We start from the raw sequence: 58,386 nt of genomic DNA, 5'->3' as shown, positions 1-58,386 counted from the left end.
AGTACTCGTGTCGCTTATTTGTGTGTATATTGCAGGGACACGTCATACAACATGTACTAGTCTTTATAAAGGTCGCTGAATGGTTGAATAGATAGATACATAATTATTGTCATTACACATCCACATCACGAGGTTGGTTTGAAGGAAGCTGACAATATGATCGAGGTACAATGACACGCCATTTCTGACGGGCAAAGCAGACCGTGCAACCATTTACAACACTGAAACAAAACGTGAAATACACAAATAATTGCAACGCACCATGCTAATATTTTTGTTTCGTTTGTTTGTTGTTTAACGCCGCACTCTTCAATATTCCAGCTATATGACGGCGGTTTTTTATATAATCGAGTCGGGATCAGACAATCCAGTGATTGACATCATAAGCATCGAATCACGCACATTGGGATACAATGACATGCATCAACAAAAGTCGGCGAATCTGACCACCCGATGCCGTTTGTTGCCTCTAACGACGAGCAGAAGTCGCCTTAATTGTGTTAATTAACCAGACTATAAAAGTATGTCGTTATTAAATTACTACATCGATGGCCAAGTCTTTGTTTCTGTATGTTAACATAAAACAATAATACAGGTTTTCCTGGACGCCCTGTCATTGTAATGCCGTAACATATACTGGGACGTCTTTTGGAGGAAATAAAACAGTATAACTGGTTTCAAGCGCCAGAATAGTTTCCGATGCAAAAGTGAGTGAGTGAGTATGGTTTTACGCCGCTTTTAGCAATATTCCAGCAATATCACGGCGGGGGACACCAGAAATGGGCTTCACACATTGTACCCATGTCGGGAATCGAACCCGGATCTTCGGCGGCGATGCAAAAGGGACACGAGTATCCAGATTCCTCGATTAAAACGCCGGGTGTCGATTTTTATGCAAGGAGCGTGCCCTGTTATTATGTTTGCGATTAAAAGCCACACATGCTTTGGATGGAAAGGTCAAAGGTTGTAAAAGTGAACAACTTGGGTGAAATCAATGGAGCTGAATCTAGGATTCGAACCCGCGACCGGATCTCTTCACTGCCGAGCGACGGAATCCAACACACTATCACTATGAAGTGAAAAGGGGCGTTCAGTAAATTATCCAATTCAACAACAAAAATAGCAGAAAATCGTTGGACTAGTTCTGCATACGTATACTTACAGACTGTAGTAGGTCTGACAGAAATGCCTGGCACATCAGTTCACAAGAAATATTTAAAAATAAAACAGTGAACATGGCCTAGGAATCATGCAAAATCGAACCGCGGCCTCTCACTGGGACGCTATAGCTGTTCATATTTGTTTATAGACGGTTATTTATGAAAAGTGCATTAAAGTGTCGTACAAACGCTTTAGCATATATTTGGTTATTATGTAAATCTGGAAATCATGTATATTCATGTTCGATCCCGGGCCGCGTCACATTAAAGACGTTGAAAGATGGTACTTTTTGTTACCCTGTCTGGCGCTCGACATTGAGGGGCTAAAACAAGGACTGGTCGGCTCGGAGTCAGTATACTGTGTCTGAGTGGGGTATTCATGTTATACTGCGGCATGGTATCTCAGTGGGCTAGCACTATAAATCGGCATCAGTCCGGACTAGTACAAGCAGCCACACACACACACTCACACACACACACACAGTCACACACACATACGTGCATGCACGTCACTATATAAGTGCAATAATCTTGGACGCGACGTTAAACCCCATTTCACCTTACCTCAGATAACGTCATCAAATACAGATTTACCGTTAGGTAATTGTCAACGGAACCAGTTGACGAATGCCCGTGCAGCACGAACCATTACAGTATTTTCTGACCTGGTATGTTGTGATGTGCAGGCTTCATGTCTGTCGACCTGACCGCGACCTGCCTCTGTTGTACAAGGGATGTCTCCATGATGGTCAGAACTAAAACTTTCAACCTGTCGTTTACACGTATTTGTAGGGCATATAAAGAGCTTCACCATTTGATATCAAATATACCTACACGAGCAGAGTGTTAAAAATACCGCTAACCAGCTTCAGTGGCAGATAGCGATTTCATTTTATAGTGACGTCATGGTAACGATTGCGATGTTAAAAGCGGCGTTAAACCCAACTCACTCACTCACCGAGATTCTTTGCGACCCCTGAAGATCCGGGCGAGAATACGTCTTCAGCATCATTCTTGCCGTCATTTAGGCGACTAACGGGCTCGGGTGGTCAGGCTTGCTGACTTGGATGATACCTGTCATCGTATCCCAATGACGTAGATCGATGCTCATGATGTCAATCACTGGATTGACTGGTCAATACTCGATTATTTACAGGTCGCCATCATAAAGCTGAGAAATTGCTGAGTGCGGCGTTAAACATCAAACCAATAACAGTAATGTTTTCTGTTATTTGTATTAGTCGCAATAGTGGAGACTATAGACTCTCATTGTTGGCAGGGTTAGGGTCATTGTTGGCAGGCAACTATGCTTGTCCTAAGAAGCGACGAACGGGATCGGGTGGTCAGGCTCGCTGACTTGTTTGATGCATGTCATCGTATCCCAATTGCGTGGATCGATGCTCATGATGAATCACTGGATTGTCTCGTTCAGTCTCGATTATTTATAGACAGCCGTCATATAGCTGAACAATTGCTGAGTGCGGCGTGAAATAACAAACAAACAAACATCATCGTTGGCGCCATTCTCGACACAGTTTTCAATATTGATTTAGATAATATATTCCCTTCAAACTAAATCATAGAGTGGAAAAATAAATTGTGTCGGAATTCAGGTATTTCAATCGCTTTCGCTCGGGAAATGAGCATACCACACATTGATGCACTGATCCGGGTAGGACCTGTTTGCAACCAGCGCAACACACACACACACACACACACACACAGTGACACACACACACACACAGTGACACACACGGAGGAAGGTCAGAGGAAATACGCGCTCTACCGCATGGCGTTTATAGGGTGTTATCGCTGTTCGGAGCTCTCACTTTCCATCACATCCGGTAATCAACCTGGAGTTCCTCATGCAACACGTGCTTGTGTTTATGTGTGTTCGTAAAAAGGAAAGATGCAAGTCTCCAACACGAATAATATTAAGATCTACAATTTAAGTGCTGGAAAATCTCTTCCAGAAGTAAGTCTCCGTTCTGTAAACTCTTTATTTGAAATAACTAAATATGTTTGAGGAGCCCAGACACTTCTAATGGTTTTGTTTATGCTATAAATTATAGACCCTATAGCACACACATAGCACCTTGTTTTGTTGTGATAGTTTCCAGCTCTTGGATCTTTACGATCAAGCACGCCATTACGATCCTTAGGGTTAGTTGTGCTGAAGGAATCGTTGTCAGATATTTGTACCTCAGGTAAGTACAGTTCTGTATACAGAAATGTACCTTAGCCCAAATCAGAATACTGAAAGGTAGGGGGTAGCCTAAACGACGGGCGAGTCCATATTCCTCAACCCGAAACCGGTTCATCTTGTTGCTCTGGTTCACCTAATTACGAGTGCATGTTGGATAATGCAGTACGTACGTCACTGTGTATGCTCATTTTTTTTATGTCACACTGGAATGCATCTCATACAACAGTTCTGATCCATTTATGGAAATGATGTTGAATTTTACTGGATCCAAGACGTGTATGGAACCATGCAAGGAACCACGTAAGTGCATTGCACAAAAGAAGCGGAATTGACTCCTCCTAGGGTACTTTTCTCTATCCTGATTTTGGCTAGGGTACATTTCTGTATACCTGGGGTACATAGCTGTAGTACCCGTGTCGACAACAACCTCTTCAGTGTTAGTTCTGAGGTAGGGTATTGGTTAGCTATCTCTGTTAGCAAATTAATCCAATGTAATTTGAGGAAGATCTGTACCATTTTTATAACGTTTCAAGAAAGTTTACCATACTATAGTGCTTTTTGGCTCAGAATGCTGACTTCACAGATCTTGCGTACCTCTTCAGTCCTTACTTATGTTGTGTTGGGGTTAGGTTAGCTTAATCCTGCACCCTTTTACAATCAAGCACCCCTCCACGATCAAGCACCCCTCCACGATCAAGCACCCTTTGGGATAGGGTTAGGTACCTCTTTCCGATCAAGCACCCTTTGGGATAGGGTAAGGTACCTCTTTCCGATCAAACACCCTTTGGGATATGGTTAGGTACCTCTTTCCGATCAAACACACTTTGGGATAGGGTTAGGTACCCTTCTATGATCCTTAGGGTTCGTTATGAGGTAGGGAATGTGTTACCTATCGCATTTAAAAAATGAATCAAATGTAATTTGAGGAAGGTCTGTACATTTTTATCAAGTTTCAAGAACACTCTGCTGCACATGTTCCTACAGGCAAACTATCAGCTGCGGATCACTTGGTAAAGAAGCACTAATTATTTGTAATAGCGCCCATGGTCCTGTGGTAAAGTGATGGCTACTTGGATTAACTCTTTAGCTGCTGAGTTCCGTCCTCCATGTGGTGCTAGTTGAAAATGAAAAAGTGCACCCGTCAAAGTGCAGTACTCTTCAAAGGTGTGATTATAGAATCTGGTCATCACCCACTAAATAGTAGCATAAGAACTATATGTATCCCACGAAAAATTCTGATCTTGAGTGCATCTTCAAGCTTTAGGGTTAGTTGTGTTAGGGTTGGGATGGTTTACCCCCAGTCCTTAGCCCTTGGATCCTTGGATGAAAATAGTGGCAAACATATTCTATGGCGGCTCCAGGTGACAGATTTAAAATTCTCTCTCTCTCTCTTTCAAATATGTAAGAATATATTGAGTTTGTGCCTTTCAGTGGTTGTCAGACAGGAAGAAAAGAAAGTTGCGGAAAAGTGATGTTGGTGAGTTGGGCATTTTGTGTTAATCGTAAATGGGTGAGTGAGTATGGTTTTACGCCGCTTTTAGCAATATTTCAGCAATATCACGGCGAGGTACAACAGAGACAGGCTTCACACATTGTACCTACGTCGGGAATAGAACCTGGGTCTTCAGCATGATAAGCGAACGCTTTAACTACTAGGCTACCCGACCGCCCCATAATTGTAAATGACATGAAGACTTTGTGTACAGGTTTTCTTTGTCAACTTTGTATTTTTTTTATACATCTGCAATAAACACATCCAACTATGACAGACAGACAGACAGACAGACAGATCACTATGTATATTAGCTGAATAGATAACAATATGTTTTACCATGGCTATGTTTGGATTGATAAATTTTCGTCATACCTACAGATATTCAAAGGAGAATTGAACTTATTCAAGACTTTGAGATGCCAGCAGTGAGTCGATGTGTCCAGGTGTCTAGGGATGGACAATACATTCTAACCACAGGTAAACCTAACCTCAGTAGGGTTTCAATACAGTGTTATCACTTTACATACCTAGAACTACAAGTGCAGGTTAGTAAAATATTGAAATGAAAACAGGTTTAATATTTCTGTCGTCCCTGCGAAGGTACTTACAAGCCTCGACTGCGATGTTATGATGTCCACCAGCTGTCCCTCAAGTTCGAACGAGGGTTGGACGCTGAAGTTCTCAAGTTTCTGGTTCTGTCGGAGGACTACACAAAGGTGAGAAACGACCTGGACAGTGGTACATCAGGCCATTCTGTGAGGGACATAGATCAAGGGTTATGTCCCTTAGTTGCCCCAGTATCTGCTTCTACATCATGCCATTCTGTGAGGGACACAGATCAAGGGTTATGTCCCTTAGTTGCCCCAGTATCTGCTCCTACATCATGCCATTCTGTGAGGGACACAGATCAAGGGTTATGTCTCTTAGTCGCCCCAGTATCTGCTCCTACATCATGCCATTCTGTGAGGGACACAGATCAAGGGTTATGTCCCTTAGTTGCCCCAGTATCTGCTCCTACATCATGCCATTCTGTGAGGGACACAGATCAAGGGTTATGTCCCTTAGTTGCCCCAGTATCTGCTCCTACATCATGCCATTCTGTGAGGGACACAGATCAAGGGTTATGTCCTTTAGTTGCCCCAGTATCTGCTCCTACATCATGCCATTCTGTGAGGGACACAGGTCAAGGGTTATGTCCTTTAGTTGCCCCAGTATCTGCTCCTACATCATGCCATTCTGTGAGGGACACAGATCAAGGGTTATGTCCCTTAGTTGCCCTAGAATCTGCTCCTACATCATGCCATTCTGTGAGGAACACAGATCAAGGGTTATGTCCCTTAGTTGCCCCAGTATCTGCTCCTACATCATGCCATTCTGTGAGGGACACAGATCAAGGGTTATGTCCCTTAGTTGCCCCAGTATCTGCTCCTACATCATGCCATTCTGTGAGGGACACAGATCAAGGGTTATGTCCCTTAGTTGCCCCAGTATCTGCTCCTACATCATGCCATTCTGTGAGAGACACAGATCAAGGGTTATGTCCCCTAGTTGCCCAAGTATCTGCTTCTACATCAGGCCGTTCTGTGAGGGACACAGATCAAGGGTTATGTCCCTTAGTTGCCCCAGTATCTGCTCCTACATCATGCCATTCTGTGAGGGACACAGGTCAAGGGTTATGTCCCTTAGTTGCCCCAGTATCTGCTCCTACATCATGCCATTCTGTGAGGGACACAGATCAAGGGTTATGTCCCTTAGTTGCCCTAGAATCTGCTCCTACATCATGCCATTCTGTGAGGAACACAGATCAAGGGTTATGTCCCTTAGTTGCCCCAGTATCTGCTCCTACATCATGCCATTCTGTGAGGGACACAGATCAAGGGTTATGTCCTTTAGTTGCCCCAGTATCTGCTCCTACATCATGCCATTCTGTGAGGGACACAGATCAAGGGTTATGTCCCTTAGTTGCCCCAGTATCTGCTCCTACATCATGCCATTCTGTGAGGGACACAGATCAAGGGTTATGTCCCTTAGTTGCCCCAGTATCTGCTCCTACATCATGCCATTCTGTGAGGGACACAGATCAAGGGTTATGTCCCTTAGTTGCCCCAGTATCTGCTCCTACATCATGCCATTCTGTGAGGGACACAGGTCAAGGGTTATGTCCTTTAGTTGCCCCAGTATCTGCTCCTACATCATGCCATTCTGTGAGGGACACAGGTCAAGGGTTATGTCCTTTAGTTGCCCCAGTATCTGCTCCTACATCATGCCATTCTGTGATGCTAAGAAATTTTGGAAAGAGGTTCGATCCATTAACATGAAAAACATCCCTGCTTGTAGCATTTCAAAAGCTGAATGGGCAATTCATTTTAAAGAAGTATTTTCAACAAATGACGTATTTGATCATACGCTTTTTGATGACATATTTGATCCTATAAATGAAGATGATTTCTTTTCTGAAATAGATCGGGAAATCCTTGAATCTGATATTCAACGTCATGAGATACTGACAGCAATTCAGTCACTTAAAAAACGTAAATCCCCGGGACTGGATAAAATTCTTGCTGAAATGCTGCAATCATCAAGGGAGATAATTTTGCCCTATCTTACAGAATTGTTTAATATGATTTTTCGTTCAGGCGTATTTCCAAGTTCGTGGTCGAAGGGCATTGTTATACCTATTCATAAGAAAGGAGATGCTAGCAATGCAGATAATTATAGAGGTATAACATTAAACAGTATTTTGGGGAAAGTATTTTCGAGTATATTAAACAACAGACTAACGTTATGGGCCAATATGAGGGATAGAATTCCTGAATATCAGGCCGGGTTTAGAAAACACTATTCAACTACAGATCATATTTTTACATTAAATGCAATAATAGAAAAATATTTGATGAAACGGGGGAGAAAACTGTATGTAGCTTTTGTTGATTTCCGGAAGGCTTTTGATTCTGTGAATATCGTCATAAACTGTGGGTGTGCCTTAGGAGAGCTGGATTACGGGGCAAAATGTACCTGATTCTTAAAAGTATGTACTCTAATGTCAGGGCGTGTGTGCGTTGTAAAGGAGATTTCACTGACTTTTTTGATTGTTCGCTTGGCTTGAAACAAGGATGCGTATTAAGTCCCATTCTATTTTCATTCTTTATTAACGAATTGTGTATAGAAATATTGAATAGTGGCAAACACGGGGTCCAATTATGTCCGGATATTTTAGAATTGTTCTTATTATTGTTTGCTGATGATGTTATTCTTATATCACACTCAGTCTCGGGTCTTCAGAACCAATTAAACATTTTAACTGATTACACTGATGATTGGAAGTTAACTGTAAACTTAGAAAAGACAAACATAGTCGTTTTTAGTAGAGGTGGCCCATTAGCTTCAGTCGAAAAATGGTTATATAAGGGTTCGAGAGTTAAAGTTGTTAGCAAGTATAAATACCTAGGTGTTCTGTTTACCAACACTTTAAGTATGGGTAATCTTGTTAAGGATTTATCTGTAAGGGGTAAATAAGCCATGGTCATGTTATTGTCAACTTTATCTAAACTCCAGCCTTTATCCCCAAGTATATTCTTTAAATTGTTTGACACACAGATACAACCAATACTTTTGTATGGCTCTGAATTATGGGGTTTTAAACATTTTAATACAATCGAAAAAGTACATCTTCTTGCTTGTAAAAAATTTTTAATGACTGGAGTCAACTCCCCTAATAATATTGTTTACGGAGAGTGCGGTAGATATCCTCTGTACGTTAATTCATATATTCGTTGTATCAGATATTGGCTAAAAATACTTACTATGCACAAACAGCGACTCCCAAGGAAAGCTTACAATATGTTATACAACTATGATAATCTGGGTTACACAACTTGGGCATCAAATATTCGGGTACTTCTGTTCTCAAATGGCTTTGGCTATGCTTGGATTTATCAAGGAGTTGGTAACACCTGTATGTTTGTAAATATGTTCAAAGAAAGAATTGTAAATACCTTTTATCAAACATGGATGTCTAACTTAAATGCAAGTAGCAGATATGATGTGTATAGATCATTCAAATCCTTACTGGAGCCTGAAAAATATTTAAGTGTTCTTTGTAATTTAAATCTTCGTTCAACATTCACACGTTTTCGTATGGGACTGAGTGATATTAGAGTAAATACCGGAAGAAGACAAAATACGTTAAAATCTATGCGTTTGTGTCCATTATGTGATATGGGTGTTGAGGACGAATTTCATGTACTTTTTATCTGTGAGTTTTACCAAGATGTCCGAAAACGTTTTGTACCCGCTAAATACCTTAAACAGCAATGTACCACATCCCTTATATCACTTATGTCTAATCAATCTTCTTGTGTAATCTACAGTTTAGCTCAATTTCTCCATCAAGCACTCAATATTCGGCAAGAACTTGTAAATACAAATGTATCCTAGAACGCACATATAAGTTGAAAGTATGTATACATTGTGTGTATTTGTATATAGGCCGGAGGCCTTTCATACAATAAACTTCTTGTCTCTGTCTTGTGAGGGACACAGATCAAGGGTTATGTCCCTTAGTTGCCCTAGAATCTGCTCCTACATCATGCCATTCTGTGAGGGACACAGATCAAGGGTTATGTCCCTTAGTTGCCCTAGAATCTGCTCCTACATCATGCCATTCTGTGAGGGACACAGATCAAGGGTTATGTCCCTTAGTTGCCCCAGTATCTGCTCCTACATCATGCCATTCTGTGAGGGACACAGGTCAAGGGTTATGTCCTTTAGTTGCCCCAGTATCTGCTCCTACATCATGCCATTCTGTGAGGGACACAGATCAAGGGTTATGTCCCTTAGTTGCCCCAGTATCTGCTCCTACATCATGCCATTCTGTGAGGGACACAGATCAAGGGTTATGTCCCTTAGTTGCCCCAGTATCTGCTCCTACATCATGCCGTTCTGTGAGGGACACAGATCAAGGGTTATGTCCCTTAGTCGCCCAAGTATCTGCTCCTACATCATGCCGTTCTGTTAGGGACACAGATCAAGGGTTATGTCCCTTAGTTGCCCCAGTATCTGCTCCTACATCATGCCATTCTGTGAGGGACACAGATCAAGGGTTATGTCCCTTAGTTGCCCTAGAATCTGCTCCTACATCATGCCATTCTGTGAGGAACACAGATCAAGGGTTATGTCCCTTAGTTGCCCCAGTATCTGCTCCTACATCATGCCATTCTGTGAGGGACACAGATCAAGGGTTATGTCCTTTAGTTGCCCCAGTATCTGCTCCTACATCATGCCATTCTGTGAGGGACACAGATCAAGGGTTATGTCCCTTAGTTGCCCCAGTATCTGCTCCTACATCATGCCATTCTGTGAGGGACACAGATCAAGGGTTATGTCCCTTAGTTGCCCCAGTATCTGCTCCTACATCATGCCATTCTGTGAGGGACACAGATCAAGGGTTATGTCCCTTAGTTGCCCCAGTATCTGCTCCTACATCATGCCATTCTGTGAGGGACACAGGTCAAGGGTTATGTCCTTTAGTTGCCCCAGTATCTGCTCCTACATCATGCCATTCTGTGAGGGACACAGGTCAAGGGTTATGTCCTTTAGTTGCCCCAGTATCTGCTCCTACATCATGCCATTCTGTGATGCTAAGAAATTTTGGAAAGAGGTTCGATCCATTAACATGAAAAACATCCCTGCTTGTAGCATTTCAAAAGCTGAATGGGCAATTCATTTTAAAGAAGTATTTTCAACAAATGACGTATTTGATCATACGCTTTTTGATGACATATTTGATCCTATAAATGAAGATGATTTCTTTTCTGAAATAGATCGGGAAATCCTTGAATCTGATATTCAACGTCATGAGATACTGACAGCAATTCAGTCACTTAAAAAACGTAAATCCCCGGGACTGGATAAAATTCTTGCTGAAATGCTGCAATCATCAAGGGAGATAATTTTGCCCTATCTTACAGAATTGTTTAATATGATTTTTCGTTCAGGCGTATTTCCAAGTTCGTGGTCGAAGGGCATTGTTATACCTATTCATAAGAAAGGAGATGCTAGCAATGCAGATAATTATAGAGGTATAACATTAAACAGTATTTTGGGGAAAGTATTTTCGAGTATATTAAACAACAGACTAACGTTATGGGCCAATATGAGGGATAGAATTCCTGAATATCAGGCCGGGTTTAGAAAACACTATTCAACTACAGATCATATTTTTACATTAAATGCAATAATAGAAAAATATTTGATGAAACGGGGGAGAAAACTGTATGTAGCTTTTGTTGATTTCCGGAAGGCTTTTGATTCTGTGAATATCGTCATAAACTGTGGGTGTGCCTTTGGAGAGCTGGATTACGGGGCAAAATGTACCTGATTCTTAAAAGTATGTACTCTAATGTCAGGGCGTGTGTGCGTTGTAAAGGTGATTTCACTGACTTTTTTGATTGTTCGCTTGGCTTGAAACAAGGATGCGTATTAAGTCCCATTCTATTTTCATTCTTTATTAACGAATTGTGTATAGAAATATTGAATAGTGGCAAACACGGGGTCCAATTATGTCCGGATATTTTAGAATTGTTCTTATTATTGTTTGCTGATGATGTTATTCTTATATCACACTCAGTCTCGGGTCTTCAGAACCAATTAAACATTTTAACTGATTACACTGATGATTGGAAGTTAACTGTAAACTTAGAAAAGACAAACATAGTCGTTTTTAGTAGAGGTGGCCCATTAGCTTCAGTCGAAAAATGGTTATATAAGGGTTCGAGAGTTAAAGTTGTTAGCAAGTATAAATACCTAGGTGTTCTGTTTACCAACACTTTAAGTATGGGTAATCTTGTTAAGGATTTATCTGTAAGGGGTAAATAAGCCATGGTCATGTTATTGTCAACTTTATCTAAACTCCAGCCTTTATCCCCAAGTATATTCTTTAAATTGTTTGACACACAGATACAACCAATACTTTTGTATGGCTCTGAATTATGGGGTTTTAAACATTTTAATACAATCGAAAAAGTACATCTTCTTGCTTGTAAAAAATTTTTAATGACTGGAGTCAACTCCCCTAATAATATTGTTTACGGAGAGTGCGGTAGATATCCTCTGTACGTTAATTCATATATTCGTTGTATCAGATATTGGCTAAAAATACTTACTATGCACAAACAGCGACTCCCAAGGAAAGCTTACAATATGTTATACAACTATGATAATCTGGGTTACACAACTTGGGCATCAAATATTCGGGTACTTCTGTTCTCAAATGGCTTTGGCTATGCTTGGATTTATCAAGGAGTTGGTAACACCTGTATGTTTGTAAATATGTTCAAAGAAAGAATTGTAAATACCTTTTATCAAACATGGATGTCTAACTTAAATGCAAGTAGCAGATATGATGTGTATAGATCATTCAAATCCTTACTGGAGCCTGAAAAATATTTAAGTGTTCTTTGTAATTTAAATCTTCGTTCAACATTCACACGTTTTCGTATGGGACTGAGTGATATTAGAGTAAATACCGGAAGAAGACAAAATACGTTAAAATCTATGCGTTTGTGTCCATTATGTGATATGGGTGTTGAGGACGAATTTCATGTACTTTTTATCTGTGAGTTTTACCAAGATGTCCGAAAACGTTTTGTACCCGCTAAATACCTTAAACAGCAATGTACCACATCCCTTATATCACTTATGTCTAATCAATCTTCTTGTGTAATCTACAGTTTAGCTCAATTTCTCCATCAAGCACTCAATATTCGGCAAGAACTTGTAAATACAAATGTATCCTAGAACGCACATATAAGTTGAAAGTATGTATACATTGTGTGTATTTGTATATAGGCCGGAGGCCTTTCATACAATAAACTTCTTGTCTCTGTCTTGTGAGGGACACAGATCAAGGGTTATGTCCCTTAGTTGCCCTAGAATCTGCTCCTACATCATGCCATTCTGTGAGGGACACAGATCAAGGGTTATGTCCCTTAGTTGCCCCAGTATCTGCTCCTACATCATGCCATTCTGTGAGGGACACAGATCAAGGGTTATGTCCTTTAGTTGCCCCAGTATCTGCTCCTACATCATGCCATTCTGTGAGGGACACAGATCAAGGGTTATGTCCCTTAGTTGCCCCAGTATCTGCTCCTACATCATGCCATTCTGTGAGGGACACAGATCAAGGGTTATGTCCCTTAGTTGCCCCAGTATCTGCTCCTACATCATGCCATTCTGTGAGGGACACAGATCAAGGGTTATGTCCCTTAGTTGCCCCAGTATCTGCTCCTACATCATGCCATTCTGTGAGGGACACAGGTCAAGGGTTATGTCCTTTAGTTGCCCCAGTATCTGCTCCTACATCATGCCATTCTGTGAGGGACACAGGTCAAGGGTTATGTCCTTTAGTTGCCCCAGTATCTGCTCCTACATCATGCCATTCTGTGATGCTAAGAAATTTTGGAAAGAGGTTCGATCCATTAACATGAAAAACATCCCTGCTTGTAGCATTTCAAAAGCTGAATGGGCAATTCATTTTAAAGAAGTATTTTCAACAAATGACGTATTTGATCATACGCTTTTTGATGACATATTTGATCCTATAAATGAAGATGATTTCTTTTCTGAAATAGATCGGGAAATCCTTGAATCTGATATTCAACGTCATGAGATACTGACAGCAATTCAGTCACTTAAAAAACGTAAATCCCCGGGACTGGATAAAATTCTTGCTGAAATGCTGCAATCATCAAGGGAGATAATTTTGCCCTATCTTACAGAATTGTTTAATATGATTTTTCGTTCAGGCGTATTTCCAAGTTCGTGGTCGAAGGGCATTGTTATACCTATTCATAAGAAAGGAGATGCTAGCAATGCAGATAATTATAGAGGTATAACATTAAACAGTATTTTGGGGAAAGTATTTTCGAGTATATTAAACAACAGACTAACGTTATGGGCCAATATGAGGGATAGAATTCCTGAATATCAGGCCGGGTTTAGAAAACACTATTCAACTACAGATCATATTTTTACATTAAATGCAATAATAGAAAAATATTTGATGAAACGGGGGAGAAAACTGTATGTAGCTTTTGTTGATTTCCGGAAGGCTTTTGATTCTGTGAATATCGTCATAAACTGTGGGTGTGCCTTAGGAGAGCTGGATTACGGGGCAAAATGTACCTGATTCTTAAAAGTATGTACTCTAATGTCAGGGCGTGTGTGCGTTGTAAAGGAGATTTCACTGACTTTTTTGATTGTTCGCTTGGCTTGAAACAAGGATGCGTATTAAGTCCCATTCTATTTTCATTCTTTATTAACGAATTGTGTATAGAAATATTGAATAGTGGCAAACACGGGGTCCAATTATGTCCGGATATTTTAGAATTGTTCTTATTATTGTTTGCTGATGATGTTATTCTTATATCACACTCAGTCTCGGGTCTTCAGAACCAATTAAACATTTTAACTGATTACACTGATGATTGGAAGTTAACTGTAAACTTAGAAAAGACAAACATAGTCGTTTTTAGTAGAGGTGGCCCATTAGCTTCAGTCGAAAAATGGTTATATAAGGGTTCGAGAGTTAAAGTTGTTAGCAAGTATAAATACCTAGGTGTTCTGTTTACCAACACTTTAAGTATGGGTAATCTTGTTAAGGATTTATCTGTAAGGGGTAAATAAGCCATGGTCATGTTATTGTCAACTTTATCTAAACTCCAGCCTTTATCCCCAAGTATATTCTTTAAATTGTTTGACACACAGATACAACCAATACTTTTGTATGGCTCTGAATTATGGGGTTTTAAACATTTTAATACAATCGAAAAAGTACATCTTCTTGCTTGTAAAAAATTTTTAATGACTGGAGTCAACTCCCCTAATAATATTGTTTACGGAGAGTGCGGTAGATATCCTCTGTACGTTAATTCATATATTCGTTGTATCAGATATTGGCTAAAAATACTTACTATGCACAAACAGCGACTCCCAAGGAAAGCTTACAATATGTTATACAACTATGATAATCTGGGTTACACAACTTGGGCATCAAATATTCGGGTACTTCTGTTCTCAAATGGCTTTGGCTATGCTTGGATTTATCAAGGAGTTGGTAACACCTGTATGTTTGTAAATATGTTCAAAGAAAGAATTGTAAATACCTTTTATCAAACATGGATGTCTAACTTAAATGCAAGTAGCAGATATGATGTGTATAGATCATTCAAATCCTTACTGGAGCCTGAAAAATATTTAAGTGTTCTTTGTAATTTAAATCTTCGTTCAACATTCACACGTTTTCGTATGGGACTGAGTGATATTAGAGTAAATACCGGAAGAAGACAAAATACGTTAAAATCTATGCGTTTGTGTCCATTATGTGATATGGGTGTTGAGGACGAATTTCATGTACTTTTTATCTGTGAGTTTTACCAAGATGTCCGAAAACGTTTTGTACCCGCTAAATACCTTAAACAGCAATGTACCACATCCCTTATATCACTTATGTCTAATCAATCTTCTTGTGTAATCTACAGTTTAGCTCAATTTCTCCATCAAGCACTCAATATTCGGCAAGAACTTGTAAATACAAATGTATCCTAGAACGCACTTATAAGTTGAAAGTATGTATACATTGTGTGTATTTGTATATAGGCCGGAGGCCTTTCATACAATAAACTTCTTGTCTCTGTCTTGTGAGGGACACAGATCAAGGGTTATGTCCCTTAGTTGCCCTAGAATCTGCTCCTACATCATGCCATTCTGTGAGGGACACAGATCAAGGGTTATGTCCCTTAGTTGCCCTAGAATCTGCTCCTACATCATGCCATTCTGTGAGGGACACAGATCAAGGGTTATGTCCCTTAGTTGCCCCAGTATCTGCTCCTACATCATGCCATTCTGTGAGGGACACAGGTCAAGGGTTATGTCCTTTAGTTGCCCCAGTATCTGCTCCTACATCATGCCATTCTGTGAGGGACACAGATCAAGGGTTATGTCCCTTAGTTGCCCCAGTATCTGCTCCTACATCATGCCATTCTGTGAGGGACACAGATCAAGGGTTATGTCCCTTAGTTGCCCCAGTATCTGCTCCTACATCATGCCGTTCTGTGAGGGACACAGATCAAGGGTTATGTCCCTTAGTCGCCCAAGTATCTGCTCCTACATCATGCCGTTCTGTTAGGGACACAGATCAAGGGTTATGTCCCTTAGTTGCCCCAGTATCTGCTCCTACATCATGCCATTCTGTGAGGGACACAGATCAAGGGTTATGTCCCTTAGTTGCCCTAGAATCTGCTCCTACATCATGCCATTCTGTGAGGAACACAGATCAAGGGTTATGTCCCTTAGTTGCCCCAGTATCTGCTCCTACATCATGCCATTCTGTGAGGGACACAGATCAAGGGTTATGTCCTTTAGTTGCCCCAGTATCTGCTCCTACATCATGCCATTCTGTGAGGGACACAGATCAAGGGTTATGTCCCTTAGTTGCCCCAGTATCTGCTCCTACATCATGCCATTCTGTGAGGGACACAGATCAAGGGTTATGTCCCTTAGTTGCCCCAGTATCTGCTCCTACATCATGCCATTCTGTGAGGGACACAGATCAAGGGTTATGTCCCTTAGTTGCCCCAGTATCTGCTCCTACATCATGCCATTCTGTGAGGGACACAGGTCAAGGGTTATGTCCTTTAGTTGCCCCAGTATCTGCTCCTACATCATGCCATTCTGTGAGGGACACAGGTCAAGGGTTATGTCCTTTAGTTGCCCCAGTATCTGCTCCTACATCATGCCATTCTGTGATGCTAAGAAATTTTGGAAAGAGGTTCGATCCATTAACATGAAAAACATCCCTGCTTGTAGCATTTCAAAAGCTGAATGGGCAATTCATTTTAAAGAAGTATTTTCAACAAATGACGTATTTGATCATACGCTTTTTGATGACATATTTGATCCTATAAATGAAGATGATTTCTTTTCTGAAATAGATCGGGAAATCCTTGAATCTGATATTCAACGTCATGAGATACTGACAGCAATTCAGTCACTTAAAAAACGTAAATCCCCGGGACTGGATAAAATTCTTGCTGAAATGCTGCAATCATCAAGGGAGATAATTTTGCCCTATCTTACAGAATTGTTTAATATGATTTTTCGTTCAGGCGTATTTCCAAGTTCGTGGTCGAAGGGCATTGTTATACCTATTCATAAGAAAGGAGATGCTAGCAATGCAGATAATTATAGAGGTATAACATTAAACAGTATTTTGGGGAAAGTATTTTCGAGTATATTAAACAACAGACTAACGTTATGGGCCAATATGAGGGATAGAATTCCTGAATATCAGGCCGGGTTTAGAAAACACTATTCAACTACAGATCATATTTTTACATTAAATGCAATAATAGAAAAATATTTGATGAAACGGGGGAGAAAACTGTATGTAGCTTTTGTTGATTTCCGGAAGGCTTTTGATTCTGTGAATATCGTCATAAACTGTGGGTGTGCCTTTGGAGAGCTGGATTACGGGGCAAAATGTACCTGATTCTTAAAAGTATGTACTCTAATGTCAGGGCGTGTGTGCGTTGTAAAGGTGATTTCACTGACTTTTTTGATTGTTCGCTTGGCTTGAAACAAGGATGCGTATTAAGTCCCATTCTATTTTCATTCTTTATTAACGAATTGTGTATAGAAATATTGAATAGTGGCAAACACGGGGTCCAATTATGTCCGGATATTTTAGAATTGTTCTTATTATTGTTTGCTGATGATGTTATTCTTATATCACACTCAGTCTCGGGTCTTCAGAACCAATTAAACATTTTAACTGATTACACTGATGATTGGAAGTTAACTGTAAACTTAGAAAAGACAAACATAGTCGTTTTTAGTAGAGGTGGCCCATTAGCTTCAGTCGAAAAATGGTTATATAAGGGTTCGAGAGTTAAAGTTGTTAGCAAGTATAAATACCTAGGTGTTCTGTTTACCAACACTTTAAGTATGGGTAATCTTGTTAAGGATTTATCTGTAAGGGGTAAATAAGCCATGGTCATGTTATTGTCAACTTTATCTAAACTCCAGCCTTTATCCCCAAGTATATTCTTTAAATTGTTTGACACACAGATACAACCAATACTTTTGTATGGCTCTGAATTATGGGGTTTTAAACATTTTAATACAATCGAAAAAGTACATCTTCTTGCTTGTAAAAAATTTTTAATGACTGGAGTCAACTCCCCTAATAATATTGTTTACGGAGAGTGCGGTAGATATCCTCTGTACGTTAATTCATATATTCGTTGTATCAGATATTGGCTAAAAATACTTACTATGCACAAACAGCGACTCCCAAGGAAAGCTTACAATATGTTATACAACTATGATAATCTGGGTTACACAACTTGGGCATCAAATATTCGGGTACTTCTGTTCTCAAATGGCTTTGGCTATGCTTGGATTTATCAAGGAGTTGGTAACACCTGTATGTTTGTAAATATGTTCAAAGAAAGAATTGTAAATACCTTTTATCAAACATGGATGTCTAACTTAAATGCAAGTAGCAGATATGATGTGTATAGATCATTCAAATCCTTACTGGAGCCTGAAAAATATTTAAGTGTTCTTTGTAATTTAAATCTTCGTTCAACATTCACACGTTTTCGTATGGGACTGAGTGATATTAGAGTAAATACCGGAAGAAGACAAAATACGTTAAAATCTATGCGTTTGTGTCCATTATGTGATATGGGTGTTGAGGACGAATTTCATGTACTTTTTATCTGTGAGTTTTACCAAGATGTCCGAAAACGTTTTGTACCCGCTAAATACCTTAAACAGCAATGTACCACATCCCTTATATCACTTATGTCTAATCAATCTTCTTGTGTAATCTACAGTTTAGCTCAATTTCTCCATCAAGCACTCAATATTCGGCAAGAACTTGTAAATACAAATGTATCCTAGAACGCACATATAAGTTGAAAGTATGTATACATTGTGTGTATTTGTATATAGGCCGGAGGCCTTTCATACAATAAACTTCTTGTCTCTGTCTTGTGAGGGACACAGATCAAGGGTTATGTCCCTTAGTTGCCCTAGAATCTGCTCCTACATCATGCCATTCTGTGAGGGACACAGATCAAGGGTTATGTCCCTTAGTTGCCCTAGAATCTGCTCCTACATCATGCCATTCTGTGAGGGACACAGATCAAGGGTTATGTCCCTTAGTTGCCCCAGTATCTGCTCCTACATCATGCCATTCTGTGAGGGACACAGGTCAAGGGTTATGTCCTTTAGTTGCCCCAGTATCTGCTCCTACATCATGCCATTCTGTGAGGGACACAGATCAAGGGTTATGTCCCTTAGTTGCCCCAGTATCTGCTCCTACATCATGCCATTCTGTGAGGGACACAGATCAAGGGTTATGTCCCTTAGTTGCCCAAGTATCTGCTCCTACATCATGCCGTTCTGTGAGGGACACAGATCAAGGGTTATGTCCCTTAGTCGCCCAAGTATCTGCTCCTACATCATGCCGTTCTGTTAGGGACACAGATCAAGGGTTATGTCCCTTAGTTGCCCCAGTATCTGCTCCTACATCATGCCATTCTGTGAGGGACACAGATCAAGGGTTATGTCCCTTAGTTGCCCTAGAATCTGCTCCTACATCATGCCATTCTGTGAGGGACACAGATCAAGGGTTATGTCCCTTAGTTGCCCCAGTATCTGCTCCTACATCATGCCATTCTGTGAGGGACACAGATCAAGGGTTATGTCCTTTAGTTGCCCCAGTATCTGCTCCTACATCATGCCATTCTGTGAGGGACACAGATCAAGGGTTATGTCCCTTAGTTGCCCCAGTATCTGCTCCTACATCATGCCATTCTGTGAGGGACACAGATCAAGGGTTATGTCCCTTAGTTGCCCCAGTATCTGCTCCTACATCATGCCATTCTGTGAGGGACACAGATCAAGGGTTATGTCCCTTAGTTGCCCCAGTATCTGCTCCTACATCATGCCGTTCTGTGAGGGACACAGATCAAGGGTTATGTCCCTTAGTCGCCCAAGTATCTGCTCCTACATCATGCCGTTCTGTTAGGGACACAGATCAAGGGTTATGTCCCTTAGTTGCCCCAGTATCTGCTCCTACATCATGCCATTCTGTGAGGGACACAGATCAAGGGTTATGTCCCTTAGTTGCCCTAGAATCTGCTCCTACATCATGCCATTCTGTGAGGGACACAGATCAAGGGTTATGTCCCTTAGTTGCCCCAGTATCTGCTCCTACATCATGCCATTCTGTGAGGGACACAGATCAAGGGTTATGTCCTTTAGTTGCCCCAGTATCTGCTCCTACATCATGCCATTCTGTGAGGGACACAGATCAAGGGTTATGTCCCTTAGTTGCCCCAGTATCTGCTCCTACATCATGCCATTCTGTGAGAGACACAGATCAAGGGTTATGTCCCTTAGTTGCCCCAAGTATCTGCTCCTACATCATGCCATTCTGTGAGAGACACAGATCGAGGGTTATGTCCCTTAGTTGCCCCAGTATCTGCTCCTACATCATGCCATTCTGTGAGCTGGTCAAGCTAGCTGTCTTAGTTGATGCAAGTCATCATATCCTAATTGGATAGATCGATGCTCTTGATGTCATAGATACAAATATTGACATTGACTGTCACAATATAGCTGTAGCTGAACTTGATGTTGATTGACAGGTGTTGTTCCTAGAAGATGAGAGATATGTTGAGTTCCACTCACAGTTTGGTCGCCACTACAGAACCCGAATCCCCAAGTATGGCCGTGACCTTGCCTACCACTACCCCAGCTGTGACGTCTACTTTGTGGGAGTAAGGTGAGTTAATAGAAAGACATATCTCGGTTATCCAGGGTTATATATCTCCTGTTTGATTGGCATCTTTAGAAGTTGGCAAGTAACAGTAAACACAAGATATTTTAGGGATGACAGCTTCTTTATTCTGTTATGATGCGATGTTTCGGTATAGATCCTTATACCGTTGTCTAGCAAGTGGGAAGTACGACAGCATGGTTGGGGCGGATATACATCTGGTAACGATTAACAAAAACAACATAAGGGAATGCATGAAAAAGAGAAATCAACAACCAAGGACAACAGTATGTTGATATAGTGACCACAAACAGAAGCTGACTGTACATGTCAAGTATATCAAGAATATCAAATATATAATTATCAAGAAATTCATAAGACCAGAAACAATTACTTTAGTTTGTGTCTCGTCACGCCGAAGACCCGGGTTCGATTCCCGACATGGGTACAATGTGTGAAGCCCATTTCTGGTATCCCCCGTCGTGATATTGCTGGAATATTGCTAAAAGCGGCGTAAAACCATATTCACTCACTCACCATTCCTTGACCTTATTGTTATTGATATTATGTTGCTCAAATGAAGACGTTTTTGTCATGTTCTCTGTCAACAGCCCTGAAATCTACCGACTGAACCTGGAACACGGCCGCTTCCTGTCTCCGCTCGTCACCAGTGCTACGTGAGTGAAAGTTATGCCAAGCACTGATATCTAACAAACAGAAACTGCCACATACAATGTTCATCCTTGTAATATGAGGGCAGGTTCTTCATGATACCTCTTATATGAGGGCCAGTTCCTTCATAATACCTCCTATATGAGGGGGCAGTTCATTCATAATACCTCCTATATGAGGGGCTGTTCATTTTTAATAACTCCTATATGAGGGTTAGTTCATTCATAATACCTCCTATGTAAGGGGCTGTTCATTCTTAATACATCCTATATGAGGGCCAGTTCATACATATTACCTTCTGTATGAGGGGCTGTTCATTCTTAATACCTCCTATATGAGGGTCAGTTCATTCATAATACCTCCTATGTGAGGGCTGTTCATTCTTAATACCACCGACCACTGCTACAAGCAGAGAAGGTCATTGGGTGGATCCTTGGACTCTGCACCCTCTTCATCTGGCCCTGGGGGTGGCGAGTTGGCCACACCCAAGAAATCAGTTGATAAGGTCCCGCCTCAGACAACTTATGTTTTTGACAAGACACGTGACCGTTCGCCTGCTCATGATACTACCCGCAAGACTGATGTTCGTCAATCGGTTGATCGAGAGCGTCACTCACCCACCCCCGTTACGACGGGACCAGGTTGTGACGAGGACCATGAGGGGACTACGGTCCCCAGTCGGTCCGTCTCCCGTCCTACCAACGACGATAGGGACGTCTTGCGGGACGACAGAGAACACAGATCCCTCTCTAGAAGTCGTTCCCGTTCCCGGGACGACAGGTCGAGTGCCTCGTCAAGAGACAGTAAACGACACGAGGACGGCGTCGACCAAGAAGGATTCAACTACGTCGGAGGTCCATGGACCATCGACCAGTACACCAGTTCCTTCATCTACACCTACACAATCGACGTCGACGATGGATTGTGACGACAGCCCTCCTAGGCCTCCCAAAGACATTAAGTTGTTTGCTTGGCTATCTAGCTTTCTGCCTGAGTTATCAAAAGATGATGACAAACCGACGCTTGCTGGCTTTACGGTCGGAGATACGCAGCAGTCTCTTCAGTTTTCTCCACCCGATGTCTTCAGAGCCATGGCTCACGATATGGACCAGAACTTTGCCTCTGCTCTGCCGGGGCAGAGTTTCAGCAAGCCGCCTGTTCAATCGCGTTCCCCGATCTATGGCATGCGGTTTTTGTCACCATGAGTAGGGACTTGGATTGGAGGCTACTCTTCAAGAAACCAGCGCCCTTCAAGATTCTTGTAGAAGACAGGCATTTGGAATCCATGGTTACTGCTGTTTGTCACCAGCTACATCCGCTTGCTATGCTGTCGACAGCATTCGAGGCCCTCTCAGTGTACTGTGAGGAGAAACACCCCCAGGACGAGGACGAAAGGACAGTGCCATCGGTCCTCACCTGTATGCAACGGTGGATCTCGGACGTCCTCGCCCAGTCCCGATATGTATCGGGCCAGATTACTTCGGCACATTGTCATCGACTGCACTGAACTACCTGATCGTCATGGCAGGACACTCTTACGGGCCCCGTGGTCGTACCAACAATGTTCTGGACGAATACTCCAAGGAAGCCGAGCGTGACATCATCATTTCTGCTTCACACAACCTGTCCAGACGGCCACCGGTTTCGAACGCCCCACGACGATGTTATAGAAACGAGAATGTGCGTAGGCCTTTCGTAGGGACACGCCTCGACAGCCGTCCCGCAAGAGAGATGCGGACAGAAAAGGTCCCCTGGTCTCCTTTTCCAAGTATCCCAGGGGGGGAAAGAGCCAGCGGGGAAAGAAGTGATGAACCTTCCCCCGTCGTCACTGTCGTTGGAGTCGCCCCCCTGGTGACACTACCTTTAGATGAGTTACCGGTAGAGGGGAGACTTCATCACTATGCCCACAGGCGGGCTTTCCTCAACAACCCTTACATTCAGAACATTTTGACAACAGGCTACGCCCCACGCCTGAGATCAACGCCTCCACTGACGTCATCCCCGACATTCCACACTCCACCAACGAATCGGCTGACTGAGGCCATCGATTCATTGGTGGAAAAGCCGGCCGTAGTTCGCCTAGGGACATCGGCACCATCGCCGGGGTACTACTCGCCCATCTTTCTAGTACCCAAGAAAAACTCCACAAAGATGCGGCTTATTTTCAATCTCAAAAAGTTCAACGCAACATACCTCCAACAACCCGACGCATTCACCATGATATCCCTCAGCTCTCTGCGTCGGATGATATTACCGAACAACTTCCTCGTCTCGATAGACCTTCAGGACACGTATCTACATGTACCAATAGCTTCCGAGTTCCAGAAGTACCTCCGATTCGAATACCAAGGTATTCATTACCAGTGGGCGGCCCTCCCGTTTGGAATTTCTACGGCCCCGTGCATTTTCACACGGATAATGAAGACGGTCGTAGAATGACTCCATCGACAGGCGATCAGGGTCGCCTTCTACCTAGACGACGGGCTTCATGCTCACCAGTTCACAGAAGCCCTTCAAGGAGAGTTAACGACCACCCAGAATCTACTACAGTATGTCGGGTGGATCGTCAACCTTCAAAAGTCGACTTGGTACCAACTCGGGATCTACAGTACATCGGAATACACTTCCAGACGGGAGTCAATCTGGTCAAGGTACCTCAAGACCGTTGGGACAAGATTGTCAGCAGCGTTCCGAGACTTCTACATGCCCCAGCGTCGGTGCACACGTGGCAGGAAGTCCTCGGTCTGTTGACATCGGCCCAAGACCTGACTCGCCGTAGGGCGTCTTCAACTTTGTCCGCTGCAGAGATTGCTGTACCCCCACCTGGAGTTTCCCAACCTCCTGGTTCCACTTCTGGCGCAGCTACGTTGTCATCTGGAGTGGTGGCTCCAGCCGTCGAACGTTTGCGAAGGCGTCTTTATGAGCGAGCCTCCGTTCATACTACACCTATTCATAGACGCGTCATTGGAAGGCTGGGGAGCACACTTCGGGGACGCCCAAGTGGCTGGGCTGTGGTCGCCAGAAGAAAAGGTCATCCACATCAACTGCCTCGAGATGGAAGCAGTGATTCGGGAGGTCGAGTTCTGGAAACTTTGACTCCGTCGGAAACGGCTGATGATACAGTCAGACAACTCCACTGTCGTCCACTGCGTCAACAAACAGGGAACGACTCGGTCGGCGGCCCTTCTGGACCGAACATTCAGGTTCTTCGCCCTCGTCGACGACTTGGACATGGGCGTACGCGCCCGTCACATCCCGGGGGCAAGAATGTGATAGCCGACGCCCTGTTGAGACCATCGAGGCCGTCTCCCACGGAGTGGATGATCCATCCGACAGTCTTTCATCTGCTGACAGATCGACTCTGGTTGCCCCAAGTAGATCTTTTCGCAACCCGGTACAACAACCGCCTCCCTCGATTCGTGTCACCGGTTCCAGACCCACGGGCATGGGACCACGTCGCTCTAGCGATATCAGATGGGATTTTTTTAGCGAAAAATCAACTTCCTGGCCAAGATCCAAGAATGTTCCACATTCCTTCCTTGTCCGCTATTATGGGCCCTCATGATCACGCTGATCTCACCCTGTGCCCAGTTCGGGCGCTTCGTATTTACCTGCAGCGATCTGAACAGCGACGACAACATTTTCGACGGCTGTTCATACCGCTCTCAACCAATGCAAAGAAAGAGATTACACGTAATACTCTCTCCTTTTGGTTGAGAGCAGTAATTCTCAGAGCTTACGAGGCGCAAGGACTCGCACCTCCTCTCATCCGCACGAAGTTCGAGCCATCGCTTCAACATAAGCACTCCACAGTAATTGTTCGCTGCAAGCTATTATGGAGGGCTGCTTTTAGAGATCTACTTCAGTGTTTGCTTCGCATTATCTCAGAGATATCTCAACAGAAGATGTTGAAGGACTCAAACAGTTTGGTCCACTCGTGGTGGCACAACAGATCTCCCAGAATAGACAGTGAATTTGTGCTTTATTCACTTTGGACTTTTTGCTCGACACTTCGTGCCATATAACATGTTACAATAAAAGCTGTTGGTGAATGTACGCATTCTCATGTTTTTTTGTTGTGTACAGTACTTTGGCTTTTTTATTATGGTTATTCGGTGTATGCATCGTCTTCCCATACATTATAGTACTGCTCGTATTTTTTAGTTACCTTGTATACTGCGAGTTGCTCTGTAACTAAATTATGCGCCGACCACACTTTGATCGCAATTTAACTACGTGTGCAGTTTTCCTGTCGCATCGATAATTAGTTGTTTGTCAAAGAGCATTAACCATGCTATTTTTAGTTACCTTGGATACGACAAGTCGTTCTGTAACTAATTCATAAGCCGACCACACTTTGATCGCAATTCAACTGTCGTGTGCAGTTGTCCTGTTGCATCGATACTGACTTGTGGGTCGAAGAGCATTAAACATGCTGTTTTAGTTACTTTGTATACTGCGAGTTGCTCTGTAACTAAACTATACGTTGACCACACTTTGATCGCAGTTCAACTGACGTGTGCAGTTGTCCTGTCGCATCGATAATTAGTTGTGTGTAGAAGAGCATTAACCATGCTGTGCGTTCGTGATAAACAACTTGTCTCGTCCGTGCATCTGGTCGAATGTTCTATTGTCACTACAGGGGTGAGGAACTTGGTACATTCGACGTGAAAGAGGTCACTGCCTGATTACTTTCCCAACCCTCCTTCCAGTGTTCCGTCGAATTCTACCCATTTGTACAGCTGAAAACAGACTAAAACATGGGTTTTTCAGATTAAAAACAATGTTTTATTGGTCTGTCTTAGTCGTACGTTCCCACCCAGCCATCCCCACAGGGAAGTAATCCAGTCCAGTCCAGTCCTGCTTGATGGCTTATTCATCGAGATTTGTGACATGTCATAGGGAGGTGCGTGCGCAACCGGACTGAAACAAGTTTAATGTTTACATTCCAGCTTCTGGCTTCCTTTTAAATGTGCGACTAGACGTGAGGGTATGAAAGACACCCATTTGTACGACTGAAAACAGACCAATAAAACATCGTTTTTAATCTGAAAAACCCATTTATTTGTTTTAGAGAAATAAACTGCTGTGAATTCAACCCTATGCACCAGCTGTTTGTTTGCGGAACCAAAGAGGTACGGGACATTGTCACTGTCAGAGGGAGGTGGGTTACGGGACATTGTCACTGTCAGAGGGAGGTGGGGTAGGGGACATTGTCACTGTCAGAGGGAGGTGGGCTACGGGACATTGTCACTGTCAGAGGGAGGTGGGGTACAGGACATTGTCACTGTCAGAGGGAGGCGGGGTACGGGACATTGTCACTGTCAGAGGGAGGCGGGGTACAGGACATTGTCACTGTCAGAGGGAGGTGGGGTACGGGACATTGTCACTGTCAGAGGGAGGTGGGGTAGGGGACATTGTCACTGTCAGAGGGAGGTGGGCTACGGGACATTGTCACTGTCAGAGGGAGGTGGGGTACAGGACATTGTCACTGTCAGAGGGAGGTGGGGTACGGGACATTGTCACTGTCAGAGGGAGGTGGGGTACAGGACATTGTCACTGTCAGAGGGAGGCGGGGTACGGGACATTGTCACTGTCAGAGGGAGGTGGGGTACAGGACATTGTCACTGTCAGAGGGAGGTGGGGTACGGGACATTGTCACTGTCAGAGGGAGGTGGGGTAGGGGACATTGTCACTGTCAGAGGGAGGTGGGGTACGGGACATTGTCACTGTCAGAGGGAGGTGGGGTAGGGGACATTGTCACTGTCAGAGGGAGGTTGGGTACGGGACATTGTCACTGTCAGAGGGAGGCGGGGTACAGGAGGTACAAGACATTATCACTGTCAGAGGGATGCGGGGTACGGGACATTGTCACTGTCAGAGGGAGGTGGGGTAGGGGACATTGTCACTGTCAGAGGAAGGTGGGGTACAGGACATTTTCACTGTCAGAGGGAGGTGGGGTACGGGACATTGTCACTGTCAGAGGGAGGTGGGGTATGGGACACTGTCACTGTCAGAGGGAGGTGGGTTACGGGACATTGTTACTGTCAGAGGGAGGTGGGGTACGGGACATTTTCACTGTCAGAGGGAGGTTGGGTACGGGACATTGTCACTGTCAGAGGGAGGTGGGGTACAGGACATTGTCACTGTCAGAGGGAGGTTGGGTATGGGAGACTCTATGTCGACTTACGTGACGTCAACATGTGTTCTGGGAGATGGGGTGTTCATGTTTGTTAAGCATTTGCATGTCTTGTTGAAGACCCAAGTTCAGTGTTGTGCCCGTTAATCTTGTCTTGAGAACTTAAAAGTTGCATCACTTTTGAATTTCATTCCCGTTATTGATGTATATATTTGTTGTGTCAGTTTGTATAAATCCTGATGAAACTTGTCTTTCTGAGTGTGGTGTAGAAATTGCACAATTCCTTCTCTCCAGGGCCATGTTGAATGCTGGGACCCAAGGTCAAGGACAAGGGCGGGCGTCCTTGACACTGCACTCAGCAGCAATATTGAAGACTTAGAGTGAGCCGCTTACTGTGTTACATGAAGGGTTGTCATGGAGGATTATGAATAATCATGTTGTAGTCAGGACGCTGTGTAGCGCCATGGTTGTGCACCTACCCTTTGAGTCATGCTGGGTGATGGGAATCAGGTAGTCTGTCGTCATGGTGATGTATGGTGGTGAGGACTACATCGTATGTCAACATACCTCAGATACACAACTACTGGTACAACGAGTTGCTAGAACTAAGTTTGCTTGTGACATAGCGAGTCTGTATGTATGCCCCCTTATGTTGAGTGGCGAATATAAATGCTGTAGAAGTCAGGAGTTCAGAGTTTTCAGTATGGTGGTGAGGAATAAACACGTGTCAGGTCCTGTCAAGTGGCTGTGCTACACACTGTCAGTGCCTTGTATATATGTGGTGAGGACTGCACTGTGTCAGGTCCTGTCAAGTGGCTGTGCTACACACTGTCAGTGCCTTGTATATATGTGGTGAGGACTGCACTGTGTCAGGTCCTGTCAAGTGGCTGTGCTACACACTGTCAGTGCCTTGTATATATGTGGTGAGGACTGCATCGTGTCAGGTCCTGTCAAGTGGCTGTGCTACACAATGTCAGTGCCTTGTATATATGTGGTGAGGACTACATCGTGTCAGGTCCTGTTAAGTGGCTGTGCTACACACTGTCAGTGCCTTGTATATATGTGGTGAGGACTGCATCGTGTCAGGTCCTGTCAAGTGGCTGTGCTACACACTGTCAGTGCCTTGTATATATGTGGTGAGGACTGCATCGTGTCAGGTCCTGTCAAGTGGCTGTGCTACACACTGTCAGTGCCTTGTATATATGTGGTGAGGACTACATCGTGTCAGGTCCTGTTAAGTGGCTGTGCTACACACTGTCAGTGCCTTGTATATATGTGGTGAGGACTGCACTGTGTCAGGTCCTGTCAAGTGGCTGTGCTACACACTGTCAGTGCCTTGTATATATGTGGTGAGGACTGCATCGTGTCAGGTCCTGTCAAGTGGCTGTGCTACACACTGTCAGTGCCTTGTATATATGTGGTGAGGACTACATCGTGTCAGGTCCTGTCAACTGGCTGTGCTACACACTGTCAGTGCCTTGTATATATGTGGTGAGGACTGCACTGTGTCAGGTCCTGTCAAGTGGCTGTGCTACACACTGTCAGTGCCTTGTATATATGTGGTGAGGACTGCACTGTGTCAGGTCCTGTCAAGTGGCTGTGCTACACACTGTCAGTGCCTTGTATATATGTGGTGAGGACTGCACTGTGTCAGGTCCTGTCAAGTGGCTGTGCTACACACTGTCAGTGCCTTGTATATATGTGGTGAGGACTGCACTGTGTCAGGTCCTGTCAAGTGGCTGTGCTACACACTGTCAGTGCCTTGTATATATGTGGTGAGGACTGCATCGTGTCAGGTCCTGTCAAGTGGCTGTGCTACACACTGTCAGTGCCTTGTATATATGTGGTGAGGACTGCACTGTGTCAGGTCCTGTCAAGTGGCTGTGCTACACACTGTCAGTGCCTTGTATATATGTGGTGAGGACTACATCGTGTCAGGTTCTCGTATATATATGGTGTAAACAAACAATGCTTGTATCTATGGCAACCTACGTAGTTGTAAGATTATGCTCTGTGTTCCTTCATTCAAATGTCCAATCTACTCCCAACACAGGACCACTTTAAGCAATATCTTCACTCCCATAAGGTTGTGTTGAATATCGTCCTGGTAGGATGGATATTTTCACACTGAAAGCTTGGTTCCAAATTTATTTTATCACATTCAAATCTTCTGGTGGCATAGATGTAAATTGAAAACACTTTATGACTGTCTCCTAATCATTGTTGATGTTGTGTGAAATGATAAAAAGTGAATGTGTCTTGTAACAATATCTGTTAAATAGTGGGTCTTGTGTCTCCTGATTGCCTGTTTCTCTGCAGCACGAGCGTTGTACCATCTGTGACCGCAGTGAAACACCGAGACGGTCTTAACCTGGCAGTCGGCACCAGCACCGGACAGGTAGGGAGTATACACCATCTACCGAGACGGTCTTAACCTGGCAGTCGGCACCAGCACCGGACAGGTAGGGAGTATACACCATCTACCGAGACAGTCTTAACCTGGCAGTCGGCACCAGCACCGGACAGGTAGGGAGTATACACCATCTACCGAGACAGTCTTAACCTGGCAGTCGGCACCAGCACCGGACAGGTAGGGAGTATACACCATCTACAGGGGTGATCTACCTGGGCATCTACTGGGGTGATCTACCGGACAGGTACCGAGTATACACCATTTACTAGGGTGATCTACCTGGGCATCTACAGGGGTGATCTACCTGGGCATCTACTGGGGTGATCTACCGGACAGGTACCGAGTATACACCATTTACTAGGGTGATCTACCTGGGCATCTACAGGGGTGATCTACCTGGGCATCTACAGGGGTGATCTACCGGACAGGTACAGAGTATACACCATCTACAGGGGTGATCAACCTGGGCATCTACAGGGGTGATCTACCAGACAGGTACAGAGTATACACCATCTACAGGGGTGATCTACCTGGGCATCTACAGGGGTGATCTACCGGACAGGTAGGGAGTATACACCATCTACAGGGGTGATCTACCAGACAGGTACAGAGTATACACCATCTACAGGGGTGATATACCAGACTGGTAGGGAGTATACACCATCTACAGGGGTGATCTACCAGACAGGTACAGAGTATACACCATCTACAGGGGTGATCTACCTGGGCATGTACAGTGGTGATCTACCAGACAGGTAGGGAGTATACACCATCTACAGGGGTGATCTACCAGACAGGTACAGAGTATACACCATCTACAGGGGTGATCTACCAGACAGGTACAGAGAATACACCATCTACAGGGGTGATCTACCTGGGCATCTACTGGGGTGATCTACCGGACAGGTAGGGAGTATACACCATCTACAGGGGTGATCTACCTGGGCATCTACAGGGGTGATCTACCTGGGCATCTACAGGGGTGATCTACCAGACAGGTAGGGAGTATACACCATCTACAGGGGTGATCTACCTGGGCATCTACTGGGGTGATCTACCAGACAGGTACAGAGTATACACCATTTACTGGGGTGATCTACCTGGGCATCTACAGGGGTGATCTACCTGGGCATCTACAGGGGTGATCTACCAGACAGGTAGGGAGTATACACCATCTACAGGGGTGATCTACCTGGGCATCTACCGGGGTGATCTACCGGACAGGTAGGGAGTATACACCATCTACAGGGGTGATCTACCTGGGCATCTACAGGGGTGATCTACCAGACAGGTAGGGAGTATACACCATCTACAGGGGTTATCTACCAGACAAGTACAGAGTATACACCATCTACAGGGGTGATCTACCAGACAGGTACAGAGAATACACCATCTACAGGGGTGATCTACCTGGGCATCTACAGGGGTGATCTACCTGGGCATCTACAGGGGTGATCTACCTGGGCATCTACAGGGGTGATCTACCAGACAGGTACAGAGTATACACCATCTACAGGGGTGATCTACCTGGGCATCTACAGGGGTGATCTACCAGACAGGTAGGGAGTATACACCATCTACAGGGGTTATCTACCAGACAGGTACAGAGTATACACCATCTACAGGGGTTATCTACCAGACAGGTACAGAGAATACACCATCTACAGGGGTTATCTACATGACAGGTACAGAGAATACACCATCTACAGGGGTGATCTACCTGGGCATCTACCGGGGTGATCTACCGGACAGGTACAGAGTATACACCATCTACAGGGGTGATCTACCTGGGCATCTACAGGGGTGATCTACCAGACAGGTAGGGAGTATACACCATCTACAGGGGTTATCTACCAGACAGGTACAGAGTATACACCATCTACAGGGGTGATCTACCAGACAGGTACAGAGAATACACCATCTACAGGGGTGATCTACCTGGGCATCTACAGGGGTGATCTACCTGGGCATCTACAGGGGTGATCTACCTGGGCATCTACAGGGGTGATCTACCAGACAGGTACAGAGTATACACCATCTACAGGGGTGATCTACCTGGGCATCTACAGGGGTGATCTACCTGGGCATCTACAGGGGTGATCTACCTGGGCATCTACAGGGGTGATCTACCAGACAGGTACAGAGTATACACCATTGACTGGGGTGATCTACCTGGGCATCTACAGGGGTGATCTACCAGACAGGTACAGAGAATACACCATCTACAGGGGTGATCTACCAGACAGGTACAGAGTATACACCATCTACAGGGGTGATCTACCAGACAGGTACAGAGTATACACCATCTACAGGGGTGATCTACCAGACAGGTACAGAGTATACACCATTGACTGGGGTGATCTACCTGGGCATCTACAGGGGTGATCTACCAGACAGGTACAGAGAATACACCATCTACAGGGGTGATCTACCAGACAGGTACAGAGAATACACCATCTACAGGGGTGATCTACCTGGGCATCTACAGGGGTGATCTACCGGACAGGTAGGGAGTATACACCATCTACAGGGGTGATCTACCAGACAGGTACAGAGTATACACCATTGACTGGGGTGATCTACCTGGGCATCTACAGGGGTGATCTACCAGACAGGTACAGAGAATACACCATCTACAGGGGTGATCTACCAGACAGGTACAGAGTATACACCATCTACAGGGGTGATCTACCAGACAGGTACAGAGTATACACCATCTACAGGGGTGATCTACCAGACAGGTACAGAGTATACACCATTGACTGGGGTGATCTACCTGGGCATCTACAGGGGTGATCTACCAGACAGGTACAGAGAATACACCATCTACAGGGGTGATCTACCAGACAGGTACAGAGAATACACCATCTACAGGGGTGATCTACCTGGGCATCTACAGGGGTGATCTACCGGACAGGTAGGGAGTATACACCATCTACAGGGGTGATCTACCAGACAGGTACAGAGTATACACCATCTACAGGGGTGACCTACCAGACAGGTAGGGAGTATACACCATCTACAGGGGTGATCTACCAGACAGGTACAGAGTATACACCATCTACAGGGGTGATCTACCTGGGCATCTACAGGGGTGATCTACCTGGGCATCTACTGGGGTGATCTACCTGACAGGTACAGAGTATACACCATTTACTAGGGTGATCTACCTGGGCATCTACAGGGGTGATCTACCAGACAGGTACAGAGAATACACCATCTACAGGGGTGATCTACCTGGGCATCTACAGGGGTGATCTACCAGACAGGTAGGGAGTATACACCATCTACAGGGGTGATCTACCAGACAGGTACAGAGTATACACCATCTACAGGGGTTATCTACATGGGCATCTACTGGGGTGATCTACCAGACAGGTACAGAGAATACACCATCTACAGGGGTGATCTACCTGGGCATCTACCGGGGTGATCTACCAGACAGGTACAGAGAATACACCATCTACAGGGGTGATCTACCTGGGCATCTACCGGGGTGATCTACCGGACAGGTAGGGAGTATACACCATCTACAGGGGTGATCTACCAGACAGGTACAGAGTATACACCATCTACAGGGGTGATCTACCTGGGCATCTACAGGGGTGATCTACCAGACAGGTACAGAGAATACACCATCTACAGGGGTGATCTACCTGGGCATCTACAGGGGTGATCTACCAGACAGGTAGGGAGTATACACCATCTACAGGGGTTATCTACATGACAGGTACAGAGAATACACCATCTACAGGGGTGATCTACCTGGGCATCTACAGGGGTGATCTACCAGACAGGTAGGGAGTATACACCATCTACAGGGGTGATCTACCAGACAGGTAGAGTATACACCATCTACAGGGGTGATCTACCAGACATGTACGGAGTAAACACCATCTACCAGGGACATCTACTGGGGTGATCTACGTGACAGGTAGGGAGTATACACCATCTATTGGGGTGATCTATGTGACACGTAGGGAGTATACGACATCTACTGGGGTGATCTACGTGACAGGTAGGGAGTATACACCATCTATTGGGGGTGATCTACGTGACACGTAGGGAGTATACACCATCTACTGGGGTGATCTACGTGACAAGTAGGTAGTATACACCATCTACTGGGGTGATCTACGTGACAGGTAGGGAGTATACCCCATCTACTGGGGTGATCTTCGTGACAGGAAGAGAGATTACACCATCTGCTGGGGTGATCTACGTGACAGGAAGGGAGTATACACCATCTACTGGGGCAATCAATCGAATAGGTAGGGAGTATACACCATCTACTGGGGTGATCTACGTGACAAGTAGGTAGTATACACCATCTACTGGGGTGATCTACATGACAAGTAGGTAGCATACACCATCTACTGGGGTGATCTTCGTGACAGGTAGGGAGTATACACCATCTACTGGGGTGATCAATCGAATAGGTAGGGAGTATACACCATCTACTGGGGTGATCTACGTGACAAGTAGGTAGTATACACCATCTACTGGGGTGATCTTCGTGACAGGTTAGGAGTATACACCATCTACTGGGGTGATCTACGTGACACGTAGGAAGTATACACCATCTACTGGGGTGATCTACCGGACAGGTAGGGAGTATACACCATCTACTGGGGTGATCAATCGAATAGGTAGGGAGTATACACCATCTACTGGGGTGATCTACGTGACACGTAGGGAGTATACACCATCTACTGGGGTGATTTGTAAGATTAATCTCTTGAGACATCTCTTCACAGATCCAGTGAGGTAGTTCTTCTGAATGATTCCCTGCTGTGTTCACAGATCCTGATGTATGACATCCGCTGGGACAAGCCGGTGTTGGTGAAGGATCACATGTATGAACTCCCCATCAAGGACATCGAGTTCCAGCAGAGCCAGGACCTCGTCCTCACCATGGACACCAAGATACTCAAGCTGTGGGACCGCCAGACGGTGAGTTGGTACAGGTGATACTCAAGCTGTGGGACCGCCAGACGGTGAGTTGATAGAGGTGATACTCAAGCTATGGGACCGCCAGATGGTGAGTTGGTAGAGGTGATACTCAAGCTATGGGACCGCCAGATGGTGAGTTGGTAGAGGTGATACTCAAGCTATGGGACCGCCAGACGGTGAGTTGATAGAGGTGATACTCAAGCTATGGGACCGCCAGATGGTGAGTTGGTAGAGGTGATACTCAAGCTGTGGGACCGCCAGACGGTGAGTTGGTACAGGTGATACTCAAGCTATGGGACCGCCAGATGGTGAGTTGGTAGAGGTGATACTCAAGCTATGGGACCGCCAGACGGTGAGTTGGTAGAGGTGATACTCAAGCTATGGGACCACCAGACGGTGAGTTGGTAGAGGTGATACTCAAGCTATGGGACCGCCAGATGGTGAGTTGATAGAGGTGATACTCAAGCTGTGTGACCGCCAGACGGTGAGTTGATAGAGGTGATACTCAAGCTATGGGACCGCCAGACGGTGAGTTGATAGAGGTGATACTCAAGCTATGGGACCGCCAGATGGTGAGTTGATAGAGGTGATACTCAAGCTATGGGACCACCAGACGGTGAGTTGATAGAGGTGATACTCAAGCTGTGTGACCGCCAGACGGTGAGTTGATAGAGGTGATACTCAAGCTATGGGACCACCAGACGGTGAGTTGATAGAGGTGATACTCAAGCTATGGGACCACCAGACGGTGAGTTGATAGAGGTGATACTCAAGCTGTGTGACCGCCAGACGGTGAGTTGGTAGGGGAGATACTCAAGCTATGGGACCACCAGACGGTGAGTTGGTACTTCCTCTGTTGCAGTGATTGTCCTGCACCTGCACCTGTGTTTACATGAAACACTTGGCAGGGGGTTGTCTAAACATGACACTGCACCTGTGTTTATATGAAACACTTGGCAGGGGATGGTCTAAACATGACACTGCACCTGTGTTTACATGAAACACTTGGCAGGGTGTGGTCTAAACATAACACTGCACCTGTGTTTACATGAAACACTTGGCAGGGGGTGGTCTAAACATAACACTGCACTTGTGTTTATATGAAACACTTGGCAGGGGATGGTCTAAACATGACACTGCACCTGTGTTTATATGAAACACTTGGCAGGGGATGGTCTAAACATGACACTGCACCTGTGTTTACATGAAACACTTGGCAGGGTGTGGTCTAAACATAACACTGCACCTGTGTTTACATGAAACACTTGGCAGGGGGTGGTCTAAACATAACACTGCACTTGTGTTTATATGAAACACTTGGCAGGGGATGGTCTAAACATGACACTGCACCTGTGTTTACATGAAACACTTGGCAGGGGGTGGTCTAAACATAACACTGCACTTGTGTTTACATGAAACACTTGGCAGGGGGTGGTCTAAACATAACACTGCACTTGTGTTTATATGAAACACTTGGCAGGGGATGGTCTAAACATGACACTGCACCTGTGTTTACATGAAACACTTGGCAGGGGGTGGTCTAAACATAACATTGCACCTGTGTTTACATGAAACACTTGGCAGGGGGTGGTCTAAACATAACACTGCACCTGTGTTTATATGAAACACTTGGCAGGGAGTGGTCTTAACATAACACTGCACCTGTGTTTATATGAAACACTTGGCAGGGGATGGTCTAAACATGACACTGCACCTGTGTTTACGTGAAACACTTGGCAGGGGATGGTCTAAACATGACACTGCACCTGTGTTTACATGAAACACTTGGCAGGGTGTGGTCTAAACATAACATTGCACCTGTGTTTACATGAAACACTTGTCAGGGGGTGGTCTAAACATAACATTGCACCTGTGTTTACATGAAACACTTGGCAGGGGGTTGTCTAAACATGACATTGTACCTGTGTTTACATGAAACACTTGGCAGGGTGTGGTCTAAACATAACATTGTGCCTGTGTTTACATGAAACACTTGTCAGGGGGTGGTCTAAACATGACACTGCACCTGTGTTTACATGAAACACTTGTCAGGGGATGGTCTAAACATGACACTGCACTTGTGTTTACATGAAACTCTTGACAGGGGGTGGTCTGTTGATATGTGCGATAGTCCTCTCATATTTCAGCACAGAAAAGTAGGCATGAATTGTCAAGGGTGAAAACTAGACCTTGATTTGGTTCGAGTAGACAACTGCCTGGGGAAGATGGAGACTGTGAGTGCGTGCGTGCGTGCGTGCGTGCGTGCGTGCGTGCGTGCGTGCGTGCGTGCGTGCGTGCGTGCGTGCGTGCGTGCGTGCGTGCGTGCGTGCGTGCGTGCGTGCGTGCGTGCGTGCGTGCGTGCGTGCGTGCGTGCGTGCGTGCGTGCGTGCGTGCGTGCGTGCGTGCGTGCGTGCGTGCGTGCGTGCGTGCGTGCGTGCGTGCGTGCGTGCGTGCGTGCGTGCGTGCGTGCGCTCAGATATAGATTGTCTCCTGACATCAAGAGGATGTGTGTCAGTACATCATGGACTTGGTGTTACTGTATGGTGTGCTCATGTTTCAGGGTAAACCATTCACGGCCATCGAGCCCGGGACAGACCTGAATGACTTCTGCCAGGTTCCAGAGTCAGGGCTCATGTTCATGGCAAACGAGGCTCCCAAACTGTACACCTTTTATATCCCAGTAAGTAGATGCACCTTTTATATCCCAGTAAGTAGATGCACCTTTTATATCCCAGTAAGTAGATGCACCTTTTATATCCCAGTAAGTAGATACACCTTTTATATCCCAGTAAGTAGATACACCTTTTATATTATAGTTTTTTTTAGCTGATATCTGTACAGGTGTATATAGCTGAAATCTGTACAGGTGTATATAGCTGATATCTGTCCAGGTGTATATAGCTGATATCTGTACAGGTGTATATAGCTGATATCTGTACAGGTGTATATAGCTGATATCTGTCCAGGTGTATATAGCTGATATCTGTACAGGTGTATATAGCTGATATCTGTACAGGTGTATATAGCTGATATCTGTACAGGTGTATATGGCTGATATCTGTACAGGTGTATATAGTTGACATCTGTACAGGTGTTGATATCTGTACAGGTGTATATAGCTGATATCTGTACAGGTGTATGTGGCTGATGTCTGTACAGGTGTATATAGCTGATATCTGTACAGGTGTATACAGCTGATATCTGTACAGCTGTATATAGCTGATATCTGTACAGCTGTATATAGCTGATATCTGTACAGCTGTATATAGCTGTTATCTGTACAGGTGTATACAGCTGATGTCTGTACAGGTGTATATGGCTGATATCTGTACAGGTGTATGTGGCTGATGTCTGTACGGGGGGCACGGGTGGCCCAGTCGTCCAAGGCGCCGCGATTCTCTGTGCAGAATTGCATCCCTTTGGCACGCCAGAAACCTATGATTGTGGGTTCGAATCCCGGTTTCGCCCTGATTATGTTTCCAGGTTTTTCAGCACCATACCCCTGCTTGTGGGTTTCACCGAAGTGGTAAACGTCTGAGACCTGCATCACTTCGGGCTTTCCTCCCACATTAAGCTGACACGCCGTGATATAACTGGAATACTGTTAAAAGCGGCGTTAAACCCAACTCACTCACTGATGTCTGTACAGGTGTATGTGGCTGATATCTGTACAGGTGTATATGGCTGATATCTGTACAGGTGTATATGGCTGATATCTGTACAGGTGTGTATAGCTGATATCTGTACAGGTGTATGTGGCTGATATCTGTACAGGTGTATGTGGCTGATATCTGTACAGGTGTATATGACTGATATATGTACAGGTGTATATGGCTGATATCTGTACAGGTGTATATAGCTAATATCTGTACAGGTGTATGTGGCTTATATCTGTACAGGTGTATGTGGCTGATATCTGTACAGGTGTATGTGGCTGATATCTGTACAGGTGTATATGGCTGATATCTGTACAGGTGTATATGGCTGATATCTGTACAGGTGTGTATAGCTGATATCTGTACAGGTGTATGTGGCTTATATCTGTACAGGTGTATGTGGCTGATATCTGTACAGGTGTATGTGGCTGATATCTGTACAGGTGTATATGGCTGATATCTGTACAGGTGTATATGGCTGATATCTGTACAGGTGTGTATAGCTGATATCTGTACAGGTGTATATAGCTGATATCTGTACAGGTGTTTATAGCTGACATTTTTCTACAGGTGTTTACAGTTAACACATTTTTTTTTTTGTCTTATGTGTTTTGTTTGATGTTTAACGCCACAGTCAGCAATATTCCAGCTGTATGACGACAGTCTGTAAACGATCGTGTCTGGATCAGACAATCCAGTGATTGTCATCGTGAGCATCGATCCACGCAATTGGGGCATGATGACATGCATCAACCAAGTCAACAAGCCTGACCACCCAATCCCGTTAGTTGCCTCTGACGACAAGCATGGTCACTTTTGACACCAAGCATGGGTTGCTGAAGACTTATTCTGCCCCGGATCTTCAAGGGTCGTTTATATCTCTACACTTGTGTACATCTGCCATCTGTAATGGTGTGTCTGACATCTTGGTGCATGTTTCAGAGTCTGGGTACTGCCCCCCGATGGTGTTCCTTCCTGGACAACCTCACGGAGGAGTTGGAAGAGAGCTCCACCCCGTCAGGTGAGGTCAACACGGCGGCCATCATCTGTCTCCTGTCTCAGCCTGATGCATGCTGTGTACACATGTTTTGGGGGGGATATTAAAATGGACACCGTCAGTCCGTGTATGCATGCGTCTGTCCATCCATACAAGATGTCGTTTCCGGGGCAGACTGTACAATATTTCTTCACCAAATTTGGCACATAGATAGATCTAGTGGTGAAGTGGTGCCTGTTGATAGTTTGGGAATTTTAATAAATTAAATTTTCTAGTTTCAATTACAATGACTTTGACTGAAAATGGGGCTAGATGTTGTAAAACGTGCAATATCTACAGTAGATTTGACACATAGGTAGGTCGAGTGATGAACTGGGGCCTTTTGATAGGTTGGGACTTTTTATAAAAATATCTTTCCAGTTTCTATGGCAACAAGTTTTATATATTTATCCATGACAAGTATTTACTTTTGTGGAGGATATCGATGACTTTGTGTGTAGTGTAGTGTATGATGAAGTTTGTGTGTGGCAGTGTATGATGACTACAAGTTTGTGTTGCAGTGTATGACTACAAGTTTGTGTCGCAGTGTATGATGACTACAAGTTTGTGTTGCAGTGTATGATGACTACAAGTTTGTGTGTGGCAGTGTATGATGACTACAAGTTTGTGTTGCAGTGTATGATGACTACAAGTTTGTGTGATGCAGTGTATGATGACTACAAGTGTGTGATGCAGTGTATGATGACTACAAGTTTGTGTGATGCAGTGTATGATGACTACAAGTGTGTGATGCAGTGTATGATGACTACAAGTTTGTGTGATGCAGTGTATGATGACTACAAGTGTGTGATGCAGTGTATGATGACTACAAGTTTGTGTGTTGCAGTGTATGATGACTACAAGTTTGTGTGATGCAGTGTATGATGACTACAAGTTTGTGTTGCAGTGTATGATGACTACAAGTTTGTGTTGCAGTGTATGACTACAAGTTTGTGTTGCAGTGTATGATGACTACAAGTTTGTGTGATGCAGTGTATGATGACTACAAGTTTGTGTTGCAGTTTATGACTACAAGTTTGTGTGATGCAGTGTATGAGGACTACAAGTTTGTGTGATGCAGTGTATGATGACTACAAGTTTGTGTGATGCAGTGTATGATGACTACAAGTTTGTGTTGCAGTGTATGATGACTACAAGTTTGTGTGTGGCAGTGTATGATGACTACAAGTTTGTGTTGCAGTGTATGATGACTACAAGTGTGTGGTGCAGTGTATGATGACTACAAGTTTGTGTTGCAGTGTATGATGACTACAAGTGTGTGATGCAGTGTATGATGACTACAAGTTTGTGTGATGCAGTGTATGATGACTACAAGTTTGTGTTGCAGTGTATGATGACTACAAGTTTGTGTGATGCAGTGTATGATGACTACAAGTGTGTGATGCAGTGTATGATGACTACAAGTTTGTGTTGCAGTGTATGATGACTACAAGTTTGTGTTGCAGTGTATGATGACTACAAGTTTGTTTGTGGCAGTGCATGATGACTACAAGTTTGTGTTGCAGTGTATGATGACTACAAGTTTGTGTGTTGCAGTGTATGACTACAAGTTTGTGTTGCAGTGTATGACTACAAGTGTTTGTTGCAGTGTATGACTACAAGTTTGTGTGTCGCAGTGTATGATGACTACAAGTTTGTGTTGCAGTGTATGAGGACTACAAGTTTGTGTGTTGCAGTTTATGACTACAAATTTGTGTGTTGCAGTGTATGATGACTACAAGTTTGTTTGTTGCAGTGTATGATGACTACAAGTTTGTGTTGCAGTGTATGATGACTACAAGTTTGTGTTGCAGTGTATGATGACTACAAGTTTGTGTGTTGCAGTGTATGATGACTACAAGTTTGTGTGTTGCAGTGTATGATGACTACAAGTTTGTGTTGCAGTGTATGATGACTACAAGTTTGTGTGTTGCAGTGTATGATGACTACAAGTTTGTGTGTTGCAGTGTATGATGACTACAAGTTTGTTTGTTGCAGTGTATGATGACTACAAGTTTGTGTGTTGCAATGTATGATGACTACAAGTTTGTGTTGCAGTGTATGACTACAAGTTTGTGTGTGGCAGTGCATGATGACTACAAGTTTGTGTTGCAGTGTATGATGACTACAAGTTTGTTTGTGGCAGTGCATGATGACTACAAGTTTGTGTTGCAGTGTATGATGACTACAAGTTTGTGTGTTGCAGTGTATGACTACAAGTTTGTGTTGCAGTGTATGATGACTACAAGTGTTTTTTGCAGTGTATGATGACTACAAGTTTGTGTTGCAGTGTATGATGACTACAAGTTTGTGTGTTGCAGTGTATGACTACAAGTTTGTGTTGCAGAGTATGATGGCTACAAGTTTGTGTGTTGCAGTGTATGATGACTACAAGTTTGTGTTGCAGTGTTTGATGACTACAAGTTTGTGTGATGCAGTGTATGACTACAAGTTTGTGATGCAGTGTATGATGACTACAAGTTTGTTTGTTGCAGTGTATGATGACTACAAGTTTGTGTTGCAGTGTATGATGACTACAAGTTTGTGTGTTGCAGTGTATGACTACAAGTTTGTGTTGCAGTGTATGACTACAAGTGTTTTTTGCAGTGTATGATGACTACAAGTTTGTGTGATGCAGTGTATGATGACTACAAGTTTGTGTGTTGCAGTGTATGACTACAAGTTTGTGTTGCAGTGTATGATGGCTACAAGTTTGTGTGTTGCAGTGTATGATGACTACAAGTTTGTGTTGCAGTGTATGATGACTACAAGTTTGTGTGTTGCAGTGTATGACTACAAGTTTGTGATGCAGTGTATGATGACTACAAGTTTGTTTGTTGCAGTGTATGATGACTACAAGTTTGTGTTGCAGTGTATGATGACTACAAGTTTGTGTGTTGCAGTGTATGACTACAAGTTTGTGTTGCAGTGTATGATGACTACAAGTTTGTGTTGCAGTGTATGACTACAAGTTTGTGTTGCAGTGTATGATGACTACAAGTTTGTGACGCGTGGGGAGCTGGAGGAGCTAGGACTGGCACATCTCGTCGGATCCAATCTACTGCGGGCATACATGCATGGCTTCTTCATGGACATCAGACTGTACCACAAGGTGGGTCAGACATCAGACTGTACCACAAGGTGGGTCAGACATCAGACTGTACCACAAGGTGGGTCAGACATCAGACTGTACCACAAGGTGGGTCAGACATCATCAGACTGTACCACAAGGTGGGTCAGATATCAGACTGTACCACAAGGTGGGTCAGATATCATCAGACTGTACCACAAGGTGGGTCAGACATCAGACTGTATCACAAGGTGGGTCAGACATCACCAGACTGTACCACAAGGTGGGTCAGACATCAGATTGTACCACAAGGTGGGTCAGACATCATCAGACTGTACCACAAGGTGGGTGAGACATCAGATTGTACCACAAGGTGAGTCAGACATCATCAGACGGTATCATTAGACTGCACCACAAGGTGGGTCAGACATTAGATTGTACCACAACATGGGTCAGACATTAGACTGTACCACACCTTGGGTCAGACATTAGACTGTACCACACCTCTATTCAGACATTAGACTGTACCACAATGGGTCAGACATCAGACTGCACCACAAGGTGGGTCAGACATTAGATTGTACCACAACGTGGGTCAGCCATTAGACTGTACAACACCTCGGGTCAGACATTAGACTGTACCACAACGAGGGTCAAACATCAGACTGTACCGCAAGGTGGGTCAGACATCAGATTGTACCACAAGATGGGTCAGACATCAGGCTGTACCACAAAGTGGATCAGACATCAGACTGTACCACAAGGTGGGTCAGACATCACCAGACTGTACCACAAGGTGGGTCAGACATCAGACTGTACCACAAGGTGGGTCAGACATCAGGCTGTACCACAAAGTGGATCAGACATCAGACTGTACCACAAGGTGGGTCAGACATCACCAGACTGTACCACAAGGTGGGTCAGACATCAGATTGTACCACAAGGTGGGTCAGACATCATCAGACTGTACCACAAGGTGGGTGAGACATCAGATTGTACCACAAGGTGAGTCAGACATCATCTGACGGTACCACAAGGTGAGTCAGACATTAGGCTGTACCACATGATAGGTCAATGACATCAGACTCTACCTCAAGGTGGGTCAGACATTAGACTGTACCACAAGGTGGGTCAGACATTAGACTGTACCACAAGGTGGGTCAGACATTAGACTGTACCACAAGGTGGGTCAGACATTAGACTGTACCTCAAGGTGAGTCAGACATCAGACTGTACCACAAGGTGGGTCAGACATTACACCGTACCCCAAAGTGGGTCAGACATCAGACTGTACCACAAGATAAGTCAATGACATGAGACTGTACCTCAAGGTGGGTCAGACATTAGACTGTACCACAAGGTGAGTTAATGACATCAGACTGTACCACAAGGTTGGTCAGACATCAGACTGTACCACAAGCTGGGTCAGACATCAGACTGTACCACAAGGTGGGTCAGACATAAGACTGCACCACAATGTGGGTCGGACATCAGACTGTTCCACAAGGTTTGTCAGACATCAGACTGTACCACAAGGTTGGTCAGACATCAGACTGTACCACAAGGTGGGTCAGACATTACACCGTACCCCAAAGTGGGTCAGACATCAGACTGTACCACAAGATAAGTCAATGACATGAGACTGTACCTCAAGGTGGGTCAGACATTAGACTGTACCACAAGGTGAGTTAATGACATCAGACTGTACCACAAGGTTGGTCAGACATCAGACTGTACCACAAGCTGGGTCAGACATCAGACTGTACCACAAGGTGGATCAGACATAAGACTGCACCACAATGTGGGTCAGACATCAGACTGTTCCACAAGGTTTGTCAGACATCAGACTGTACCACAAGGTTGGTCAGACATTAGACTGTACCACAAGGTTTGTCAGACATTAGACTGTACCACACTTCGGGTCAGACATTAGACTGTACCACAAGAGGGGTCAGACATTAGACTGTACCACAAGGTGGGTCAGACATTAGACTGTACCTCAAGGTGAGTCAGTCATCAGACTGTACCACAAGGTGGGTCAGACATTACACCGTACCTCAAAGTGGGTCAGACATCAGACTGTACCACAAGATAAGTCAATGACATGAGACTGTACCTCAAGGTGGGTCAGACATTAGACTGTACCACAAGGTTGGTCAGACATCAGACTGTACCACAAGCTGGGTCAGACATCAGACTGTACCACAAGGTGGATCAGACATAAGACTGCACCACAATGTGGGTCAGACATCAGACTGTTCCACAAGGTTTGTCAGACATCAGACTGTACCACAAGGTTGGTCAGACATTAGACTGTACCACAAGGTTTGTCAGACATTAGACTGTACCACACTTCGGGTCAGACATTAGACTGTACCACAAGAGGGGTCAGACATTAGTTTGTACCACAACGAGGGTCAGACATTAGACAGTACCACAAGGTGGGGTAGACATCAGACTGTACCACAACGAGGGTCAGACGTTAGACTGTACCACAAGGTGGGGTAGACATCAGACTGTACCACACCTCAGGTCAGACATTAGACTGTACCACAACGAGGGTCAGACATTAGACTGTACCACAAGGTGGGGTAGACATCAGACTGTACCACACCTCAGGTCAGACATTAGACTGTACCACAACGAGGGTCAGACATTAGACTATACCACAAGAAGACAGAGATCAGAAGAAATTCTGATTGCATGATAAAGTAGAACTATTGCAATGTTACTGACAATCGCCGCCTACTAACACCTGTTTTTATCTCAATCAGGCCAAGGCGATAGCTGACCCGTTTGCCTACCAGACCTACAGGAAAAGCAAGATCCGAGAAAAGATTGATGAGGAGAGAACGAACAGGGTGAAGCTGAAGGTGGGTGGCTCCTGTCTAGCTCATGCTGCTCCTGTCTAGTTCGTGCTGCTCAGTTCGTGCTGCTCCTGTCTAGTTCATTTTTGCAACAGAATATCTTTTTACTGCAGTTATCCAGATGGAAAATGGCTTCATGGAATAAAAGGCCGTGCAAGTGAGACAAGTGTCACCTGCCATCACTCACTATGATATGATATGACATGACATGCTGCTGTTTTGAGTGGGGGCATCATGTAACACAATATGTCCAGTTGCCAACATATAGGGTCAGTGTTCGTCACTGGAATATCCCGGAAATGCTGCAAATAAATCAGTTTTTACATGCTCCCGGTCAAATCTCCAGCTGTCACACTGTGTTGATGTTGTTTCACAGAAGCTGCCGAAGGTGAACCGTGACTTGGCCGAGAAGCTGATGGCTGAACAGGAGGAGGCTGCACTGGACAAGAGGAAGAAGAAGAAGGTGGGTCCGCCTGTACCCCTTTATACCACATGTATCCCCCCTTTATACAACATATGACACCCCTTTATACCAGCTGTAGCACCCATTTATACCACTTGTGTCTCTTTATACCACCTGTAGTACCCCTTTATACCAGTTGTCTCCCTTTATACCACCTGTAGTACCCCTTTATACCAGTTGTCTCCCTTTATACCACCTGTAGTACCCCTTTATACCAGTTGTCTCCCTTTATACCACCTGCAGTGCCCCTTTATACCACCTGTAGTTGCCTTTATACCACTTGTGTCCCCTTTATACCACATGTAGTACCCCTTTATACCACTTGTGTCCCCTTCATACCACCTGCAGTGCCCCTTTATACCATGTGTCCCCTTTTTACCACATGTAGTACTCCTTTATACCACTTGTGTCCCCTTTATATCACCTGTAGTTGCCTTTATACCACTTGTCTCCCCTTTATAACACCTGATGTGCCCCTTTATACCACCTGTAGCACCCCTTTATACCACTTGTCTCCCTTTAAAACACCTGCAGTACCCTTTTACACCACCTGTAGTACCCCTTTATACCACCTGTAGTACCCCTTTATACCACTTGTCTCCTCCTTTTATAATAATAACACTTGTTTCCCCTTAATACCACTGGTCTCCCCAATTTACCACTTTTAGCACCCCTTTATACCACCTGTAGTATCCCTTTATCCCACCTCCACTACCTCTTTATACCATACCACTTGTCTCCCCTTTATACCACTTGTTGCCCCCAAAATACCACCTTTAGTACCCCTTTATACCATGTGTGACTCCTTTATTTCACTTGTATCACCCGAATAGGTCTTCAGCAAGCCATGTTTGCCGTAAAAGGTGGCTATGCTTGTTGCAAGAGATGACTTGAGTGGTCAGGCTCGCTGACTTGGTTGATGCATGTCATCCATCCCAATTGTGTGGATTGATGAATAACTGGATTGTCTGGTCTAGTAAGGTGGGTTTAATGATGTGTGGGGCGGGCAGGTAGCCTAGTGGATAAAGCGTTCGCTCGTACCGCCGAAGACCATTGTTCGATTCCAGACATGGGTTCAATGTGTCACACGCCATGATTTTGCTGAGTATTGCTAAAAGGTCACTCACTTAATGATGTGTCTTTCCCAGTAAGGTGGGTTTAATGATGTCTTCCCGAGTAAGGTGGATTTAGTGATGTGTCTTCCCTAGTAAGGGGGGGTTTAATGATATGTCTTCCCTAGTAATTCGGGGTTTAATGATGTCTTCCCCAGTAAGGTGGATTAATGATGTCTTCCCCAGTAAGGTGGATTTAGTGATGTGTCTTCCCTAGTAAGGGGGGGTTTAATGATGTGTCTTCCCCAGTAAGTCGGGTTTAATTATGTGTCTTCCCCAGTACAGTCGAGTTTAATTATGTGTCTTCCCCAGTAAGTCGGGTTTAATGATGTCTTCCCCAGGAAGGTTGGTTTAATGAATTGTCTTCCACAGTAAGGTGGGTTTAATGTTCCTTCCACAGTTAGGTGGGTTTAATGATATGTCATCCACAGTAAGGCAGGTTTAATGTTCCTTCCCCAGTAAGGTGGGTTTAATCATGTGTCTTCCCCAGTAAGTCGGGTTTAATGATGTCTTCCCCAGTAAGGCGGGTTTGATGATGTCTTCCCCAGGAAGGTGGATTAATTATGTCTTCCCCAGTAAGTCGGGTTTAATGAATTGTCTTCCCCAGGAAGGTGGGTTTAATGTTCCTTCCACAGTGAGGCGGGTTAAATGATATGTCTTCCACTGTAAGGCAGGTTTGATGTGCCTTCCCCAGTAAGGTGGGTTTAATGATGTCTTCCCTAGTAAGGCGGGTTTAATGTTCCTTCCCCAGTAAGTCGGGTTTAATTATGTGTCTTCCCCAGTACAGTCGGGTTTAATTATGTGTCTTCCCCAGTAAGTCGGGTTTAATGATGTCTTCCCCAGGAAGGTTGGTTTAATGAATTGTCTTCCACAGTAATGTGGGCTTAATGTTCCTTCCACAGTTAGGTGGGTTTAATGATATGTCATCCACAGTAAGGCAGGTTTAATGTGCCTTCCCCAGTAAGGTTGGTTTAATGATGTCTTCCCTAGTAAGGCGGGTTTAATGTTCCTTCCCCAGTAAGGTGAGTTTAATCATGTGTCTTCCCCAGTAAGGCGGGTTTAATGATGTCTTCCCCAGTAAGGCGGGTTTAATGATGTATTCCCCAGTGAGTCGGGTTTAATGTTCCTTCCCCAGTAAAGGGGCATGGGTGGCCCAGTCGTCCAACTCGCTGTGTTTAGTTGGGTCCCTTGGACACGCCAGAAACCTATGATTGAGGGTTCGATTCCCGGTTCGCCCCAGTTATGTTTCTAGGTTTGTCAGCACCATAACCATGCTCGTGGGTTTCACCAAAGAGGTAAACGTCTGAGGCCTGCATCACTTCGGGCTTTCCTCCCCCATTGAGCTGAAACGCCGCAATATGACTGGAATACTGTTAAAAGCGGCGTTAAACCCAACTCACTCACTCACTCCTTCCCCAGTAAGGTGGGTTTAATGTGCCTTCCCCAGTAAGGTGGGTTTAATTATGTGTCTTCCCCAGTATGGTGGGTTTAATGTGTCATCCCCAGTAAGTTGGGTTTTATTATGTGTCTTCCCCAGTAAGGTGGGTTTAATGATGTCTTCCTCAGTAAGGTGGGTTTAATGATGTCTTCCCCAGTAAGGTGGGTTTAATGTGTCATCCCCAGTAAAGCGGGTTTAATGATGTCTTCCCCATTTAGGTGGGTTTAATGATGTCTTCCCCAGTAAGGTGGGTTTAATGTGTCATTCCCAGTAAGGTGGGTTTCATGATGTCTTCCCCCTGTAAGGTGGGTTTAATGATGTCTTCCCCAGTAAGGCGGGTTTAATTATGTGTCTTCCCCAGTAAGGCGGGTTTAATTATGTGTCTTCCCCAGTAAGGTGGGTTTAATGATGTCTTCCCCAGTAGGTTTCGTTTAATGTGTCATCCCCAGTAAGGCGGGTTTAATGATGTGTCTTGCCCAGTAAGGTGGGTTTAATTATGTATCTTCCCAAGTAAGGCGGGTTTAATTATGTGTCTTCCTCAGTAAGGTGGATTTAATGATGTCATCCCCAGTAAGGTGGGTTTCATTATGTGTCTTCCCCAGTAAGGTGGGTTTAATTATGTGTCTTCCCCAGTATGGTGGGTTTAATTATGTGTCTTCCCCAGTAAGGTGGGTTTAATGATGTCTTCCCTAGTAAGGTGGGTTTAATTATGTGTCTTCCCCAGTAAGGTGGGTTTAATGATGTCTTCCCCAATAAGGTGGGATTAATGATGATGTCTTCCCTCTGTGTTCTAGCAACCCACAGAGAGCCTACTGGAGGACAACCGATTCTCTGCCATCTTCAGCAACCCTGACTTCCACATTGACCAGTCCAGCGAGGAGTTCCGACTTCTCAACCCTGTGCTGTCAAAACGTAATCACAGCAAGAAAACAGAGGTCACAGAATCCTTCACGGAGGTCGAGGTATGTTATCTCCTGTCTTCTGGTCATGACTGACATGTTTTTTCGAAAAAAGATCACAATTGATGATGAACTGATTCTGATGAAGTAGAATATTCCTACATCTGTAGCAAACATAGATTCATTAATATTGCGTGGGCTTGAATTGAGGGGAGGGATTATTGAAATGACTTGGAAAGGATAGATTCTGTCACTGATGTTCTGTACTCAACGTGGATGATAAAATAAGCACCTGCTGCTTCCTGGGTGCAGGAGATGGAGGGGCGGGGCAGTGACGAGGAGAGCAGCAGCTCGGACGATGAGCGCACATGGACGCAGGAAGTCAAGGCGCAGCATCGCAAGCTGCAGCGCGAGAAGCGACTACGAGAACGCCAGGAGATGCAGGAAGCACACATCAAACCTAAATTCTACGAGATGAAAGACGCAGAGGAAATTAAATCTGTCCACAATAAGCAGAAGAGGAAAGAAATGAAGTGAGTAAACTGACTGCATTGTTGCAGGATGTGGCAAGGTGGGGTTGGTGTGTTTCTCTCAATGTTTTCCAGTTGAGCACAGGCTCACATTAATTACTTTCAATCCCACATGTCATATCATATACAAATGTTTATGGCAGAGACCATGTGTGTAAAACCTATTGTTGGAAACACCTGTATCTATGGGCAATATGAAGCCAATGTAATGTGAAGCCCATGTAATGTGTAAGCCCATGCAATGTGAAGCCCATGTAATGTAGAGCCCATGTAATGTGAAGCCCATTAAATGTGAAGCTCATGTAATGTGTAAGCCTATGCAATGTAAAGCCAATGTGAAGCCCATGCAATGTGAGGCCTATGTAATATTAAGCCTATGTAATGTGAAGCCCATGTAATGTGAAGCCCATGCAATGTGAAGCCCATGTAATGCGAGGCCCATATAATGTAAAGCCCATGCAATGTCAAGCCCATGTAATGTGAAGCCAATGTGAAGCCCATGCAATGCGAGGCCTATGTAATATTAAGCCTATGTAATGTGAAGCCCATGTAATGCGAAGCCCATGCAATGCCAGGCCCATGCAATGCGAAGCCCATGTAATGTGAGGCCCATGTAATGTGAAGCCCATGTAATGCGAAGCCCATGTAATGTGAGGCCCATGTAATGTGAGGCCCATGTAATGTGAGGCCCATGCAATGCCAGGCCCATGTAATGTGAAGCCCATGTAAAGTGAGGCCCATGTAATGTGAAGCCCATGTAATGCGAAGCCCATGTAATTTGAAGCCCATGTAATGCGAAGCCCATGCAATGCGAAGCCCATGCAATGCCAGGCCCATGCAATGTCAAGCCCATGCAATGCGAAGCCCATGCAATGTGAGGCCCATGTAATGTGAAGCCCATGTAATGCGAAGCCCATGTAATGCGAAGCCCATGTAATGCGAAGCCCATGCAATGCGAGGCCCATGTAATACGAGGCTCATGTAATGTGAAGGCCATGCAATCCGAGGCCCATATAATGTGAGGCCCATGTAATGTGAGGCCCATGTAATGTGAGGCCCATGTAATGCGAGGCCCATATAATGTGAGGCCCATGTAATGTGAGGCACATGTAATGCAAGGCCAATGCAATGTGAAGCCCATGTAATGTGAAGCCCATGTTAAATGAGGCCCATGCAATGTGAAGCCAATATAAAGTGAAGCCAATGTAATGTGCAGCCCATGTAATGCGAGGCCCATGCAGTGTGAAGCCTATGTAATGTGAAGCCAATGTAATGTGAAGCCCATGTAATGTGAAGCCCATGTAATGTGAAGCCCATGTTATATGAGGCCCATGCAATGTGAAGCCAATATAAAGTGAAGCCAATGTAATGTGCAGCCCATGTAATGCGAGGCCCATGCAATGTGAAGCCCATGTAATGTGAAGCCCATGCAATGCGAAGCCCATGTAATGTGAGGCCCATGTAATGCGAGGCCCATGTAATGTAAACCCATGCAATGTCAAGCCCATGTAATGTGAAGCCAATGTAATGTGAGGCCCATGTAATGTGAGGCCCATGTAATGTGAAGCCCATGCAATGTGAAGCCCATGTAATGTGAGGCCCATGCAATGCGAGGCCCATGTAAAGTGAAGCCCATGTAATACGAGGCTCATGTAATGTGAAGGCCATGCAATGCGAGGCCCATATAATGTGAGGCCCATGTAATGTGAGGCACATGTAATGCAAGGCCAATGCAATGTGAAGCCCATGTTATATGAGGCCCGTGCAATGTGAAGCCAATGTAATGTGCAGCCCATGTAATGCGAGGCCCATGCAATGTGAAGCCCATGTAATGTGAAGCCCATGTAATGTGAAGCCCATGTAAAGTGAGGCCTATGTAATATTAAGCCTTTGTAATGTGAAGCCATGTAATGTGAAGCCCATGTAATGTGAAGCCCATGTAATGCGAGGCCCATGTAATGTAAAGCCCATGCAATGTCAAGCCCATGTAATGTGAAGCCAATGTAATGTGAGGCCCATGTAATGTGAGGCCCATGTAATGTGAAGCCCATGCAATGTGAAGCCCATGTAATGTGAAGCCCATGTAATGTGAGGCCCATGTAATGTGAAGCCCATGTAATGCGAAGCCCATGTAATTTGAAGCCCATGTAATGCGAAGACCATGCAATGCGAAGCCCATGCAATGCCAGGCCCATGCAATGCAAAGCCCATGTAATGCGAAGCCCATGTAATGTGAGGCCCATGTAATTTGAAGCCCATGTAATGCGAAGCCCATGTAATGCGAAGCCAATGTAATGCGAAGCCCATGCAATGCGAAGCCCATGTAATGCGAAGCCCATGCAATGCGAGGCCCATGTAATACGAGGCTAATGTAATGCGAGGCCCATACAATGTGAGGCCCATGTAATGTGAGGCCCATGTAATGCAAGGCCAATGCAATGTGAAGCCCTTGTAATGTAAAGCCCATGTTATGTGAGGCCCATGCAATGTGAAGCCAATATAAAGTGAAGCCAATGTAATGTGAAGCCCATGTAATGCGAGGCCCATGCAATGTGAAGCCCATGTAATGTGAAGCCCATGTAATGTGAGGCCCATGCAATGTGAAGCCCATTTAAAGTGAAGCCAATGTTATGTGAAGCCCATGTAATGTGAAGCCCATGTAAAGTGAAGCCCATGCAATGTGGTCCATGCAATGTGGTCCATGCAATGTGAAGCGAATGTAATGTGAAGCCAATGTAATGTGAAGCCCATGTAATGCGAGGCCCATGCAGTGTGAAGCCTGTGTAATGTGAAGCCCATGTAATGTGAGGCCCATGCAATGTGAAGCCCATGTAATGCGAGGCCCATGTAATACGAGGCCCCATGTAATGCAAGGCCCATGTAATGCGAGGCCCATGAAATGCGAGGCCCATGCAATGTGAAGCCCATGTAATGCGAGGCCCATGTAATACGAGGCCCCATGTAATGCGAGGCCCATGTAATGCGAGGCCCATGAAATGCGAGGCCCATGCAATGTGTAGCCCATGCAATGTGAAGCCCATGTAATGTGAGGCCCATGCAATGTGAAGTCCATGTAAAGTGAAGTCAATGTAATGCGAAGCCCATGTAATGTGAGACCCATGCAATGTGAAGCCCATGTAATGCGAGGCCCATGTAATACGAGGCCCCATGTAATGCGAGGCCCATGTAATGCGAGGCCCATGAAATGCGAGGCCCATGCAATGTGTAGCCCATGTAAAGTGAAGCCCATGTAATGCGAGGCCCTTGTAAGTGAAGCCCATGTAATGCGAGGCCCATGCAATGCGAGGCCCTTGTAAGTGAAGCCCATGTAATGCGAGGCCCTTGTAAGTGAGGCCCATGTAATGCGAAGCCCATGCAATGCGAGGCCCATGTAATACGAGGCTCATGTAATGTGAAGGCCATGCAATGCGAGGCCCATATAATGTGAGGCCCATGTAATGTGAGGCACATGTAATGCAAGGCCAATGCAATGTGAAGCCCATGTAATGTGAAGCCCATGTTATATGAGGCCTATGCAATGTGAAGCCAATATAAAGTGAAGCCAATGTAATGTGCAGCCCATGTAATGCAAGGCCCATGCAATGTGAAGCCTATGTAATGTGAAGCCCATGTTAAATGAGGCCCATGCAATGTGAAGCCAATATAAAGTGAAGCCAATGTAATGTGCAGCCCATGTAATGCGAAGCCCATGCAATGTGAAGCCCATGCAATGTGAAGCCCATGTAATGCGAGGCCCATGTAATGTAAACCCATGCAATGTCAAGCCCATGTAATGTGAAGCCAATGTAATGTGAGGCCCATGTAATGTGAAGCCCATGTAATGCGAAGCCCATGTAATGCGAAGCCAATGTAATGCGAAGCCCATGCAATGCGAAGCCCATGCAATGCGAGGCCCATGTAATACGAGGCTAATGTAATGTGAAGGCCATGCAATGCGAGGCCCATACAATGTGAGGCCCATGTAATGTGAGGCCCATGTAATGCAAGGCCAATGCAATGTGAAGCCCATGTAATGTGAAGCCCATGTAATGTGAGGCCCATGCAATGTGAAGCCCATTTAAAGTGAAGCCAATGTTATGTGAAGCCCATGTAATGTGAAGCCCATGTAAAGTGAAGCCCATGCAATGTGGTCCATGCAATGTGAAGCGAATGTAATGTGAAGCCCATGTAATGTGAAGCCCATGTAATGCGAGGCCCATGCAATGTGAAGCCCATGTAATGTGAGGCCCATGTAATGTGAGGGCCATGCAATGTGAAGCCCATGTAATGTGAAGCCCATGTAATGTGAGGCCCATGCAATGTGAAGCCCATGTAAAGTGAAGTCAATGTAATGCGAAGCCCATGTAATGTGAGGCCCATGCAATGTGAAGCCCATGTAATGCGAGGCCCATGTAATACGAGGCCCCATGTAATGCGAGGCCCATGTAATGCGAGGCCCATGAAATGCGAGGCCCATGCAATGTGAAGCCCATGTAATGCGAGGCCCATGTGATACGAGGCCCCATGTAATGCGAGGCCCATGTAATGCGAGGCCCATGCAATGTGTAGCCCATGTAAAGTGAAGCCCATGTAATGCGAGGCCCTTGTAAGTGAAGCCCATGTAATGCGAGGCCCATGTAATGCGAGTAAGAATATTTAGATTGATCTTTGATCTAAGACTTGAACTGTCAATGTATGCTAATGTGTGTACACTCTGCAGGATGAGTCTGTCAGAACGCTTGGCCGCCGAGGACAGCATCTCAGTATCGGAAGGAGGCTCCATCGGAAACAAAGAGATGACCTTCACCTTCAAGAAGGTGAGTAACGGTAGATACGACTGGATAGCAAACAGTTTGTTTGCTCATTGACCCATGTCCACAGTACAATGCAGTTGGACATTATTACTCATACCTTCATCATCTTCAGCTCTCATTGACCCATGTCCACAGTACAATACAGTTGGACAATATTACTCATACCTTCATCATCTTCAGCTCTCATTGACCCATGTCTACAGTACAATACAGTTGGACAATATTACTCATACCTTCATCATATTCAGCTCTCATCATCTTCCCATACATCGGCTCTCATGTGACTGTAATTTAGTTGGAGTGATGTATAAGCTTTCTGTCTTTGGAATTGGATTCAAAATATAGCTATGATGGTGAATGGGTGCAGGGGATTTATCATGCTAGAATGGAGATGTGATACTACAACAGTATAGTATAGGCTCACGTACAAATGAAATGGTTATGGTTGGAAGATGGATGAAAGGACGGTAAGACTCAGTAACCTGCATTGATACCAATTGACAAATCGTGAACTATGACCTTATGACCCTATGAGACGGGTGACATTGGAACAAGCAGTTTTGACCAAAGTATTGTGTGTAATGTGCCGCTCCCTCCCCCCCTCCCCCTCCCTTCTTGTGTCGATATGCAGTCAAACACAGCTTGCTCAGAACCAACTGATTGTTTTTCAACTGTGCTATATAATCCTATATTCCCCAGAGTGCTCACCAAAGGAAGAAGGAGACTCTCCAGCAAGAACACCAGACAGAGCGGCGCCAAATCGGTCGCTCAGCCAAGGAAATTTCCAAGAAGATAAGAACAAAACCCAAATTCTGGATGGGTAAGCGAGTTGGCTGATGTGACAGAGACAATGTTGGATGGTGAAAGCGTGTTGGCTGATGTGACAGAGACAATGTTGGATGGTGGAAGCATGTTGGCTGATGTGAAATGGACAATGTTGGAAAAACAGTAGGGAAAGGCTCCAACACAGAGAAACATTGTGGACAGACTGTTATTAAAATATCATGAGACATATCTCATTGAAAAACCCTGTACAAAGACAATATTGGTGAGAATGTATGTTGTTCTCAGAGTGTATGGGTAAATGGTCCCAACAACATCAGATTTTCAACTGTTCATAATAAACTAATTGTGTAAAAAGATTCACAAACACTATTCCTAGCCTATGATTGGTCTCGTGTTTATTATACCCCAGTTTACGAAGTAAATCGGGGCTATATAGCGTTCCATTCGTCCGTCCTTCCATCAGAGCTTTTGTACAGCCCATAACTTTTTAACCATGCACCCTAGCTTCACCAAACTATCTACACACATTAACCACAATGAGTACTTGTGCCTTTTGCTAGTTTGAAGATTCTGAATTTTTTTATTTTTGCCGTTTCCATGGAATCATGGTGAAACATAAATTTTGGGTAGAGTTTTTGTACGATCCATGTTTACAATATTATGTATCCTAGCTTCAGCAAACTTGCTACATTAACCGCTATGATTGTTTTTTTATCTTTTATAAGATTCTGAAAGTTTTGTCTTTTGCTGTTTTCATGGAAACATGATGGAATTTAGAAATTTTGATGACTGGTTTTGTATAGCTAATATATTTTCAAAAATTGTTTCCACACATGTAGATCATCATAAGTATCTGTGCTTTGTGATAGTTTGAATTTATGAATTCTTTACCATATCTGTTAAGGCTAGATTGAAATTAATAATTTATTGATTTTCCATATGATATTGTTCCATTTTGTATGTGTTTTTATATCAACAATTTTTGGTCCTTTTGAAAATTCTTCTTATGTAACTCCACAATCAAATTTTTATTCAAAGGTGTTCATGGTGATCTACTTCCTCGTAGTGAACACCGGTAACATGGGAGATTTGGGGGGAGGGGGGGGTGCAATTGTCACTGGAACTCAATCTTAGTTTTTAAAACATTGAAGTTAAAATCAGTTAAATATGTAATATTTCATTAATTAACAAACTATTTACTATTTGTTGTTGACCAGCGGGGATAATGGGGGTATGTGAGCTTTGCTCACTTCTTTCTTGTTGTAAATGTTGTGGGTAATACAGCAATGATGTAGACTTCTGTAATGATATAAACTTTTACTGCTGGGGAATTGTCCTACATCAGAGTTCCAGCAGGGTACTGGAGATCTAGTGTATGGGTCAGTCTGTTTAAGGACACCACACAAGTCAGTCTGTGGTGGTACGCCCCACTGGTCAGTCTGTAGTGGTACGCCTCAGGGTACTGGAGATCTAGTGTATGAGTCAGTCTGTTTAAGGACACCCCACAAGTCAGTCTGTGGTGGTACGCCCCACTGGTCAGTCTGTGGTGTGAGGCCCCACTGGTCAGTCTGTGGTGGTACGCCCCACTGGTCTGTCTCTTGTGGTACGCCCCTCTGGTCACTGGTCAGTCTGTAGTGGTACGCCCCTCTGGTCAGTCTGTGGTGGTACGCCCCACTGGTCAGTCTGTGGTGGTACGCCCCACTGGTCAGTCTGTAGTGATACGCCCCACTGGTCAGTCTGTGGTGATACGCCCCTCTGGTCACTGGTCAGTCTGTGGTGGGACGCCTCACTGGTCATTCTGTTGTGGTACGCCCCTCTGGTCACTGGTCAGTCTGGGGTGGTACGCCCCACTGGTCAGTCTGTGGTGGTCGCCCTACTGGTCAGTCTGTGGTTGTAAGCCCCACTGGTCAGTCTGTGGTGGTACGCCCCTCTGGTCACTGGTCAGTCTGTTGTAGTCAGCCCCACTGCTTCGCCCCTCTGGTCAGTCTGTAGTGGTACGCCCTACTGGTCATTCTGTAGTGGTATGCCCCACTGGTCACTGGTCAGTCTGTGGTGGTCGCCCCACTGGTCACCGGTCAGCCTGTGGTTGTACGCCCCACTGGTCAGTCTGTGGTGGTCGCCCCACTGGTCACCAGTCAGCCTGTGGTGGTTGCCAGTTGTTTCACAAAAGAACTCACGACCCTCTGCACCTTCCATCAGGGTAGTGTCCGTTGGAGGAATGTTTCACGGAAGAATTCACAACCCTCTACACTTTCCATCAGGGTAGTGTCTGTTGGAGGAATGTTTCACAGAAGAATTCACAACCCTCTACACTTTCCATCAGGGTAGTGTCCGTTGGAGGAATGTTTCACGGAAGAACTCACAACCCTCTACACTTTCCATCAGGGTAGTGTCCGTTGGAGGAATGTTTCACGGAAGAACTCACAACCCTCTACACTTTCCATCAGGGTAGTGTCCGTTGGAGGAATGTTTCACAGAAGAATTCACGACCCTCTACACTTTCCATCAGGGTAGTGTCCGTTGGAGGAATGTTTCACAGAAGAATTCACGACCCTCTACACTTTCCATCAGGGTAGTGTCCGTTGGAGGAATGTGTCACAGAAGAACTCACTACCCTCTACACTTTCCATCAGGGTAGTGTCCGTTGGAGGAATGTTTCACAGAAGAATTCACGACCCTCTACACTTTCCATCAGGGTAGTGTCCGTTGGAGGAATGTTTCACAGAAGAATTCACGACCCTCTACACTTTCCATCAGGGTAGTGTCCGTTGGAGGAATGTTTCACAGAAGAACTCACGACCCTCTACACTTTCCATCAGGGTAGTGT

The 58,386-nt window shown here is 44.7% G+C and overlaps 1 protein-coding gene and 1 pseudogene across 1 annotated transcript; one reads left to right on the top strand and one right to left on the bottom strand.

Moving 5' to 3' along the window:
- The first annotated feature begins 3,013 nt into the window (after positions 1 to 3,013).
- On the top strand, positions 3,014 to 56,029 carry LOC139478714 (nucleolar protein 10-like). The gene is made up of 19 exons (XM_071261302.1): positions 3,014 to 3,135; positions 4,798 to 4,843; positions 5,240 to 5,338; positions 5,462 to 5,577; positions 20,581 to 20,717; positions 21,323 to 21,388; positions 26,458 to 26,518; positions 27,817 to 27,902; positions 29,842 to 29,920; positions 34,739 to 34,888; positions 37,449 to 37,568; positions 39,487 to 39,565; positions 42,565 to 42,692; positions 45,425 to 45,523; positions 45,894 to 45,980; positions 49,325 to 49,492; positions 49,742 to 49,962; positions 54,680 to 54,776; positions 55,473 to 56,029. The coding sequence occupies exons 1-19, from the start codon at positions 3,070 to 3,072 to the stop codon at positions 55,608 to 55,610; spliced, it is 2,043 nt and encodes a 680-aa protein (XP_071117403.1). The 5' UTR covers positions 3,014 to 3,069; the 3' UTR covers positions 55,611 to 56,029.
- On the bottom strand, positions 37,711 to 39,104 carry LOC139478254 (uncharacterized; annotated as a pseudogene).
- Positions 56,030 to 58,386: the final 2,357 nt, after the last annotated feature.

Source organism: Haliotis cracherodii, unplaced genomic scaffold (assembly GCF_022045235.1).
Source record: "Haliotis cracherodii isolate W230 unplaced genomic scaffold, xgHalCrac1.p SCAF_4, whole genome shotgun sequence".
NCBI classification, from domain to species: domain Eukaryota; kingdom Metazoa; phylum Mollusca; class Gastropoda; order Lepetellida; family Haliotidae; genus Haliotis; species Haliotis cracherodii.
This window is presented reverse-complemented; position numbering and strand designations above follow the sequence as displayed.

What these genes read in the sequence shown, in the direction of transcription:
- LOC139478714 (XM_071261302.1), top strand. Translation starts at nt 3,070, where the DNA reads ATGCAAGTCTCCAACACGAATAATATTAAGATCTACAATTTAAGTGCT. An exon ending in TGTACACCTTTTATATCCCA is followed by an intron (nt 37,569 to 39,486) that starts GTAAGTAGATGC and finishes TGCATGTTTCAG; the next exon opens with AGTCTGGGTACTGCCCCCCG. An exon ending in ACATCAGACTGTACCACAAG is followed by an intron (nt 42,693 to 45,424) that starts GTGGGTCAGACA and finishes TATCTCAATCAG; the next exon opens with GCCAAGGCGATAGCTGACCC.